Below are 56987 nucleotides of genomic sequence, written 5' to 3' on the forward strand. Positions count from 1 at the left end.
TCATAGCATGATTTATTTTATTCATTGCATTCCCTAATGCTTTGTTCTCTTTCCATCTCTGAGAAGTATGAGTATAGGATATAGGATATATGTGTGGTTTTAACATTCATGAAACTGGGTTGCTCTTAAGACCTAGAAATCGAGATATGTAGTCACATACAAGAAATGCTGTATAGCATAACAATTATTTTGCAAAGATGGTATTTCCAGACTAGAGTCTTTCTTAAAAACTAATGTAGTTCAGAAGTCTACTAAAAAAAAACCCCAAAAATAAAACTAACAATCACTGCATCTCACTGGCATGGTAGACATCACATATATTTACTCCTCAACACTCTTCCTCTGAATACCTTTTCTTGGTCTCATTTTTTCTTTATATCCTGCTCCCAAACATCTTCATATACCTAGTCCTTAAGCCAACTTAAAAATTTCAAGAATGGTTACCGTTTATGACACTACTATGAAATCACAAAGTAGCATTTTTATTACTGTTTTTGACACTTCCCTTGCATTCTTGACAGCCATACAATTGCATTCACTACCTCAGTGACAACCTCCTCACTGCACCACAAAACTGAATCAGAGAGACAACTTTGGAAGAACTTCTTTACTGTTTTTTCATCCCCCATCATAATATAACCAAAGATCAGTTGCTTGTTCAGGCACAGCCATCCATAAAGATTGCAGTTCTCATTCATGTGTCTCCACATTTGTTAAAGATTGTGGGTTTTAGAGCATTTGCTGCCAGCAGTTAAACCACAAAGCTGCTCAGAAACATTCTCTGTCAGTGGATCTTGAGTGGGTGGACTGCCTTCATGTACTTTGTTATGGGCAAACAACATTAAATGGTGGCATTAACAGCTGTGACATCACTGGAACAGTCACAGAGGTAAGAAATTAATTGTTCAGTTTCTGCAAGATCTTTCAACAATCAAAATGGATGGTTTATTAGATTTAGTTCTACACCTATTGCTTGCTCCATTTCTTAGGTACTTGTCTAACTCGGGAAGCCCACAGATAGCTCAGCCATTATGATCGTCCATCATGGTAGTAAAACATTTGTCAGAGTTTTCAGAGATATGAGAGACAACGGAAACTCCACCTTTTGCAAGCAGTCTTGTAACAGGATGATTACAGAACTTGTAATTCATGAAGACATTAAGCCATTAAGTCATTAACTTCACAGATAGTTAATAGCATTTGCAAGTATACTTATACACTTGCTGATGTGATGCTGATCTCTGTAAATAAAGGTTGAGAGGGTTCTTATTAAGAAGGCTGGGAGAAGTTCAGGAAGCATGCTTTTGTGTTGCCCACCTGACATTCTGAATGAGTGAAATATCATAGCTATTTCTTCTGAAAATAAATTATAAGGCATCTCAAGCTATTAGAACAATCTGAGAGAGACTTCAAAGAATTTGTGCACATAACATTACATTCTAATCTCCCGGGAAGCAGACAGGAAGTGAAATGCAGTAAAATAAAATGAAATGTTGCAATGATTTGTAGATATGTTCAGGATTACAAATTTGTGTCTGCTCTATACATTTTTACAGGCCTCAGGTTTGCAAATACGTTAAGTATTGCAGCATTGAAAATATGCCACTTCATAGCTGGAAAATGTTGAAACCTACTGCATTTGATGGATGTTCTAATATTTTTTATGACAACACTTTGGCATTTACTTCATATACTGGTTAGCTCTTGATTTGCAAGGCATATTGTAAATATTTTCCTAGGGTACTTTCAAAAATCAGGTATGCCAGATGTTACAGTGAAGCAGCGGGAAGAGGAAACAGACTGACTGCTACAAAGACTGGGGTTAGGGAGGTAAACTATTAAATTCTTACTATTGTGGTAAGCTCTTAACTGACACCCTAACAGTCCCTATTTTTACCATGCAGCAATCATATTCAGAAAGATTACTGATTCACATCCACTTAACATAATCATGTCAAGTCACACCTGACAAAAGCAATCCAATTGTAGCTGTAAGCACGCAAAGTGATTATTCTCAATTAAGACAAATGTAAATGAAAAATTAATATTTACCAATTGTGGTGCCTTCTGCAAGGTTAATAGGTTGAGCATTCTCAGTACTAGGAAGTCAGATGGAACTTCCTGTGCTCCAGCTTGTGCTCACTGCCCCTTGTACTGTCACTGGGTACCACTGAAAAGAGTCTGGCCTCATCCTCCTGACATCCACCCTTTAGATATTTATAAGCATTAGTAAGATCTCCTCTCAGTCTTCTCTTCTCCTGGATCAACAGACCCAGGTCTCTCAGCCTTACCTTGTAAGAGAGATGCTCCAGTCCACTAACAGTCTTTTTAGTCCTCCACTGGACTCTCTCCTGTAGTTCCTTGTCTTTCTTGAGCTGGAGAGCCCAGAACTGGACACAGGACTCCAGGTGGGGCCTCACTAGGGCAGAGTAGAGGGGAAGGATAACCTCCTTCAACCTGCTGGCCACAGTATTATTAATGCATCCCAGGATACCACTGACCTTCTTGGCCATGAGGGCACAATGCTGGCTCATGGTTAACTCATCATCCGCCAGGACTTCCTCCGCAAAAATGCATTCTTGTAGGTGAGCCCCTAACCTGTACTGATGGCAGCTACAGCTTTCTGGTATATCAGCCACTCCTCCCAGTTTTGTGTCATCAGCAAACTTGCTGAGGGTACCCTCTGTCCCCTCATCCAGGTCACTGATGAATATGTTGAACAAGACTGGATCCAGTACTGACCCCTGGGAAACACTGCTGGCCACAGGCCTCCAACTAGACTCTGCGCCACTGTTCACAACTCTCCAAATTCTGACACCCAACCAGTCCTCACTCCACTTCACTGTTGACCCACCTAAGCCACACTTCCTAAGCTTATGAGGATGTTATGGGAGACAGTGTCAAAAACCGTTGCAGAAGAAAAGATAAGACAACACCCACTGCTCTCCTCTCATCTATTCAACCAGTCATGACACTACAGAAGGTTATCAGATCAGTCAAGCATTATTTCCTCTTGGTGAATCCATGTTGACAACTCCCGACGATTTTCTTTTCCAGAGAAAAGCTCTTAACTCTTAGCAAGTTCTCATATCAAAAGCCGTACTGGTCTTCAAGTCATCAGCTAGCAGAAGTGATGGCTTATGACAAAGAAGTGGGCAGCTCCTCAACAAGCAAGGAATCATGATTAGATAGTTCTTTTTCCTTTAAAAGCATTTCATACACTTACTGCCATTAGGTCTTGGCTGAGATCACAGCATAATGTCTCAGTTCAGAACTCACTTGATGATCTCTAGCAAAAGCCTGAAAATATTATTATTGAAATATTTAATCAGCAGAACTTTTTGAATCTTTTCATATTTCCTGAGTGAATAAGGTCATTGCAATGTAAAGCCATTGACATAAACATGAATAAAACCCTCCTGTGTAGCCAAGGTCCCACCTAAGACCACCCAGTGACTTTCAGTCATTTGAATTTTATGAGACAGAATGAGAAAGATAAATTAGCTAAAGCATACTTTGATTCTAAATGAAAATAGAACTTAGCACTGTAACAGCTGAAAGAAGATACAAATTGAGTAAGCAATACAACAGATTAAAAGCCAAATGTCCCAAGAGGTACACATATGAGCTAGAAAAATATAAATGCTTCAGTGATTATCCTACATAATACTTCTCTCCGCAACTTTGTATGTCCAAGTAATAGGTTAAAAAACTGAAGGAACACAAAAAGGTGGATTTTTTTATTCAATGTCCTTTTGTTTTGACTCCTGTAGTATCACATGGTAGAAAACATGCAGACATGGTTTCTTTTCTCAGCTACACCATTACTGGCCAACGTAATGTACTTTCACTGAAGTCAGTGAAATTATTATAGTTTAAGTCTTGAATTACTGACAGAAGGAGTAATTCCAGTATCCAGTTGTACAACTTCTAATTCAAGTAACTCTGCCATTAAATTCAGCGAAAAAATAACCTGGCTGAAGTGAAGAAAACCAGGCTCATAATCATAATGCCATAGGAAAGGCAAAAGCTCAGATTTTGTATTCTCAGGTAATCCTAAATCAAGGATCAAGGATCAGAGTCAGAAATGTCTTTGGACAGCACAGGGCTTGTCTGCGTGCTGCACCAATAACTGCCATTTTTCCTTCCCTGAGGATGTTAAAGAAATAGGGGTCAAGATGAGATTATACGCATCTGTCCATTCCTTGGCACAGCTAAGAACGGGTGCCAAAGCTGCTTTTGTTCCCCTCCCTGACTCCTGCCCTAGCACAGAAATAGAATAGCAAAAATCTTGGCTGGAAGATTATAAAATGTAGTGCTTGTGTAGGTTTTGAGCAGTCTACTCCGCAGTTAATTTAGCTGCAGACAGACTTGTTCATACTTTCACTTGCACACAGCCTCATTCCCGTATTTTTAGCATAAGCTATACTGTAAGTAAACAAGCCCTGACCCTGTCCTCCAAATGCAAAAAGGAACCACCTTAAAATTTCACCTTAACCATCGATTTTCTTCTTCTTGAATAGTATCAGAAAACCGGATCCTTTGGCTTCTGTTTTCAGTAGCACTCATTTGTCACTGATTTGATTTACAGAAGTAGCTTGTATAGAGGGTTACAACAGTGAATGGATTTAAGTCAGCTGGAAATGTGTGGAAAGGCAGTTTCAATACTTTTGGAAAAGCTAACAAAACCTACAACTAAACAAATAAACCACATCTGAAAACATTACGATAAAACCATCCTTGCTTAATTTTTTTTCTCCTTAACCATGGATAATAAAAAGGAGTGACATCGGTATAACAGTGAATTGTTGCAGTCCGTCTTGGACTCTAAATGTAATGCTCCAGTTTCACAGAAGCCACCAGGGAAATTATTCAGTTGAGGCAAAAATCCATTTCCTCTTCTTTAAGTAAGGCTGTGATTATTCAGTAACCATAATATCAGTATCAGAAGTTAGTATCACATATAGATTTTTAAGAAGCCTCAATTTAAAGTAAAAAAACACAAATGCTAATTAAAGTTAACATTAAATCTGGTAATTAGCACCATTTTACTGATGTTTTAATAGGTGTTGACTTAGATAAACCATTTATGTTGCTGAATTGAATATTTCACTTTCAAATAAACTGAAATAGTACAGGTTTAGTTGCAACTGGCAGGTTTACCCCAAATGCAAAATGGCATTTGTCTTTTCATCACATTCTTAAATTAATTTGGCTAAGACCTATCCTGTACTAAACGAATTTCGACCACTCCACTGATCTGGCATAGCTGCACTCCTTGCGACAATGCAGGATATTTGCACTTTCTTTGTGGACACCACCCACATAAACAACACTGAAAAACTATCAGAGGTTTTGTGTTGGCACAAGCATATACTTAGGGCTTGTAAAAACATTGTGCCAGTAAGCCTTAGAAAGGGTATGGTAATTAAGATGAGCTCAAGTTCAACCGAAGACACAAAATTCACTTTTCTCATATGAACTACCAAAGCAGAAACCAGACTCCCCAAAGGTTTTCACCTTGTTAGCCGTGAAGACTGGAGTTCTGAAAAACAGTTCTTCCCGTACTTAGATCATGCAGGTTAAAACCACACTTTTAATTTAATTTATATAAACAAATTCACTCAGCTTTTAGGGTTTAAATACGAACCGTTCTAGACAGGAAATTAATTTGAAGCTGAATAACTAGTCTATCTACAATTCATCAGTGTTAGAGCATCAGTCAATGAAATCAAAGCACTTCCAGCACAGACACACTACGGTTGCAGTAGAACTATCATTCCTGGAAGGAACATAATAATAACACAGTTTTTTCTAAGTGAGATACACAGATGTTACAACAGAAAGTTTGAGTGTAGGCACTTATCATAATGAGTAGTTTCCGCTTAATCTTTTAAAAACACTAGTAAAACACATCTAGTAGTTTGAAATCAGCTCCGTATGCCTAAATGGCAACAAGGAGGAAATAAAAATTCATTCCGTTTCTAGTAAATCATAAACAGAGAGAAGTCCCTGACTACTGTAAGTGAAATTTTGGTAGTTCTACTTTAACTAAGGCTGAAGAAACTTATTTTTCCATGGACTGCTTAGTGTAGGTTATAAACACACACTCCATAGCGGATATAAATATTTGTAGTTTATGAAGCAGCGTAGTAGCATGATAATCCTGTTATTGAAACAGGTCATTCACGAATTCCTTATGTGATAAAAGTATTTTAGAAACAAACTTACAAAATAACCCCTTAAAAATTAAGCAGCCATCTCATTAAAATTCACAGGCCATTTATGCATGAGACTTTAAAAAAAGACAAACACAGAATGCCTCCAGTTCTCTAAACAAAAAAAAATAAGTAATACAGTTAAATATTTTTTATTCCTCTATCTTCTGCTCACCTTATGCATATCTGTTCCAGGCCTTGTACAGTGTATGGACTGCAGTATTTACCATAGGGAGGAATGGTTAACTTGCACAACCACTCTGGAGAGACAAAGTCTCATTAACTCAGAATGACTTTGCTCATGTCAGGCTCTCCAATATTATTTTCACATTAGTGTTCAATACAACAGTGTATGAGCTGTCTTTCAATTCAAAATCCAGTTTTGAACTCAAACTCGTTAACCTTACTACCCAAATCAAAGCGAGTCTTCTGAGACTCATTAAAAACAGACCAGTCTACCCTCCCCATGCAGTTTGCAGATGCTGGATGCCTTACGGCTACTTTTTAACATGACAACTACAGAGGTTGTACACATACATTTTAATGCTTTCTTCATGCCTTCAATTAATTTGCTTATTTGTCTTCTTCTAAGAACTCAATTAGTAGTCTCTTATATCATGAGAGACAGGATATTTTTCATGAAGTGGCCCAAGTTATCAGCAGCAACATTTTGAATGAGATAGTCATTAAACTCAACCATCAATAAGGCATATAATTAAGATCAGCTTTCCACAAGGGTTGTCATACAAAATGTCCAGTCTTTAGTACAGAACTGTGCTTTTTTCCAGCTGCTAGCATCACAGAGTTCAAAATCAACACGATATGTTCCGTCTTCAGTTGAAAACTGACCCACAGTTTATGGAGAAGGGATGCTTGTTGGTCTTCATACTGTTGTAGGGTCTGTGGCCTCCTGTATGTCAATTCACAAGGTATAGTCCATATAAGCAGAATTCTGAAAAAGTCAGACACGGTCACAAAAATAATTTACTGCAAATACTGTCACCAGAAGAGCTTTAGCAGCCTACTGCCGGCATTTGGAGAATTATAAGTTGAATTGCAAGGTAACAGCAACAAAAATTAAAATGTATAAGGCTGTCTTCTTTACCCGTTGCTATACTTATCTGCTATTCAAAACAGCAGCAGTTCTCCCTCAATGAACAACAGACTCCAACGCTTCTTTGTTTTCTCATTTTCTTGGGATTTTTTTTTCAGTTTTTCCCTCTTTTAAAAACTGAGGGAGAATGTTTCTTATTTACCGTCTCGCATTTTTTAAGATTCTCCACAACTGCTGTAGGCGATATTATTTTGAATCCTTCACAATATTGATATCAAAACATAAAATCTTATTACCAAGTATCACAATATTCAAATGTTTTAACAAGGACTAGGCATAAGGGTCTCTTTGTCTCTCTCATTGCTTCCTCGTCAATGTGATCTTGTCAGGAGTCAGGACTTGCCTCCTATTGTCCAATGATGGAGGCTGCAGCTCGCTGATGCTAGGATCCCACTGATGTCTTCCTTCACACGCTTTTTTTTTCAAAAGCACCACTTCATTTACCTGCTTTCCTGCTGGGACCACTGTTATGACTCAAGATCTTTCAAATTCATTTGTCTGGCAACATCTGACAGATGTTCAGTCTACTACCTGAAAGGAAAGCCCTTTCAGTTAAGAAGCGAGGGACAGTATAGCCCAGCTTTTGTCTCTCCATCTTCTCACTGGTAGAGTGAAGAGGCCAACAGCTACTTGTTCTAATCATCAGGAGATGGACTTGGGAGGAAAATGCCAAAGACTAAACCACAATGGTCCAAACAGGCTGTGCAGATGAGGGCATCCCTTTTCAATCAATGTTACATCATAGAACTACCACAGCACTAAATACATTTAGTCATCACTGTTTATCACAGTTCACCTTCACATTGCTTACAATCTATGGCACTGCAAATGAAGGAAGATTGAGATAATGAAGGAAGATTGCTTGATAGCAAGCTAACTTTCTATTCCTTCCCTGCATAAGGACTATAGAATACCTAACACAGAAAATGTAACTTCTCCATAGTCATGCTCCACAACACTGCAATGAAAGGAACAAATGTACAGACAGATCAGTACTGCCTAAGAACTAACAAGTTGACATACCAAGAGCACTGCGAGAGAACATATTTCAACATGACACATAAGCCCCCCCGGGACTCCAGCTACTCAAGTAGAGACTGCAGACATACTACAATACCCTGAGCAAAACTTATTTTTTACTTAAATGCCCACTTTGACCTACAGAGAGACCTGGCAAGGGTCTCAGCAGAATGTACATAAAGAATTTGCCAGACACCTATCAAACTCTGTGTATTTCAAATCCTAGATTTTCACAAATGCCTTTCCTGAAGACACCTGAAGCCCTGTTTCCACCTTGACCAAGTACTACTATATAAATAAATAAAATAATTTTTATAATTGGGAAACCACAGTTTATAAAAAATGGAAAATGCAGGACAACAGTCATGTTAACTGAACCAGTAAAGTAATATTTTTATTTGTGTATTTTAGGCAAAAGTCCATCAGTAGTTGTCTGAGTAGTATCACTTTCTCCGGTGTTACTTCAACATCATAGTCAAGGATCTGAGCTCATTTTAATGCTGGACTGCGAGTGTGGCAAGCTATCTAGGGTTCATACCTGATGCAATTATTAATTGAAATGTTAGCTCTCTCAGGGAATAGCTCATATAGACTTACCGCTGAAAACACTTGAGCTATTGGTTTTAAAATCATGTTCCAAGACTTTTATTACACAACTTTTCATAGATTCTATGCTTTTCTGTTTTCCTTTCCTAACTAAGAGCATCCTGACCTACTAAATCTTTTCTGTCACCAACTTCCATAATTAGCTGTTAAAGTGAAAAGAGCTACCTTTCCAACGCTTTAGTGCAGACTACACAAGATCATGGTAAAATGTCACACAGATCAACAATATTTAGTATGGAGCATCTGCCAACTATTCCTTTGCTTTCTGGACATGAACATCAAATTCAAGTGTAACTGTTTATATCTTTATTTCACACACCTCTAGAACATTTATCATCACAGTAAGTATAATAACTAGATTTAGATAGATACAGTTTTTATCACAATTGGTACATCTTTTGCTCTTCAAGATAACAGAACTATGTGAATGCTAAATTTCTCAATTAAGAACCTCCAACTTTCCAGTTTGATTATTAGTCATCTAGGCTGTCAAAGTATAAAGTACACGCACAGCAAAAGCTTGACACCCTCCCAGAAATCCATGCCAAAGTATTTTTATAAAATGTTTTACTGCTAAAATATATTATTTTTGGAGGCCTAATACATTATTTTGTACACTTGGTTTTGGCAGAAAACTTTTCCAATTTTTGGTTGCTAAAAAAAGCTTAAAAATGCAAATCAAAAGCACTGGAAGACAAGAAAGCAGGCCAAAAAAAACCCTGGAAACATGTGTCTCTCTCAAGCTTCTAATTTTAACCCATATAATGACTCCTTGTGACCTAAACTATAATTTTTGAATGCTTGCTATCACTAGGAAGATATCAAGATTCACTTCCAAGGCCAAGTCACATGCAAGGATTAGAGTGACAGAAGTATCTGTATGACATGAAGTCAATATCCAGCACTAAATGTGTATGGCATCTATCAGGATACTTACTGCAAATCCTAGAGTGTGACAGAAGTGACCAAGCTACCTGTAAACTGCTTGGTTTGGAACTAGAGGCAATTAACCTTCAGCAACAAGTAACTATTTAGATGTGTGGAAATTATATGTATGTAGAAATGTTTACTAGTGCTGTCAGAGCAATGACTACCGTGCCGGATGCATGGAATGTCAGAGTCCTTACTTCCACAGGCTCATGTGCAGCCTTGCAAGGCAGCAGGAAATAGCAGAGGGCAGTCAGTATTGCTAAATCACTAAACTTTATCCTTTCCTAAAAGAACTTAAGTTTTATAGGGTTCAGCCTATAAATGCCCACTTTCCAATGCCTTCTTACTGCTAATCACTGCCACTGTCTGTGCCTATGGTCATCTCCACGGACTTTATCCTGTAGAATTCCTTTCCAGTCTACTGTGGCAACTGTCGGGGGTATCCATGTTTTGAAAAACTGTAGGCACAACGAAGTCATGAACACTCAGATTCTCACAGAAAGTTTCTAATTTCAAGTAGATACCTCAAATAATTCTGATTAACCAGTGAAGGAATGCCTGTGCAGGAGAGGACGAAAAAGAAACAGTGTAAACCTTAATTCAGACAAGTCAGTTAAGCAAGGGTTTTCTGAGCAGGTAACTGATGTTTCCCCCATGACAAAAAGCACTTCTTAACATAGAAAACTATGTTTCTAATGAGAAAATTATTTATATATACAAAATGATGATTTTAAATTAATACAAAGATATTTCTATCAACACAAGACTAACAATAAAATTCTAGCTGAATTATTGCTAGTGAATACTCAAAAGAAACTTCTTAGCCCTAGACATCCTTCTTCATCCTGTAACGGATATCATTTCACTGGTAGGAATAACGTTCACAGATACAACAGTGGGATTCACTCTACTGTTATATCAAAACAGATGGGCTGCACTGTACTTCAAAATAAAGAGACTTTAATTAACAGTATAAAGCAAAACATTAGACTATGATGCTACCTTTTGTCCTAAATCAAACAGCTTAAGAAGGACACCAAATGTATCTATAAACATAAACATCTACTAACGTACTAATCTATAAATACACCTCAATAAAGAAATTTCCAAGCATTCTGGCAACGAAAGCTGACAGTGTGAAAGTTTACTGTAGAACATTCAATATTACTTAATTTTGGTAATTAAAGCATGTAGGATGTTTATGCTCTTTATTTTTTGAGGAATTAAAAAGGAGAAAGTGCTACTCATGCAACAGAAGATCAGAAAGCATAACATATTGACTAAAACCTTAAAAAAAATCTTGTTCTAATTTTGTTTTCCTACCAATATATAAGAAGATTTTTTAAAGGAAAAAAAAAAACATTACAACTTCTACGAAAAACTCTAAACCAAAGATTTGCAAGTAGTTTAGTATACTATATATACATCTAGATCCAAATATACATCCAGCAAAGACACTGCAAATTAAACTCATTCAAAAGTTAATTAAGGCTTTTCTACATATGGAACAGTTCCTGATTAAATCCATATGGGGCCATTCTTATTACAGAAGAATGAGAAGTGCCTCATTCCCTTTCAGTTAAAAGAAACTGGTTTGTTCAGGAATGAAAATTGCTTGTACATGGAATTAATCAGAATCATTTGTAGACTACTTTAATCACTTGTGACCAAATAGGATTAAAAAAATAAACCCCACACATCAGTAGGCTTTCATTCACAAGAAGGTTTGTGCTGGCCTAGAGGTCTCTCTGTAGGGATGTCCTTATAAGACCATCTTCAATCAAATATCTCACTAATGACTAAGATTTTTACCTTTTTTCAATAGGTATAGAAAAACAAATAAAGTAAATACACTATAGTGAAAAGATGTACAAGTTTGAAGCTTCTGAAGAAGGGCTTTTAGGTTACAGGCCTTGTAGTTGTCTCTCTCCTCTCACTTCATGAACAATCTGGTCTTATTTGAGGATCAGGACTGTTTCATAGTGTGCAATATCTGCATGACAAGAGATTATATCAGAAAATGGCACACAGGGCTGGAACCTCTCTTCCTCTGTGCTGTGCAATAGAGGAACTTGTATTGCAGAGTAACAGCTCCACCCAACTGTTTGTCATACATGCATATCCCCTTGGTTTTGTCCTGACACAAAGGTTGGAATGAAGTGCCTGAGCACATTGGTGTTGAAGTGGAAGGGAAAAGTAAGAAGACGAAAATGCCCATACATAAGTTTTCCAAGAATGGTTTCAGAGTGCTCAGGCCACAAGACTAGTGTTGCAGATAACACAGTAGTATCACTGCCTCATATTTTTGGCATAACATATGTTTAGTCTGATAATACATTTGTGAGACTTTGTGTGCTCATTCTCAGTACTTGCCATTCCTCTTCTTTGTTTCCTTTGATTCAAATATTTCTGAATGCTTGAGAAGTAATGATTTTGCCTGCCTGTTCAGATGGCCAATCACTGATCCTGAGGGGTTGGAAAAAGAATTTAAAATGCACTTTGTTTTATATAACCCTACAAACATCAGTTTTGTGGTTGGAACTAGATGATCTTTAAGGTCCCTTCCAACCCAAACTATTCTATGATTCTATGATAACCCTTACGCAGTCAATACCTTATAAATTTCTTATTAATGATTTGAATGTATGACTTTCACCTGGTAGAAGACTGCAAAGGGTTTGGATAATTCTGTCTCTCTAAAATTAAGGGCACTTTGCAGGCATTTTATGACTTGTGGCTTAGTGAGTGCTGACACGGCAATAGATAAAAAGTGGTATAGTACCAGAAACTATCTGAACATATTTGTTATCCCCCTTTGGCTAAAGCATGTTTAAGAAGCTATTGTCCCTCCTAAAGAATTCCAGCTGCTTTAGAAAACACACAGTTATGAAGTTTGCAAAAGATTTTGTGAGATTTACTTACATAACAAGAATTTTTGCCATAGTATGTTTGCCATACAGGCCGAATCCAACATCTCAGCTACGAGTTCTACAGCAAACCGGTTATATACCTTATTTCTCCTCTAGTGGTAAACAGCCCATTTCAGCAAATGGGCCTTTCTGCTCATTTGTCATGTAGACATGAATTGTGTTTACATCATCAGACTTTGTTGATGCCAGCAGCGCAAGGGTACCTTTACCAGCAAGCCTGTCAATTGTAGACAGTCATATGCAAATAATTCTCAACTATTCAGTACTGCGTCTGTAAAAGGTCTATAGTTAGCGGTCTAATAGCTGTTAAAGAGCTCACTCAACCTGCTATTAACTCTCAAATAACCAACTGTTTAACTCTTTGTTTAAGAAAGGAGAATACAAGCCAGAAATGTAATGTTTACTGTAAATATTTCATTCTTATACTGAGATCAGTAGGTGATAAATGTCATTCATCATCCTCTTCCTTCCAACTTCAGTCGGGAAGATGTCAGCCTTCTGGTAGTCAGCATGCATAAACTTCAGCAGCCTCAAGCCATACCGAATGCTCCTGCCTGGTAACTAGGGAAAGGTTTCAGGCAGCTTATTACATGACAGGGACTTCTTCCTAAGCAGAAAAGAAGCTCTATCCCTGTTCCAGCAGGGAGGGAGTGTCCTGCCGTAAGCTGATGGGGCAGCAGAGTGAGTTTAAACCAATGTTATAAACCCTATTACTCTCAGTCTGAATCAGGTATTTTGCTTCCAAAACCAGGGTTCTCACCCGCTGTCTGCAAATGTAACAGCATGGATGTGAGCAACTCAGTGCTAGGTATTTGTATCAAAAGGTAGTTTTCCTTACAGGAGCAAAAGTGTCAAAGATCCACAACTGTTTTTCCATCTTCTTCATAGCGTCAGGACATAGGATAGAAACTTTCAGGGAAGGCAGAATGCAGTTTGCTTGAATTTAAGAGAAAAATAATCCCAATAGGCAGAGCTCAGTGCAGTAGGAAGTTAAAACATTCAGCTAGAAATCAGGATTGAGAGATCTATGAGTTTACAAGATACAAAAGCCTGTTGGCTTAGGTCAGAGATGAAATAGCTGAAAATCAGAAAGATTTGTCAAAGATTCAAAATACGAGTGGACATCTGCAGATTCGATGTACTAAGTTTTCATTTTAGGGCTTTCCAATTCTATGCACAAGTGTACAAGAGTCTGGATAATCATAGAAAATTGCAGCCCACTATTTCAATCATGTCAAATGCCTATGTGATTTTTCATTTGTCACCAGAAATAATCTTAAGAAGTTCAGAGCATTTATAAGTAATACTGTAAATACCATTTTGAATTAGGATTTTGTATAAGAGAACCGTTACCCCTCTCTCACTTCTACTCTTTTCAGCAGATAATTTTTATAAAAATGAAAAATTATAAAACCCAAATTATTGTGTTTATTTCACCAAATACAAAATGCAGACTCCATGGAAGTTGTTGCTTTGCTGAGGTCTTGGCTGAAGTTTAGGCAAGAAAGAATGGGTCCAAACAGTATAAGCAAAAATGTGCCTTTTAACTCAGAGCCATAAAAAGATAAACATTTTAGTTCTCAAAAGTACTGAGCTGCAGAAAGAACTATCCACAGTAGGTAGTGTACCTAGTGTACCATGTGAGCACTCATTAAGCTCACAAGCACACTGAAATCTCTCAAAAGCCAACAGCTGGGCAGAAAATATGTTAAATCAGGGCCAAGGCAGATAGGTGAGAGGGTTCTCTGAGCTATGGGTGTATGTTTACATAAGGGCTGGCATCCCACTCTAGAGTATACAGAAAGCCATTAAAGGATGCTGCCTTTCCTCCTCGTTTCTTCTATAGCAAATGGAAGAGTGATGGTCTGCAAGAAAGTGACAAGATAACATTAGTAATTCCATCATACAGTGAAACCTGTGTGACAGACACTATTTATTCTATTTGTCTGTTCCTACGTTCTATTCTTTAAAAACAAGGGGCACTAAGATGAAACTCCATGAAGGAAGGGACACAACTCATGTCACTGCAAGCAACTCGCACTCCATACCGTACTCAAGAAAAGTTTTCGGAGTTTCTAGAAAAGATGGAAGAACCTGCAACACACTCAAGAAACTAATTAGAAAAGCACACATATTCAGACTACCATTGCAATGAAAAAAATTCTTGTTGAAACTAGAGGAGTATGCACAATGTGTTACAATACAGAGCAGCCCTTGCCTATCCACACAGGTTCAGTCAAGTCCGTTGCCTCTTATGACTTAAGAAAATTGATTTAGGGAAGCATGTTTATAAACATTTTTTTTATTTCTATTCTGCCTCATTTGGTTGTTTTTTCTTTCAGGAAAAAAAAAAAATACCTCATCCTGTTTAATTACCAGTTCAAATAAAGCCAGTCTTTCAGTGATTAAGCCTTTTTAACCTTTGAGGAACTGTTTTTCCCCACTCGAAAAAAGAACTCTTTGTTTTTTTAAGGAAAATACCTAGAGATACCCACTTCCAAGCTCCAGCCGACTCAGTGGTCTCGTCACACTTAGGCAACGGTAGTCTGGATTTCTGTTTGGAGTGCAGCACACCACCTTTGCCTGAAATGGCTGGGAAGCTGCCCATGGGCTACTGTAGCTGAGGCTTTGCTCTAGCACATGAGTTACAGGGAGGCAAATCATTTTAAACAAACATAGGATCTGCTGCCCTGCGAGAAGCTGAGCAAGCCAAGGCACCTGGTCCATTCTGAAAGCTATTGAGCTGCGGAGGAAAGGGAAGAGGGAACACAGTTAAAACAACAGAAAAGTAGCTATGACAAAGGCCTATAAATTCGTGAATGGCATCAAAATGTGTCAAAAGGACAAATGTTGGCTGTTAGGTCATGAATGAGATGGCTCTAATTAAATTATCAAGAGAAAAGTTTAAGCAAACACACGGTTTCTGCAAACAATGCCCATTTGTCTTGTGGCACTCAAACTCTTGTTTAGGCCTAAGTATAAGCTGAGTTCAAAAAATGACCAGAAAAATTTTCAGGAAAAATCATCCTGTATTAGCAAATATAGTAATGACGAGGCCTCCAGAAATGCTATTGCAGGTGGATAAGCACAAGGGGAAAACACAAACAAGAAAAATCAATTTATGCCTGTCCTGTCCTCACATCCTTTTCCTAAGCACTCTTGCTGCGTATCAGGTACAAAGATACTGAACTGGAGGGACTTTTTATCCAAACCATGTATAGCCAAGTTCCTATGTACTTATGACTTATTCTTGTAAAATGTTTGGATGAAGAATATTACACATCTGAAAAACACATTAAAAATTTCCAGTCATGCTATGTACCATAGCACAAAAGAAAACAGGTATCAGCTTTCCTATAGTGGTCAAGTTGTTAAGGTTAAAATACAATGAACTAGCCAGAATTTAAATGCCTAAGGGCTCCCAGAGGAATTCTACTACTGAAAATTAAGTTAATGGATTAATGTTCAAAATAATATTCTGGTTTTCATCCAAGTCAAGGAAATAAAGTAATACTATTGGAATTTGATACATGCAGAAATTCACTATCTTAATAAAATAAGTTATTTGTGTTCTATTACTTCTTACAGAGTTGAGGAGGGGATAAAAAAAAAAATCAGTCAGCAAATGATCCACTACATTTCAAAGGATTTTACTATGCCAATAAGAACATATATTATGTTTTGCTTAGTGAAGCCAATGGAAATTCTACTAGCGATTGCAATGCCAACTGTAGCAGCATGTATTTTTTTTTAAATACACATTTATCACATTATGGTATATCCCCTTAAAAAGTTACCGCCATGCAAACAGCAGGAAAGGAAATGTCCAAAATTTAACAGCATGATCCTTTAAAGATGGCTGCTGTGAAACACATGTGGCATTTTGTCTCCACTAGCAAATAAGGAAACTCAGCAGACATTCAAATCCTATTTGGTAACTCAAAGTCTTTTTCTTGAGCAAGCTTGTCTAACTGTCTAAATATTGAAACCTTCTTCTATTGTTCTTAACGTAATATCTTGAATACCTCTTTTATGCTCGTTTGCATGTGCACATTATTTCCTAAGATCAGTTATCTCCTTTAGCTTCACAAAAAGACTTAGTATGACTCTCAAGAAAAGGTCCCAAAATGAATTCCAAGACATGCCATTAAAATTCATAATGCTGTATGATACTTTTGCTATCCAGTTCTAGTTCCTTTCCTGGGAAGATTAAATCTAACCTGATCTTTAAATTAGGTACTTCTGACTATTAAACTATAAGATGTAACCTCTCCTATTTACAATCAGATAAATTTTCCTAAGTTTTTTTGTATAATTCTCACTCACTGAAGTCTATCAGATTGCAAACCAGAGGCACTCCCTGAATTATTCTGATTCATCAGTAACTCTAATTAAAAAAAAAAAAGGGGGGGGCACAAAACAAAAAAAAAAGAAAAAAAAAAGCTAACAACCTAAAAACAGACAGCCAAATTCCGATTCGTCTTTTATGGCAACATTGAGACGATCACCATAACTGATCATAGCTCCTACATTACTTAGGAATTCCTAAGATTCCAGGAGAACACATTTTGGCTAAGATACTCATTTTTTATTTAAAATGTGTATTAAACTGAGAAGTACTGCACAGTATAACAGAGTATAACATCTGTTTCTTCTGCTGCTACTTACTGCATTTAACAAGTAAACCTGTTGATCAAGAACTCTTCCAGTAGCAATATTAACAGAACAAGCCAAGACAATTATTTCCTACTCTACTCCTTCCACATCTTTTGAGATTACTCTCTCCTTTGTTTTAAGCAACAGCTGTTCTCCAATTTTAGAAGCTAATACTGAATTAAGGAAAAATGGGACACAATCCTGACCTAAACCCAGTCCACAGAAGATCAGCTGGACAGCCTCCCAAAACTAGAATCTATACTGCCTTAGTAAGGTTTATTTTTTTATAGCAACTGCACTATTCTGCTTTTACATTGGCATCGTACTAGTTTTGCTAGAAAAGGGCAATACTCAGCATTTCCATGATAAAAGGTAAAAAATTCTTTTTCTGGGAACAGTATTTGTATTATCAATTCCAGGACAGTAATCTTCCACTTAACAGCAAACAGGAGATCCTTCAGAATACTTTCCTATAGGGCCATAAAAGATGAGGTAAAAAAAAGGCAAAAAAACCACACACACCACCTCCAGTCTGGCTTTTCCTCCGTTTTGGAGTATTACAAGCAGTTTTAGTTTCAACAGTTCTTAAAAGGAGAATCACTTTTTTGCACTTAAGAAATAGTGGTGCTAAGGTGTTGCCACTTTTCAGGTCAAATACAAATAAATCTTGTTGGGGAAGACATTATGTAATATTTTCCCTTCATTGTTGGACCACATTTTTGAAGTCTCAGCTATTTCAAACACAAACTAAAAAGATTTTATACGGTATTGTAGAACATCTCTTTTATTTAAGTAAATGGGCAACAGTAGTATGAAAGCCCACGTATACGCTTACCTTTAGATAATACAGCAACCCCACTAGCTTTAACAAAATCCCACCTACAGTTAGCATAAGTACATCTTCCATGATCAGGCTTTGTGAATATTACCTAAACCAACTCTGGTTTATCTGGTTTAACTCCAGGTATATTTGGTGCTGCAGTCTACTTTTGATTATTATCAGCATCTGAAAAAAGTGAACAGTTGTTACCCATTTAAAAAAAAAAAAAAGAAATCTGTGTGTTAGAAGAAATAAAATCTCATAGGAAAAAAATACCTAATTTGTTATGTATACGTCAGTACATCAGTTTAGCTTTGAACTTCCATTTTTTCATCTTAACCAAGTACCATTCTTATGCCTTTGCCATTAAAAAAAAACCCATGTAAAACGAAGAATTTACAAAACCAGCCTAGCCAGAGGCTGGGTTTATTGTGGTGAGGTATCCCTAAGTTTCCCCTTGCCCTGAAAGGTTCTAAAATCTCTCTCTGTTCTGAACTTTTGATACTGGTGGCAAACAACTATTCCAAACTGATTTCCAAAACCAGTAGAAGCATCTTATCACTGTTGAAGGGCTTCCATAGAGGATGCCTTCTGTAAAGGCCTTGAGCGACTGGTTAACAGACCGTGGGTTGGCTTCCAGTACAGGCAGCAAGAGATGATACGGAAATAGTTTCTTCTAGAACATCTGTGTAAGGTTGGTTCATGAAAACATTGATGCACAAGCTCCAGGTTTTGTCTAAACATCAGTGAAAGCTTCCCCAACAATTCCCCCACCTTCAAACCTCTACAGATCAATCACAGAATCACAGAATGGTTTTTGTTGGAAAAGACCTTTAAGATCATCAAGTCCAACCATTGATCCAGCCCTGCTAAGACCCCCACCGTATCCTCAACTGGATCAAGCGCTAGTTGCTGTCAAAGTGACAACAGTGTGCTGCCGCCACACACACTCAACAGCACCATCACTCACAATGAGTGCACAAATCATAGAATCACAGAATGGTTTGAGTTGGAAGGGACCCTAAAGATCATTCAGTTCCAACCCCCCCTGCCATGGGAAAGGACAACTCCCACCAGACCAGGCTGTCCAATGTGAGAATTAATTGATAAGTTTTGCTGCAGCTAGTTCATATGTTTAATTATCTTGTAATATAAATCTGTCTTGTATCAAGAGATAATATCTGCAGACATGCATGAATAACTTGAAAGGATAAACACTTCTTAGAGTTGCAAAAATTTATTGATATGCTTAATTGTTTTGTAAGACGTAGTTGTCTTGGGTCAGGAGATAACCTGAAGGAAGTTGCTGGAACAGGCTGCCAAGAGAGGTGGTTGAGTCGCCATCCCTGGAGATGTTTATGACGGGTAGACGAGGTACTCAAGGACATGGTTTAGTGGCAGATAGAAGTGGTTGGACTTGATGATCTAAGAGGTCTTTTCCAAACTAATAGGTCTATGATTCTAAGTCTCCAGACAAGGTTGGATAATGTAAAAAATAAACATTCTTTGAGGACTTACACAGCTCTTTGTCTAAAACTGATATATATACCTACTGCTTTTGTAGGTATAGATCTGATGATCTAAGAGGTCTTTTCCAAACTAGCCTGTCTATGATTTTAAGTCTCCAGACATGGTTGGATAACATAAAAAATAAACATCCTTTGAGGACTTACACAGCTCTTTGTCTAAAACTGGTGTATGTACCTACTGCTTTTGTAAGGTGGGATGCCTTTTTTAGAAGAGCGTCTAATTCAGCACTGAATTGTAAAATAAAAGTATTATTGCCTTTTCTTTGAAGACTGGAACAGGTTGCCCAGGGGAGCTGTGGCTGCCCCATCCCTGGAGGTGTTCAAGGCCAGACTGGATGGGGCCTTGGGCAGCCTGATCTAATGGGATGTGTCCCTGCCCATGGCAGCAGGCTTGGAACTAGATCATCTTTAAGGTCCCTTCCAACCCAAACTATTCTATGATTCTACGACTTCGTCCTTTTCAACATTTTATCAGCAAGAAGTGTTTCTCACACCAACGCCCCCATCCAACCCGGCCTTGAACACTTCCAGCAATGAGGCATCGACAGCTTCCCTGGGCAGCCTCTTCCTCACCACCCTCATTGTGAAGAAATTCTTCCTTATGTCTAGTCTAAATCTGCCCCTCTCCAGTTTATACCCATTCAATAACAGGACAACAACCATAGAATGGTTTGGGTTGGAAGGCACCCTAAAGGTCATCCAGTTCCACGAGGAGAGTCACCATCTCCTGACACAGAGGGAACCCACAGTGCCCCCCACCCTCTGACCTCACGCGCTGCCAGACCCGTCCCAGCGCGGGGCAGGGCGGGGGTCGGAGCCGGGGCCGCCGGGGCGGGTGTGGCCGTCCCCGCCCCTCCCCGCCCGGGGGTACTTAAAGAGCGCAGCGGGCTGAGGGCAACTGTCGTCCTGCATTTCTGGGGTGTTTTGTTAAAGGGGGAAAGGGGAGGAAAAAAAAGAAAAAAAAAAAAAAGCACTGTTTTGTGTTAGTTTCCTCAAGAAAGTTGTTTTTGTTTTCAAGGCCTTGTTAGCTTTTTGTTGAAGTGTGTAGGCGCTGCCTCAGCTTTGGTGAATGATGGTGAGTAAGGGAGGAGGAGGTGAGGGATGGGGGAAGGAGCTGAGGGAGGGATGGAGGAGGAAGAATGGGGAAGGAGCTGAGGGAGGGATGGAGGAGGAAGGATGGGGGAGGAGTGAGGTATTGAGGAGGAGGATGGAGAGAGAGTGAGGGATGGGGAAGGAGGAAGAGAGAAGGGACCATGAAGGAGAGAGGGTTGGAGGAGGAGAAGTGGAGGAGAAGAAATGGAGAAGAAGCAGAAAGAGGGAGTGATGGATGGACGAGGAGGGGTGGAGAAGGGGCGCCGCGGTGGGCACGAAGTTGGGATATTGAGGTGAAGCGCTGGGGGTTGAGCCGTGAGGGCTGCGCGGGTTTGCTTGGATCCCAGCTGGGAGTTAAGAATTAAGTTGGTGGTTTTGCATGTTCTTCGGGTGGGAACCGGGGATCCTTGTGAGGTAGAGAGGGATGCGCCGCTCTCCGGGAGCCGCTGTCACCTCTGACCCCGCGAGGGCTTGAAAGCCTTGAGGGAGAGGCAAGCGATGACAGGGGAGGCTGCGAGTAAAGAGCCTGCTAAGAAAATGTTAAGTGTTTTAATTATTTTAATGGTTATTTTAAAGAAAGAGTGCGAAGTCGGGAAAAGGCAGGGAGAAGCCTGAGGAATGTGGTTGTCCCCGGGGATCCCTGTAAGCGTTTAAAAGACGGGTGGAAGAAGAGGTGCTCAGGGACATGGTTAGTGATAGATGGGAATGGTTGGACTCGATGATCCAAGATCTTTTCCAAGCTGGCGATTCGATGATTCTGTGCATCAGAGACTCTGCGCTTGTGTGGCCAAAACAAAAGGGAGCGTTTTTCTCTCTTGGATGGCGATGTTTGTAACTGGAGGCATTTACACCTGTTTTGTTTCGGGTTTTTATTTCGTTAAAAGCCTTAATTAGCCATATGGCTCCTGTTTTCGTAGAGGGTCCCCCCCTGCCCCCCCCCCCCCCGAGTGGGCTGGGGGCGCCTCGCGGCCGCCATTTCGTGGCGGCGCCGCCACATGGCGCCTCGTGGCGGTCACACCGCGCCACCACTGGCGTCAGGGGGAGACCCTGCCCCGAGCGCCGCAGAGCCATAGATAGGATGGGTTGGGTTGGAGGGGACCTTAAAGGTCATCCAGTTCCAATCCCCCACCCCCTGCCGTGGGGAGTTATAATTTTATTATTTGTCCTCGTTTTCCTCCTTCCGAAGTTAAAGAAGGAATACAGGTGCCGATTTGAGTTATAATTTCATTATTTGTCTTTATTTTCCTCCTTCCAAAGCTTAGGAAGGAGTACACGTGACAAGTCCCATCTGTATCAAGATCCCTTTAAAATCCTTGTGTGCCCCTCCCCTTTTTTTTACCATAGAGCATTTCAGAATTGCCACAGAATCATAGAATGGTTTGTGTTGGAAGGCACCTTAAAGGTCATCAGTTCCAACCCGCTTGCCGTGGAGGGGTTACAATTTCATCATTTATCCTTGTTTTCTTTCTTCCAAAGCTAAAGAAGGAATGCAGGTGCCAATTCAGGTTATAATATCATTTGTCCTTGTTTTCCTGCTTCCAAAGCTAAGGAGGGAGTACAGGTGACAATTCCATCTCTATCTAAAGTTCCTCTTTTAATCCCTGTGTCTTCTTCCCCCTCTCCCCCTTTTTTAAAAAAAAAAAAAAAAAAAAAAATCGTTTTACCATAGGAGCATTTTAGAATCATCACAGAATCATGGAATGGTTTAGGTTGGAGGGGATCTTAAAAGTCATCCAGTTCCAACCCCCCTGTCATGGGCAGGGACACCTCCCGCCGGATCAGGCTGCTCAAGGCCCATCCAGCCTGGCCTTGGACGCTTCCAGGGAGGAGGCATCCACAACTTCCCTGGGCAGCCTGTTGCAGTGCCTCGTCACCGTCATCATGATGAATTTCTTCCTAATGTCTAATCTAAATCTTACCCGTCTTAATTTAAAAGCCTTTCCCTCTCATCCTATCACTCCATGCCCTTTCAAGAAGTCCCTCCTCAGCCTTCCTGTAGGCCTTTTCAGGTACTGTCAGGCTGCTCTAAGGTCCCCCAAAGCCTTCTCTCCAGGCTGAACAAACCCAACTCTATCAGCCCATCCCTCATAGGAGAGGGGTTCTAGCCGTCTGATCATCTTCGTGGCCCTCCTCTGGGCCCGTTCCAACAGTTCCATATCCCCATATGTTGGGGATTCCATAACTGGACACAGTACTCCAGGTGTGTAGGGTCCCACGAGAGGGTTGTATTGCCCGAAGAGGGGCTTCTTCCCCTTTTGTCCACTCTGTATGAAACTCTTCTCTGTCTGGGAGCAAGGCCGTGGGGCCGATTCAAAGAAAGCGGTTACTATTACAAAAAGTGGAATATTTTGATTTAAGCTAAAGTGAAGTTTTCCTCCAAGTAAGTTTATTTTTTTGAAGGTTAGGCAGAATGTCCATCTGATAGCATGTTTATAGTGTGTTTTTTTTGTATAGCGCTTTTTTAATAGCGTGTTTTTTTTTCCCAATAGTGTTTTTTAATACAGTTTTATAGTCTGTATACCGTTTCTATACTATAGAAACAGTAATGTCTTGTTTTTTATGATCTGCACTGAGCAGATGTCTTCTTCTAAGATCTCTCTCTTTATCCTGTCTCAAGTGCAAGTCCAGAGACCTGTCTCCAAAGCTCCAGATTAACAAGAGATTTGACTGTTGTGAAGTTAATAACGACATTAAAATGAGTCATTGGAAAGTATTAGATTATGCATAAGATTTCTGAGAAAATTTAAACATCTGCACGTAAGTTGGAAATACATTCTGTAACCAGCCCTTGTCTTGCTGCACGTGATTGATGGAGCTCACTACCTGACGTTGCCCAGGCCCGATTAATGGGGTGTTTGGTTTGTGAAACTCCAAAACGGGTCTTTAGAGTTTATTTACCAGCTTTTTTGGTGTCGGGGCGGCGGCCCCACGTGCTTCGGGAGGCGCTTGCCTCAGGTTCTCTGTTTGTCCCTTATCCCGGTCCTGGCGTGACCCGCGGTGATGGCCCGGGGTCAGGTGTGTCAACTTCACGGCTGCTCCTTCATGCAGCTCGCTGCTTGCTTCTTCAGGATTTTTTTTGTTTGGAAAATGGAATTTTAGACTGCAACCCAGAAACTTCCAACGCTGAAGTAGGGATTTTATATTTTGTGGTTTTTTTTTTTGTTTGTTTGTTTTTTTTTTTTTTAAAGTAAGGCGTTATAACTGTCGTGTTGCAGTATTTAGGACTGATGGCTCCACCTGCTGCCTAGTGGGAAGACCGCATTGTCCTGCCTGCGCCGGGAGCCATGTTCTCTCCCTTCCTTAGGAGTGTGCTGCCATGGAAACCGTTTTCTGCGCACAGAAAGGGGCGAACAGTCAGGAGTTTAAAATGCTTAAATTGAAAAAGAAAACGTGTAATGCTTCCTTTGAAGAAAGACTGCGTGAAGTGAAAGGCAGGGAGAAGCCTGAGAAATCGGGGAATCTGTGCTTCTGTGGCCCAAAGAAAAGGGAGGGTTTTCCTCTCAGGTTTGCATTAGACTGAGTGATGTTTGTAATACACTTGAGTAGCGAGGCATTTACACCACCTTAGGAGAGGGTGCTAAGGGAAGTCCCTCTCTGCCTCTTCTTTATTTTATTGAAAGTCTTGACTAGCCTCATGAGTACTGAAATCAAGAGGTTCATCTGATTTCCTAGAACCAACTTAAACTTCATGCATGCTAGAATAATGCAAAGAGCAAACGGTTGAAGTGTACCTTATGATGAGAGAAAGGAAAAAAAAAAAAACCCTGTTAAATTCAGTAACCTGAAAAACTTTATTAAGCCCTAAGCTTTCTACCATGTAGGAATTTGATTTCAAAGATGCTTCCTGAGATGAATAGACAAATCAACTCTACTTAAAATTATTCTTGAAGGTTTGAGTCACTTTGGCTGATACTATAGTTTCAGAGTAGCCAATTAATCAAATTCAGGGTTTTCTGGATTTTGAAAACTTTAGGTAGCTTAGTCTTTTGACATTGATTCATCAGTGTGAGTTCTTCACCTGTACTCTATGTAGAAGCACAGGCCTTTGCTTAATGCTACATTAGGTAGTAAAATAATTACACATTGTGCTGGTTAGATAACTTGTTTTAAGATAGGATAATACTTCAATATAGCAAAAGTTTTGCTTTGTAGTACTTGGGACTTGGTAGGTAACTTTGAAAGGAGAATATTTTTGTCTTTTGTGTTTATACTTACAAGACTTTCATCACTGTTTTTCAGCAACAGCTGCTTTTCGAGTTCTAAGAAATGCATGTATTAACAGATACCTTATTTTTGATGTTGACCAATTTATCAGAATGCCTAAGTATCCTATTTACTGTCTTATATATTTGATGTGTAAAAGCATTAAAGAAACATTTTCAATGAAAATTGTGTTCTGCATCATTAGCATGAGAAATGACTGCTGCAGTTGCATGGCAGCCAAGGCCATCTTTGGCTTGTGTACTAGCAATATCTGTGTGCCTACCGAATTCCTTGTGCTGGTTCTGGCACTTGTTAGGTGCCTCCGTGGGCTGTTTCCTATTTTGTGTTTCTGAAGAATTTGTACAGGAAAGTGGGTACTTCTCTTCTAGCCTGGTTTGCTGAAACAGATCTAGAAAGAAAGAAGTAGAAGCCAACAGTTAGGTCAGCTTAAGGTTGCTGTGGAGTTGTGGTTCCAGATTTCAGTTCAAATGGCCTTTAGCAGGAGGTGCAGCCAAAGAAGTGATCTCCTCGCATCTTTTTTGCCCTTGCTTTTTTTATATAACAACAGAACGAGCTTTGGTCAAAAGTGGATCTCTCTGAGAAGTAGTACAAAGCTTTTCTCCTGTGAAGTGTAGGATTGATTTCCTTGTGCCGTGATGTCCTGGTACAATAGGAGGGACTGCACCTACCCTGTTTCTGTTTACAACCAAAATGTTCTATTATGCAGACTTTAGTACTGCGGAACAGTGAAATACGCGGTCTCCAACTTCGCTGGAGGGCAGAGGGACGTCTGAGAGGATAAGGGGAAAGGAATGACTTGTAACTTCTGTTGAAAATTTGTAATAGGAAGCATAGTAGATGACCAAATTGAGCATGGAACCAGATTCTGTCTATTCTGTCATGAAGTAGTTTTGAACTGAATTAGTGGCTTAGTGCATCTTAGATGAAGATGCTAAGCCTCTTCTATCTCCATTTCCTTGCCTACATCTACTGATCCTGGGTTGGATCTGATGCATGTCTAATAGCACAGTAAGCCGATTCTGTTTTGTACAATAGAAGAATACTAATTGAGTGGAAAAACTGCTCACTTTATGTTAATCTTCCTGCCAAATTGAGTTGAGCCAGCTTAATTTGAGCTGACAAGTGTTAGAACTTGTGCAGAGAAGGTGCAGCAAAAGAGATGGGACAAACGCTCTCTGGCTTTTAGTAATCATGTGTTGTTTAATTTGGATCAGTCACACTGAAATAGTATTTGGCAGGCTGAATTGTAGTTTTGGCTTTGTTTTAGATTCTGGGCAAATCATGTGTCATATGTGTAGTTTGGTTCTTAGAATTTTCTCACTTCCTTACTGGGTTTCCAGTTTGAGTTTGGGTATCATGCACAGCTGTGGTTTGTAGTCATTCATATTCTTGTTGTATTTAAATTGGAAACACCTTTTTTCTTATGGAATAAATAATGTGACTGTTCAACCAAGATCTGGTTTCCCCTCTTAGAGTAACTTGTAGCATAGCTCTGTTACCTGTCCTGTAAGACATTTGTAAGCTTACTTGTGTCTCAAGTATTTAAATCTTTCAGCCAGGAAGATGATGGAACTTGTTCTCTTGGATAATAAATTTACAGTAAATTTTATCTTTAAAGGATTGAATTTGGTCAAGTTTTGAAGTGAATTATTTTGACATTTTCACTGTGTCTGACAGTAGCAACAAAGGTTGTGAAGCTTCATACCATCATACAGGGCTACTTGGAATGCCTGCATCTTCTTATGCTAGTTTATCTAGTAGCTGAAAGTACTGTAATAATTTGACTAAAATATGTATTTCTGTTTAAATTTTTCAGTCTGCAAATGTGGAAGCCCAGTGTGCAGGTGTCACAGAGGACAATGCTTGTTCATCAGCAACCAGTCAAGGCTATGTTTTACCGGAAGGAAAAGTCATGCCAAACACTGTCTTTGTTGGTGGAATTGATTTAAGGGTATTTATATACTTTTAATTCTGTAAGATGGGTATAGGGCCCTTCATTGAGAAGGAAATGGGAATTTAACTCCTGGGTGTTTTGTTTTGCTTGTTCTTTTTAATGTGTATGTCAGAATTTTGGAACAGGTGAGTAACTTTAGTTCTTATGGGTTAGAAGATGAGTTTAAAAACTGATACTGGCTGCTTTAAATCAGTACTGAACTGTTGAATGTGTTTGAAGAAGTTTAAGGCTTTGTTTCTTTTAGATGAATGAAGCAGAAATTCGGAGTTTCTTCGAACGATATGGTACTGTGAAAGAGGTGAAAATAATCACTGACAGAACTGGTATTTCCAAAGGGTGAGTAGAATGTGAATACATGTTATAAGTTGCTGCTTGCATGGACAGAATTGTCATGGATTATATAAGCAGCTACTTAACAGCACTGTTGACATGCTTAAGCCTTAACATTAGCTGCAGTTATCTGTTACGGTGAATTAACATTGTGATACCTGCAGATCAAGATTACCCATAAGCCTGTATAATCTGGTAAAGAATAGCCTGATTTTTTTTAATATTTTTTTTTTTTTACTGAAGTCAGTCTTTCTGCCCAGAGGAAAGAAAGAGTTATTGTCATTTCACCAGGGAAAACGGCTTGAAACTTTTGTCATGCTTACGCAGACAGTTCTTTCATAGGACTCTTGTGGTGGTTAGAGTAGTTAAGGTGGGGGGAGTTAAGGATGATTAAGAGATGGGGTAGTTGGCTCATTCAGGGCAATGGGACTGCACTTTTCTGACACATACTTGGGTATAAGTTACAGAGAAACCAACCAAGCTTACTTGAGTAGAGAGTGAAACTAAGTGAACCAAGTTGAAGCAAGGGAAATACCTATTGGAAATAACAGAAGCTTTCCCAGTTCTGAGTTTATCCCTGCTTTGAGAAGGAGGCTTCACCCTCTGGTTTCTTCCAGCCCAGTTTGTTTTTACGAAGATTTTACAAGAAGATCCTAAAAAGCCATATTTTTTTTAGGCATATGTAGTAATGCAGGAGCTGGAAATCTGTTCTACTTCCTCGTTTTCCTTGCTATTCTTCATGGTGAATTCTGATGTGCACTTAACCAGTGTATGTTCTGATATTGATGATGAATTGGCATACTCTGATAGATCTGGAGTATTACCATTCCTGTAACGTACTGAAATTATTTTCATTTTATAGACTAGTTAAACAGAGAGCAGTGAAATAAGTTTAAAAAACTCTTCAAGGATCTTTCCCCCACTGGTGTCATTTCCCATAATGCCTGCTTTGATCCAAACCTCTTCAGTAAATAGAATATTTGATCCTAATTTATATCTTACTACTTAAATGTTTTTTGGGTTTCTTTTCCTTCACTTTGAGTTAGTAATATCAACGATAGAGCTCATTTTGTGTAGCTGAAATGGAAGACTAGGCCTTGCATCTCTTCCATGTTATTCTAGAATCTGGCATTCAGTACCTTTCATCTGGCCCAGTAGTGTGTGCAGTACTTAGCAGTAAATACATTTTCATGCTGAATTATAAACTAATGGCCTACTTGATACTTTCGGCATGCAGTATAATGCACCTACCACATATGCTGTTAACTGATCTTGTTCAAAATAATTTAGCTAACAAACAATTCAAAACCTGGATATTGAATAACTTGATTTTTTCTTTTCAGGTATGGATTTGTATCTTTCCTGAACAATGTGGATGTTCAAAAAATAGTAGAAGTAAGCCCTTTGTCTAAATTATCTGGAGAAGTTGAAATATGAAGGCTGGAGACGTGTTTAGTGGAAACCAAGTCATGTACCCTGTAGAGTAAATTGGGACAGCAAGCTCTAGGGCTACCCAGAAGTTAAACTTGCTAAAATCTCTACTAGTGGTAGTGTTTTTGTATTTACTGTTCATATGTCTTATGGTTTTCCTGTAACTCACACAGGAGGTAAAGGGGATAGAACTGTTGAAGCAATCCTGCTCTTAGAGTTTAGTATTGGAGAAATTTTAAATCTCTGTGCTTAAAATCATATCTGTTACTGGTTCTGATAAACTTCAGCAGGTGACAAGCCACTGCCAAAGCTTTTTATTTTTTCTTTCTTTATCCCAAAGCTGAGTGCAATAACTGTGAAAATAACACTTACCGTAATATTTCCTCCTCTGAAGTCTTTGCCTCAGTGAACTTCAATGTCTTTGCAGAATGAACAGCCTCTCATTTGCTTCTGAAGCTCTTGGATAGGGAAGTAGATCTGAAAAATCCCAGTAAATGTGCCAGGCGCAAATTTAGTGTTCCATGGTATATTTAGATGTGTTTACTGCCTGTCCAGCTCCTTTAGGGGTAAGAGAACATGTTTAAACAAAGTGGGAGAACAGTGAAACTCAAGTAGGATTTTCTTGGTTCTCACTTGAAGACTTCAAGAACTTGCTGTTCTTTAGCGCTCATGGTATGCTGACAAAAATATTGCTGTTTTGAGCAATAGACTTTTATCTGGGAGTACTTTTTTTTTTTTGCCATGGGCTACATTTTCTGTATTAGGTCACTGTGGAGTGCTTGCCTTGTGGCAACAATCTCTGTAGAGACCTCTTGAGTAGCATGGTCATGTGAGTTGTGCGTTGCTTGTGTTCTGTGTGCGTTTCTTGAAAATTGAAAGCCCTCAGTGTATCGCTTAATACATGGCTTGCTGAAGTAACATTTTAGATCAGAGATCTTGACAGACCCAGAGGTATATACGCTAGATTTTCTTTTCAGTGCAGATGTCAGGTGTACAAGCAGTACAAATTACTGCCTTGTCAGGAAGAAGCATATGCAGGTAGTAGTCATTTTACAAAGCTCTTGGCTTCTGGAAAGGATGGAAAAAGCCTGAACAACTGCATTTTAGAGCTCAGCTTGTAAGCAGACACCACCTCACTAAACCTTTTCGGGCATTATCCATACTGAGTGGTCAGTATTTTATGTATAGAAACAAAATGAAGCCTCTCCGTGGTTAGAATTACTCTGGATGCCTGGTTTATCTGTCTTATACTGTAGCTTTGTGCAGCCTTTAAGTTTTACTTCTGAGTTAGGTCTGATTCCGTTTGTAACTGTACACTGGTATGGAGTGAACCTCTTGGCAGTTCAGAACAGAAAGCTATCTTGTGCTTTGAGGGAAGGCCTGTGTACCAAGAGATATTATTGCTCAGGTGGGAAAGATGGTTGAATGGTTCTGGCCACAACGGGGTTGCAGGGTTGTAAGTTTTTTTTCTTACAAAAATGAACAAACAAACAAAATCCACCTGTGAAACTGGTCAGGGTATTTCACCTTTCCCTCTGCCCCTGTCTGTATTAGTTTTTATCACTATGAGAAGACTATCAATAAGATACTTCTAACATCACTGATCTGATTATTTTGCTTATTTTAACAATGAGCGGTAAAGTTGTTAACTGTTCAAAGCACTTTCTTAAGCAGAAATGGGAGAAAAAGCTTAGCAAGATGTCGGTTAAAATTGCAAACCACACATTCTTGACCAGGCAAGTCCTGCAATAGAAAATCTTTATAAGACTATGTATCTGCATCTAATATTGGTTTTACTACTTTGTACTAAATTTTTTTTAATTGGGATAAATCAAAATCTTTCACTTACGATGTTTAAAGCATTTGTAAACCTCAACGTAGCCCTCTGAACTGTAACAGAGTACCTATTTTAGGTAGTGGTGTGTGTGCTCAGCCCATCTTGGCAGATAGACTTGTTGCTATCTTGGCAGATAATGTGAGATTGATCCAAAGGTGAATTGTCTTCTGGGATTTGTGTGGAGAAGTTCCTGAGTACTTGGATAGAAATAATAGCTTAAATCCATGTATTAAAGCAACTTTCTGTACTTGAGACTTAAACTGTTACCTTGTAGAAACAAAATCTTACACGCTCTCTTCAACACTCAGTCCCAGTAGACCTTGAAGTGTGAGTGTTGTGTGCCATTTCAGCCTACATCCATTGATGAATGTTCTTCTAGTTTTTAAATTAAGCAGTTTCACTGAAGAGCACAGAATTCAACTTCTGTGGTGGAGTGCTTGAAATTCTTCTCATGCTTTTATTATGGCTCCAGATACTGTGATGGCAAAGCAGCACTCAATTATTGGAAGTCTGAAATTCTGCCTTCTGTCTGCTCCAGCATCTGGGCAGAACTAGCAGAACAAGTTGTGTCTCAGGCACTTACTGACGACTACTTCCAGTTCTACTAGGAGTACTTCCAGCCCTGTTTTGAGAGTCTTCCAGATGCTTATGTTCCTCTGCTTGGGTATTTAAAGAACATGTGAACTATATTTCAGTTTATTCTTTCTTGATTGGCCTGTGTGCTGTGTAGATGCCTTGACCAAAAGTTGTGAAATAACGTATTTTTTTGGACATTCTGAAGGAACATGTGAACATTTCTGTGGAGAGAAAACAGCAATATGCAGGTAAACAGTAGTGTTTACAGCCTTCCACTTCCTTTAATGTTAGGTGGACAGCTTTTAACATGTTACATGAAGCCTGTTAGGAAGCTTGTGGGAAGGAAGGTAAGTGATGTAAACAGGGTTTCAAGGGAACCAGGCAGCTGACAGTCACTCACACATAGTTGCAAACTAGTAGTAGAGCATATTGCTTTTAAGGCGAGTGAGATAAGATACGTTTGGAGAATCGGTGAGCAGGCAGACAGGTGTGCTGAGAGTGTTGCAGGAAGTTAAAGGTAAAAGGCATAAGGTGTTGAGGTGGGAGAAGGAGAATGGAGGCTGTTGAGCCTGAATTGATGTTACTATGGTGTAGAAGCAGAGTACAGTTCCTTTGAAATCAAACCACCCACCCACCTCACTGATTCCCCAGCTTACAGAGTAACTTGTCTTTCAGTCACAAATCAGCTTCCATGGCAAAAAGCTGAAACTCGGGCCAGCGATTAGAAAGCAACAAAACTTGTGTAAGTATATAAATAAATCTGTTCATATTACAAATTTATATTTTTCTTACTTATACATTAACCTTGGAAATTATTTTTTATCTGTTGTAATCTGTATTGCAATTAAACTTAAGTTCTGAATTTTATGACTTCACTAGTTCTGTGAAGCACCGTTTTAGTAATAAAACTCGGGTTGGTAGCACAACGCAATACTGCTAATATTGAGATAAATTTGATAGTCAAAACACTTTGAATTTTTTGAGCTTGAATTCAGATTTCTAATGAAATACATATGAAAATATCTTAATAGTTGATTTTTCTTTGCTTTAAACCAAGGTTCTTATGTGCATTCGAGACCATTAGTCTTCAATCCTCCTGCACCACAGTTCCATAGTGTCTGGGGTAATCAAAATACAGAGACGTACGTGCAGGCTCCAGCTGTAATGAGCCCAGTAACCCAGTATGTTCAGGTGAGGCTGTTTGTACCACTGATTCAAAATTGTAGTGAAATATTTTTGGAGTTGTAAGCATGTAAACTTCAGGAATATGATTCAGATTCCCATCTTATCTGCTTGTTTTCATATTGCCTTCCCTAGTAAGGGGCACCCAACTTCAAACCACTTTTAATTAATGCCAACAGCCTTGAATTTATTCAGTAATGTGATCTCTTTATACAACAGAAGACAGGGGGTTACTTTTTATTTGGAGAATAGGAAAGCTGTTGAATGTGGAGCTAGGATTTAATTATGAGCTTTGGAAGAAGGGACAGGCGTCTTGGGTGGACTACAGGGAGGAAGTGAGATCGTGCAGGAAAAAATATCGGGAGGGCCAAGGCCCAACGAGAAATCAAATTGGTTAAGTCTGTGAAAGATAATAAAAAAAATCTTTCTACAAATACATTAACAAGAAAAGGAGGACTAGGGAGAATATTCAGTCCCTATTGGATGCAGAAGGAACAACAGTGACAAGGGCTGAGGACAATGCTGAGGTACTTAATGCCTTTTTTGCTTCAGTCTTTAATAGTAGGAGTTGTTCCCTCTGTGTACAAACCTAGGAGTTGGAGGAGCAGAACGAGGCTCCCATGATCCAAGAGGAGGTGGTTAGAGACTTGCTTGCCCAGCTAGACACCCACAAGTCTATGGGGCCGATGGGATCCACCCAAGAGTATTGAAGGAGCTGGCACATTTGCTTTCCAAACCCCTTTCCATCATCTTCCAGCGGTCCTGGCTGACTGGGGAAGTTACACTGGACTGGGGGCTGGCTGATGTTGTGCCCATCTACAAGAAGGGTTGCAGGGAGGATCCAGGGAACTACAGGCCTGTCAGTCTGACCTCAGTGCTGGGGAAAGTCATGGAACGGGTAATCTTGAGTGCTATCATGAAGCACATGCAAGAGAACTGGGTGATCAGGCCCAGTCAACACAAGTTCATGACAGGCAGGTCTTGCCAAACTAACCTGATCGCCTTCTATGACAAAGTGACTCAACTACTGGATGGGGGAAAGGCTGTGGATGTAGTCTTTTTGATCTTCAGTAAAGCCTTTGACACAGTTTCTCACAGCATTCTGCTTCAGAAACTGTCAGCCTCTGGCCTGGACAGGCATACACTCTCCTGGGTTGAAAACTAGGAGAGGTATCAGAATATTTGCAGTGAAGAAACCTTGGGAGATTGAATGGTAATACTTGGAGCTAAAGGCAAACTAAATCGAAGAAACTGATTTTTCAGGTTGTAGTCCATTGTTTCATGGTAGATGGTTGGTTTCAGACCTACTTTATGAAGCTTATGGGATGAGATGTTCTTCTGAAATTACTTAAAAGATCAGCTACAAGCAGATACAGGATTTCTAGATATGTCATATATTTTAGAATCCTACTTGTTAGAGATTTTTAGTGCTTGAGGTGCTGAAGCCCCATGGGAAACTTCTAAAGGCTGCTTTAAAATAATGAAGCTACTCTGAAATAGGAATTGAAGTAACAATTTGACTAAATATTTCTATAAGTGTGCTTCTGGCTTTATAAATACGAAGCCTGTATGTTTATCTTGCTTCAAGCTGGCATTTTTAAAAAACTGTATTTTGCAGACATACCCGTACAGTTCACCACCTTTATTGATACAGCAGCAAGTTCCTGTAGGATATCAGCCAGCCTACAATTATCAGGTATGTAATTCAGTAGCAGTAGAAAGGCTGTCAAGACTTGAATAGAATGAACGGTGTTAATTGGAGTCTGAGCTATCTGTTTCTTTTTCTGTGTATTCTATCTCCTTTCAGCTCCTGCTTCACAGAAACTGAAAGTAAACCCAAAATCAGTGATGTTTTTATGCTAATGCAGCGGAAACTATTGAGTAACTTGTCATACTCTTTTGTAGTCCAGTTTTGAAAAAAATATGCAATAATAAAACTTCCAAATTGGCAAAAAATACATGCATTTGTGCTATTTCTTGTGGGAAGGAGCTTTGCATTTGTGTTATAGTGTGAGTAGTTGGTGTTAGTTATTTAGAATCACTGAGTCTTCCAAGACTAGATAGATGTGGGATGTATTTAGAGACGGAATGTATTTAAAACTCTTGCGCTCTAAAAATGTCTAGGAAGGCACTTAGCTGATGGTCATTTTTTTACTCCTAGGTGAAGTGTCTGGATAGGTCCTGTTACTGAAACTAAACTAGAAATAACCTGGTAATGTGAAGTAACAAGAGGTTAGAAATGGTTTTAATATGGCTGCTGTGATTACCCTTATTTTCCTAATTTTGAGAAATCTTATTTTTTAATTTATTTTTCTTTTTTAAACTTGGATCGAGAAGAGGAAGGAGGTAGTTGAATTTGGTAAGGACAACCTTGTGCTAAACACTGTGACGTACATGTGAAAAAGTTGTCTTGCTGGACAGAAAACTGGAAACTACTGTTTACTGAAAAATCCAGACGTGTAATGTTACAAATGATGGCTCTTACAGAGCAGTTGCTTGCCCATGTTGGAAATGCATAGATAAAAGCTGATTCATTCCAATTCTTTTTAAGGTTCAACCACAGTGGCTTGCTGGGGAGCACAGAAGTTACGTTATGCCTCCGGTAAGTCTACAGAGTTCAACTTGCAGAACTTTTGTCTTCTCAGTTAACACACTGTTTTGACAGCTTGATACTTAAATTGTTGACTGGAGTTCTGTACATACTCTGGTCTACACAAATCTATAGCTGCTGACAGAGAAGGTAATTGTTCAGGTTTTTTCACTGACAGTGCTTTTTTAGGAGCTGCCTGGCAGACAGGGACTACCTGTTTTATGGCATTACTCCATATGTTCTGGTCACAGAATTCTGGAATTTTACCATGAAGAGATTTGATACTGAACAGAATTTTATTGAAAGTTAAACAAAAAACAAGAGGTGACTTGATGCATGATCATCACTTGATCTGCATAATATTGCTACTTCCAGATATTTTTGAATTTAAAAAGCCTCAAAATATTCTGCTTTGCGAGTGGGTGTGTTTTTTTCCTTTTTGAGCAGCTTTTAAAATGATTTGCCAGGCTGCTACAGGCTGTACGTGGTTTCTAAAGGAGTAACTTGCTTTCTTCGACTTCACATAAGTTACATCCACAAGAGAGGGCTAAAAATACTGGGTGAAGTTGCACTGTAGACTTTTTCCTTTGGGTGTAATCTTGTGTTCATTGAATACAGTTTTTGTTAGTATTTAAAAGCTGTAATATTTAGTTTTCTTCTGAACAGTATTCCTTCAAGCTAATTCCCAGCAGATACCTATAGAATGTGTGAAAGTTTAATGGAGAAGAATAAGGAAAATGGAACTTTATGCATAGATACTGCTACCTGCATGCATCTGGCAGTTCTGTCTCTGATCATATTAGAAGAATCCTTTGTTCTTGCTCACTTGCAATCGTGTACTACGCTTTGCTTTCAGCTTCTCAGCAGCTCAGAGAAACAGCCTTTTGTTTTCATGGAAGGTCTGTATTTGTTAGTGAAGTGCCTTTGCTTTAATGAAGGCAGAAAAGACTCAGAGTTCATAAGTCACTGAAATACTGATTACCCCGTTGCCTTAAAATTTTTTTGTTGCAGAACATCCATGAACATGATACAGCTGCAGTATGTCAACAATTAAATGCTAGCAAATCACAGTGTGTTCAGAGTAGGGGCATGTAGTAGTTTTCATTAGACTTTTTGATTATATGAGCAGACAGCTTTCTAGAAAAGCTTTTTCTCTAGCTTTTTCTACAAAAGCTGTCTCAGTTAAGCAACTTTAACAGATAAAAGAGGGAACAGGTACATAAGGAGATGGGAAACTTCATCCTTCGGTCTGCTACTTTATACCTACCTATTTGTTTGGTGGGGAATCGTGATTTCCATTCATAAATAGGATGCCTCAGTTGTGAATGAGGTCAGATGTGATAAACCATTAGGGATGATGCTCAGTAAGGAACAGTTTGCTGATACTGTGGGGTTGTGTCTCCCAGTAGTCGTAGATTGAGATGACAGTTTTGGTGTTGAAGGACATTTGAGAGTGCCAGGTGGTACCCCTGTGGTTACTGTGTATAATCACAAATAATTAATTCTCTTTAAGAAGGATGTTGCAAGAAACTGAAAACTACTGTCAAGTCTGGGAGAATCTGACTGCCTGGGGTGGGGGAGTGGGGTGAACACAAAACATTTTGTCCTTGAAAAGAGAATGCCTAATCCTGCCATGGGCTTCTGCTAAAATTGGCTGTAAAAGCTGCCAATCCTCTCTGGAACCATTGAGAATGAAGTTTCCATAAACTTCCTTAAACTCTTCCATAAAGAGTAACTTCTTTATCAGCCTCTTTGTGATTGTAATTAAACTCTGCACTGGGTTGCCAATTGCAACACTGCCCTCTTAGCAGAGGGAAGAGGGGAGAGTTTTTAAAGAGCTGTAAAATGACTTGTGCTTTCGTAGGCCTTGATAGTCTTGAAAAAAATTAGTATATTAGCATGAAGCAAGCTTTGCCCAAGAAAAACTTTATAGAGAAAAGCAGCTTCTTGGTCAGGTGGTGGTAGTAGATGTTTCGCTTCTTCTTTCATTTGGTTTTAGTGCTTAATCTCTTGATACCTGCTCGTTGTCTGTGAATTCTCAGTGCATGCCTTCATGGCTCAATATGCTTGACTGCAAAACCCATACATGAAGAAAGTGAAGTAGATTGAGCAGTCAGCTCTCAAGAGTGATTACAGTGAGGAGCAAAGACATTTGTTGGAAAGTATCCTTTTTGGAAGGACATAGAACTAAATGCCTTTATAAAATAGATTAGGATACAGTATTTGCCCTGTTCATGAAACTTTCTCAGAAGTGTGAAGATAATGTCATAGCTTATGGATAGTTGAGGACCAATGACGACACAACTCTGCATGTTTTCCTAGTGTTGCTGTGAAATGCTACAATATTAAAAAATATCTATACAGGTTTATACTTCAGTAAGCTATCAGTGCACTGAGGATCCAGAATTTATACAGGCAGAATGTGCTGTTCCAGAGCCCACGCAGTTGTCTACTAACAGTCCACAAAAGGTAAATGGTTTCTGAAAACTTGAGTGTTTTCTGTTTTAAGTTCTATTCCCAGAAAGTTGCACTTAAAGATTATCTGCCTTGATGAAGAGGGCCTCTGACCAGTATCCTAGAAATTAAGGTTATAATTGCTACTTTAGCCAATGGCTCAGTAGACTTTAGCCAATTTCTGTGTACAACTTCAGAAGCCTCATGTTTCCTTGAAACTATTAAAGCTTGTCTGTAGTGCTGAAAGCTGTGTAAAATGTGTTCCTCAATAAGTGCAATGTTTTTAAGTGACAAGGCCTTATTTAATCTCAGAATTACAGGGGAAATTGCAGGTACTTAAAGCAGGTTAGGTAGCACTGTCTGCTGTCTTATGCTGCCTTATTTTAAGATTCAGGCATGGGAAGCTATAATGTTTTACTCGCTTCCTTTTGTGGAATGTGACCCCATTTTGACTGAGAGTTGGCTCTGAATTCAGTTTTCTAAAGAAGGCTTTATTTTTCAGCTGTCTGTCAACCTATTCCACAACTAAACGGGTATGTCACTGGTCAGAACTCTTTATGTTGTAACATCTGGCGTGATAATGAGTAAACAAGATTTAAAAGATTTAAAAAAAAGTGAAAGGAATCTGAAGTGCAAAGTGAAGCCTGTGGCACACCCATGTTGCTAGCAGTGGGTTAACCGGGAAATTCAGTATTGCTGTAGATGCACCTTTAACTGTATTTCAGAAGTCTGTGGACAGAAGCATACAGACAGTGGTATCCTGCTTGTTTAATCCTGAGAACCGTCTGAGGAACACCTTTGTATCACAAGAAGACTACTTTAAGGTATGTGGTGGAAGCAAAATTAAATCCCTAGCACACTGCTGACCTTCAATTTGTTCACCTAGGGGTACATTTTGTCATTTTGTTTTTTCTTGTACCTGCGGTGAGATGCATAAGGTTTGGCTCTCAGCTGTTTAACACTGGAAACCAGCGTTGAAACTAAATTGGGTGGTTTGAATGAGACTATATAAATTTGCTGAAAGTAATTTCATGAATACGTAGTGTAAGTCTCGCTAATCATTTCTTGATGACAAAAGTACTGAAAGGGCTGTGGGTTACATGCTAGTTTGCACAGAGGATGTAGAGTTTGAGCTTTGACAGTCTTTACAGCAGTTAAGTACCGCTGTGGATGATGGGTCTTTATACTTTGTGTACAATGTTTACACTTCAACCAATAAACTATAATCCAGGTGGGTAGCTGGTCATTGTGTTTTTGCCCTATGTATTCACCCTTTGTAGAAGGGCAGCTTCTTATTGCATACCAAGTGGTGTTAAGTTTCTGTTGCTTATTAATAGTTGTATTCAAGACTTTGCTTCCTTTTTTTTTTTTTAAAAGGACAGACATGTGAACTAGGCACATGCAGTCTGAAGCAGGAATACGGAAGCTGGGTGTATCAGTCTTGGTGAACAAAGTACAGAATGTCTTGAGATACTTTCATGAAACTTCAGTTGCTTTGTTCTGCTTACTATCTAGAAAACTTCTTTTCCTGTCTTTTCTCCTATCCCATTTCAGGAAAGGAAGGCGCATCACTTCAGAAAAGGAAGAACAGTGCTCAAAAGTGTTTGATCCACAAAGACTTTAAAGTATCTAAATTCATTAACTTGATGTTACTACAGTTGAGTTTAGCAATATGTGCAGTGTAGCCTTTTTTGAAAAGTTGCTTCAAGTTGAAGTTTGTGTTTCTGTTCTATCTGTTCCAATAGTTGTTTTTGCTTGAAGTTCAAAGTTGTAAGAGTTGACAAATATCCATTGTTTTATTAATTGTTTGCATGCTTCCACTGATAACTAACTGGAATATTAGAATATAAGAGGAAAAAACCTCTTGGTTTATTAGATGCATGTGGATTTTCTTCTGACCTTTAAGGAACAGTTTGCATGTTACACTTGTTTTTTTTCTTAAACTACGATTTAAGTACTAACACTGACCAGTTACCTCTTGCAGTTTAAGAATAGAAGCCGCTGTTTGCCCAAGAAGTTGTATTTTATAACTGAGCTCTTAATCAGTGGAACAGAAGATGTCAAGTTGTAACTCAGCTGAAGCCCCTTAAGTCATGGTTGTCTTTAGGATGCCTGATCAATATAGTTATGTTTATTAATGGCCGTTTATGTACCTGTGGTCTGGAGCATCACTATTAGTTTTGGAAAAACAAAGAGAAGCCTGAAATTCCTATGTGTAACTTAAGATGCAAGAATGTAAGTAGCTGTATTGGCTAGTTGGTAGAGCATGCTTTTTTTACTTGAAAAATTTTAGCAATACTTGTGTGTTAAAAATGGTGAGAAAATACTGCATTTAATATATGCCTTTGTTACATGATGCAAACTGTTAATTGGAATATATGTAAACCTATTTTAATAATGTATTTTTTTAGTCGTGTATTTTGAAACAATTAAAATAAATTTTTATTTTGGCTTGGCTTCCTAGACTTCTAGTGACATACTAAGATAATACTGAAGTTCATTTTAAGCTTTGTTGAGAAAGATACACAGCAGAATGAAGACTTGTGAAGGCTGTTGGAAGATTTGTTACTCTATATGAGAATTCTAGTTACTACTAACTTTTAGTAACAAATTTCATTTTGTAGTAGTTAGGAGCAGGAGTTTTGTAAGAGTAGAACTGAGAACTACCTTCAGTCTGTTTTGTATGTTAGGTCCTGGTTTGCTTTTCTCCTACTTGACACCTCAGTCTCTCCAAAAACAAATGGGAATTCTGCGTCTTTTATTGAAGATGTGTACATGAATTTGAATGGGATTGCATGCCCTGCCTCCATTTTCCAGAAGGTTTAGACATGGTAGTGGCTAGGAAGACTTTCCCAAGAGTAGATGTTTGGGTTGTATAATGACAAGACAACTGAGTTGCTACAGTTGAGTATGTTGCATATTGAGTATGGCTGCAGCATGAAAAATGTCCCAAGAACTGCTTCCCGAGACTGTTGTGGATGGAGTTTTGTTAATGAAAGGGGGGAGGCAAAATAAGAACTATTACAGGTTTTGGAGCCACTTTATGCAGAATTGTACCAGTGTATGGTAGCATATATTGATCTGAAAAGCAAAGCTGTAAACCCTTTTTCTGCCCACTGTTACATGTCACTAAAAGTGCTATGTGTTCCTATTGTATCAATTTGTGTGTTTTTCTCAAAGTGCTGTTGTAAAGACAGGTAGATTATACCTTACTTCTTCAAGTTTTTTTATTTTAATCTTGCACAGTTAAACTCAATATGACTTAAAATAATAAATCTGGAGCTTCCTCATTATCAGGACACTTCCCTTTGCAACTTTTAAGTACCTAAACCATGTACTCACATTGTTAAAGCTGTGATGTCAGCTTATCGATAAAGGTAATTGTTTCTTTGCAAATGCAGATTTCATTTTGCCTTAATGTTCTAGTTGGCTTGATTTCCCTGGGATGTATTTGAGGCTTTATGCTGTAGCTATAAGAAAATGTGAAGTGCCTATGTGTAGCTCATTGAAGAGTCTCAACACCAAGAGAGGAGATAAAATGAAAGATATCTACATAGAGTGCATATTTTGTATTTATTTGGCCAAGTGTAACCCATAAGACCATCTGTTGAGTGAGTTGATTGTTAAGTATGTTTGAAATGGTGTTGCTAGATATGAACTGTTCTTAGAAGCATGCTGAGAAGGCTTATCACAGTGAAATGCATAGCCCAGGCCTTATGAGTGCCATTTATTTTCTCTTCCATTAGATCATGTTGTGCTGGTTTTGTTAGCTGTTTCTCACCCGTAGGAGACTCTTAAGTTTTTTTTTATTCCCATCTGGGAACCTTACATTTGGTGGCATATGCCAGTAAAAGTAACAAGTTATAACTAAGAACATGCATTTTTAATGTTTTTTTTTTTAAGTACCCTATAAGCGTAACACAAAATCAGTAGGTAATCTCTTTTGTGTTGCATTCAGAAAGTTGAAGCATCTGTTTAATATGGCTGTAGCCGAAGGCATTTCCACAATAGGTGCACAATGGGAGCTTCTTGCAAATTTGTATTTCTAGAGTTATCATATCAAGTGGACCGTGTTAATTGTTAGCTAGTAGGCAGGTAGTGAGTTCTTGTGGATCTGCCTTTGCTTTTAAAGAGTAAATACATTTTACGTGGGACCAAAAAGCATACAAGTCTCATTTAAATAGGCAGGGTTTTTATCAAAGAAACAATTACTTAGACAAGATAGAAAAATACAATGGTTGCATTTCCTTGGAATTGTAGCGCTATGACACTCGTCTGTTTTATAGTTGTTGCCTGAAGTGTCCCAGTGTGCTGCTTGGTACTGTGGCCTTTTACAAGCTGTGCCACCTGACAGCATTAGTCTTGGAATGAGACAGTCGGCCAGATGGCATTCTTGGATCTCCATTAGGATGATTGTCTGGCACAGACATGAATTCCCTGTCAAAACAAATATTTTTTTCCTTCTAGGTATTTGTGTGCTAAACCAAGATGCTAAATTCTGTCTCACATGAAAGTGTTTTGATCCTTGAATGCTACAAAAAACCAAAAGTATTTTCCCTTAGTTATATTTCACAGGGTTTTCTTTTACATGTATTAATGGAGCAGACAGAAAGTCCTAACAGGTATACAGTCTGTATTCTTTGTGGGAATAACTTGGTAGATGAGTATTTTAGGATAGATGATGTATAATGTAAAAAACTTTAATGTCTGCCACTTCAAGTGTAGCTGAGAAAAGTAGAATAAGATGGCCTAGGCTATAAAGAGTAAGTATCAGGGCTTTAAATATGCATCTAAAGAAAAACCTTAAGTAGCTTTACAACTCAGATGAATTCTTACTTTGTTTTTTCATTCCTACTGTGAAGTTTGGGGTGAACCTCGCTTTAAATTTCCCTGCAGGAGGAGTGTGAAGGCGGGGAAAAATATGCTTTCACTCTATAACTTTTTTAAGAAGGCAGGTGCCAGATGAGTTTATGAGGACTTCTGTATTCCCCCAGTGACCGTTCTGGGTTTAGCTACTATGAATAAATTCAGAGGTTCTTTTCCAGTAGTGTGAACTTCTATGTGTCTTACTTAGTGCTCAAGGCAAACAGAAGGGTTGTTCATTTTTTCAGATTAAAGTAGAGAAGGATGCCCTGGTAACTTTAGCAGTGAGGAGGAGGATGGGTTTTATATTTCAAAATGTTACAGTACATTACGATGTTAGGGCTGAAAATAAAGTAAAGATCACTGCAGTAACTGTTTTGGGGTTAGCAGCATAATTGGTTGTAAATTCAAAACCCTCTGCATTTTCAGTCCCGTTAAGATGTATGCTGCAGTCAGTCACTATTTCTGATCTAGTGGAATATTGCAGGTATTGCTTGTAAGACACTAGAGGTCTGCAGCACTCCTCCACTCTTTTTGGGGGTGTGTGATTGTAATGGTGTCCTCTTAAGTTTCTACCTGGTGTAGCCTGTTCCTGCTGGTACTTCTGTAGGTCACATGTTCAAGCTTCAGCGTATTGTTTAAACTATCTAAGAGGCTGCTTTCCTCTTCCCCTATCCCATTCAAGATGTATACATCTGGCCTTATCCTCTAGCTTTCTTAAGTGTAGAGGAATAATATGTTGCCAAATGGTACTTTTTTTTTCCCCCTAGAGCAAACTAAACCAAATGTTTTTCCTTTTCATTTTGTCAGGGTTCCTTTCATGTGCAATGAATGACAGTTCAAGGAATTCCTAAACTTTTCAAGTCTTCCTAGAACAACTTAGGACTGCAATGATCCGTTAATAGAGATAACTACCTGTTTCCTGGGGAAAGAAGTATTGCTTAGCCTAAAATAATTTTGCCTGTAGCAGTTTGTAAGGTCATACATACATAGCTGAGGTGTGTAACCTTGTAGTTCCTACCATAAGCTAGCTTTAAACTGAATGTACAAAGTGGTTAAATGGTTGAAACAGCGTTAGTGGCTTGTGGGTGTTGTAACAAGCAAGATGAATGATGCCTTCTTAAAACATGCAAAGGGTATCCTACATGCATATGGTGGAGTAATCTTTTAGGAATATGCTTGTGGTTAGAATGGGCACACACTTCCACCTCTGGCTTTTGGGATGATACTAAGGCAGGTAATAGAATATGCATTGTGGAGGCTGTTTACTAAGGCTTTGACATACCTTTGATAAAGTATCTTCCTTTCTCTTTCTCTTAGATGTGCACTAGGGTGGAACTATCTGAAGGTAGTATGTTCAGTAACTGAGAGAAAGTTATTTAAATGGGGAGGAAATCCTCTACAGACTTGTCAGGATTTGTAGGGCAATACCCCATGATGCTGAGAGCTGCCCTGTGATATGCAAGTGGGTTAAAAAAGTCTGCTACAGATGTTTTCCCTGTAGCCATTAGAGGGCTCTAGCATTCAGTGCTAGGTAAAAAGATCATACTTTAGCTAAGATGTCAGAGCAGTTAAGGGGAAAATATAATTGGTCAAGGTATGTCTATGTAGCACATAGATAAAACCTTAGACTGTGAATAAGATTTCCCTTTTGCTGAAGTTGTCTGTTCAATGCCTTTGAGCAAACATGGAGCGTTAATTTGCTCGCTATATCAGAGTATTTAAAAAGAAAAAGCAGCAAGTCTTTATTAGACTTTATACTTGTGCCGATAAGCTACCTGTGCAGATAAGTTACCAGTACAGCACCAAATATTGGAATTCTAATTGAAGTTGCTTGCTTAGTATGTGGATTCCACTTCCACTGGAGTAGAGATCTTTCTACTTTCATTTGCTGAATCTCTTCAAAGGAAAAATGTTGCACCAAGAGGTCTTATATTTAAGACACTTCCTGTAAATGCTGGTCTCTAATTTTTGACAGGGAAATAAATCTGTGAGGTCTCTGTTATATTTGAATGTTACAATAGCTTTCATAAGAACTTGTTATTGTGCTTATCTCACTGTTGAGTGGTTATTCCCTGACTTAAGAGACAGCCAGACTTGGAAATTGTTTTCTTAGGTAGCTTCATTAATTAGAAGTGCAATACTGTTAACTTTTAAAAACAGATTTTTTTTCAAAGTAAGAGAAAAAGAATGAGTGGGGCTTGAGAAATTACATTTTAGTGCTGTAATACTTGTTAGTAAATTATGTAGTCTGGGCTGATTAGCTTTGTTTTGCCATGGTTTCTGTGGACTTCGTAAGGTCCACAGCACCGAAAAATGTGAGGCTCCTGGAAGATGAGGTGCTGCTGTGCTGTGTGACATTCACACTAACTTTCTAACACAGTGCTTTCTAACACTGGGGCAGTACTAAAATTGTCTGCTGCAGCAAAATAAACCTGAATATGGATTTTTGACTTTTCTTGCTACATATAACTTGAGTCTTATCTGTTCAACTTCTAATAAGCCTTTTAGGCAGTTGGTTCACGTGGGGAATGTCTGCAAGAGATTTGAAAGATTCAGGAGGCTCAAGCTCAGGAGTCAAGTGAATTGAAATAGAAGATAATCCTGGAGCTGGCACCTTGGCAAATCCTTGTGTGTCCAAGAAAATTTACTCAGAAACCTAGAAAGTGAAGGACTGCTACAGGAACATTTATGTCTCGGGAAGTGTCTGGAGAATTGTTTCCTTGAGCTTGGGGCAATGGACATGACAGGCAGGCACATCTGCATTTGAAAGGTTCCTTATTTGCGTTTATTCAAATAATTAAACAGGTCCTAAGCTCAGGCCAGCAGGTAACTGCAAGCAGAACTCCTTCAACCAAGTGAAGTTTGGTTACAAAGTGAGCAGTAGACATAATCATTTTTGAAAAAAGCTGAGCTTTAAAACTGTTCTTTAAAATGGCATTCTCAAATGAGACTGAAATATTTTTATATGGTAAGCCTTGACTTCTGTCTCTTGTAGACTCTTCGATCCATTTTTGAAAAACAACGCCTCAATATAGTATAGCCCAATATGGTGATTGAGCTGGGGCAGTTGAGGGTGTATTAATTCCTGCAGGCTAAAGATCCATGAGGATTTCACAATTTTTATTGTATTTCTTATTCACATTACGCTTTGTAATATTTCAGTGTGATCAGTGTGGGTAGATATTTAAGATTTTTGACTAACGTCTGTTTTATAACTCTTAAGGTCCTATTTCTGTATGTTAATCTTTACACTGTGGTGGACCCAGCTGTGCAGTCCATCTTCTACATAGAATTGTACCAGTTGCCATGGCAGCACATAGCTACCTACTGGTGACAAAATAATAGGCATGTGATTTCTTTGATAACTGTCACAATGTAATTTAGTCACTAGCCAGCAGGTGGGGCATTAAGCTAACAAAAACCTACCAAATATCCTAATGTAAAAAAAATCTTTCTGTAACTGAACACTACGCTGTCCTTGGCAATAAAAGCAGTCCATTGCAGGATGTAGAAATTCTTATTGTAGGCTAATTAACTTCTGCATTAAAAGTACAGCTGTAAGAAATGCTACGACACTTTGTAGCTTTCCAAAAGTGATGTTACAGTGCACAATGGATTTGGCAGAAAGGTAGGGTTTGTTAGCAGGTTTGACACTGGTTCTGAGTCTGTCAGGACAGAGCTGGGCACTCCTTAGGGAAGCAGGACAGGGAGGTTTAAACCACTGATATTCCATAGCTGAAAAAATTCCTGTCAGCTTAGTCATAACACTTTTCAGTTCTCCTCTTCGTTTCTTCGGTTCTTAAAAGTGAAATCCTTATATGAACTTGACTATTTCAAAGCTATAAATCAGAAAAAGGTTTGGTCCTGCTTTTGGATAAATCTTTTATTCTACAATGCAAATAATTTGATAAATACAAAATATTAAAGAGAAAAGCTTGTAGTGGTACTTAAATCTCAGCATATTCTCAGTGTGCTCATTTAGCTGCTATCTTCCTTTTTTCTCAGAGATAGGGTTGAGACCAGCAAAACGATGGTCTGCTTCTTTAAAGGGGATGGATACTCCTGCATCTCTCTTTTCTTGTAAATGGAACACAGTAATTGGCAGTGGATGGGAACTCTGCAGTGTTGTTTACTTTTCCTACCAGTGCTTAGTGTTACCTGCTGTTTTCAGTATTTCCTATGACCAGATCCTCCTAGGCTGGATGGAGAAGGGGAAGGCAGTTATCTAGCAGAAATTGCAGATGATTCAATTTTCAGTTGCTGTGTCTGCCTCCCCATGGGATTTATGAGCCCTCAGAAATGTTCGCTTTCTCTGGTGACATTTTCCAATATAAATTATACTATATGACAGGATATCATGAAGCCAACAGTGAACAGACTGAAAAAAAAAGTTAGGATTCACTTACATATTTGCTTGTCTTGTTATTATAGACAGACCACTGAAGAAGCGAAATAAAGTATTGCTTTACTGAGTTCCTGTATTAGGTGGTGACCTTTAAACAATACTAGTTAAGAACAACTTTACCTTCCTCGATCGAAGTTTGTCTGGTTTGGTATTGTAGGTCATTATTGGAAAACTGTCGAAATGGAAAAGCACAAAAGCAAGAAAAGGGATTCTAAAGAACATGCTCTGCTTCTAGCAGCTTGTGCCTCAGGATTTCTGAGCTAGAGGTTGTCTTTGATCCATCCTTTTGGTATATATTGAACAGAGTAGAAAGGCAGGCTCTCCAGAGTATTTTGCTGCAATGTCATAGAATGCAGTTATAAATAAAAAGAATTTTATTTGCTGTAAGAGTCCTGTATGTTTTCATCCTTGCCTTTTTGAACTCTGTTATTTAGGTTAAAGCATTACCATCCATCAACTTGGAACAAAGCAGTTACTTAACTATGAAGCAAACTTCTGCATAGTAACTGCATAGGCCATTAGAATTCTTCAACAGATTTTCTGCCATAGTTGATGTTCTGAAAACGATTAAATTTCTATATGAAAAAACCCAAATGCTGTGATAGAACTGCCTAAAAAAACCCAAAAGAGGCAATAGTAGATAACACTCAAGTACTTACACCCAGAGTTCTCCAGAAGTACTCTGCACTTCTGAATATGGTAGTTTCAGGTGCTGTATACATGTTGCCTAACCAGCCAGAGGTCTTGTATGCAGAACCAAAAGCAGCTCCTGAGGCTGTGGGCTGTGTCCAAGCAAGGTAAACTGGGCCAAGTTCTGTGATAAAGTACTGTCTGAATGAGATTCTTGTAACAGACATAGAGGGACATAAATAGCTTATAATGACTGGTGGCGTCAGGTAGCTTTCAGACCCTGGTCACATATTCTCTTGCAGCTAGTAGAGTGGTCTCTTATTCCAAGTGCTGAGGGGCCTGTGTTTTGGCAGCAGATGTATTCTCTCACAATCACAGGATTTACTTATGTGGGTAAAAAGAAAACTTGAGATGAAGTCCAACTATAAACCTAGCACTGCCAAGCAACCACTAAACTCTGTCCTTAAGTACCACATCTGCATGTCTTTAACACCTCCGAGGATGGTGACCACCAGTTCCCTGAGCACCATCTTCCAATGCTTGACAAACCGTTCAGTGGTTGTTTCCTAACATACAATGTAAATCTCCGCTGGGGCAACTTGAGGCCATTTCCTCTTGTTCTAATCTCTTCTTGCTTGGGAGAAGAGACCAGCCACCCACCTTGCTACAGCCTCCTTTTGGGTAGTTGTAGCAACTGACAAGGTCTCCCCTCAGCCTCCTTTTCTCCAGGCTGAACAGCCCCAGCTCCCTCAGGTGCTCCTCATATGATTTGTTTTCCAGACCCTTCACCAGCTTTGTTGCCCTCCTCTGGATGTGCTCTAGCACCTCAGTGTCTTTCTTGTAGTGAGGGGCCCAAAACTGAACATTGTGATGGAGGTGTGGCCTCACCAGTGCAGAGTACAGGGGGATGATTGCTTCCTTAGTCCAGCTCACCATGACATTTTTGATACAAGCCAAGATGCTGTTGGCCGACTTGGGCACACTGCTGGCTCATGTTCAGCCAGCTGTCAATCAATATCTCTGCCTTTTTCTGACAGGCAGCTTTCCAGCCCCTTCCCCAAGCCTGCTGCATGGGTTGTGACCGAAGTATAGGACCAGATACTTAGCCTTGTTGAAGTGCATATGGTTAGCCTCAGCTTATTGAGGCATCCTGTCCAGATCCTGCTGCAGAGCCTTTCTGGAATTATGCAGATCAGTCCTCCTGCCCAATTTGGTGGTGTCTGGAAACTTGCTGAGGGAGCACTCCATACCCTCATCCAGATCATTGATGGAGGTTAGACAACTGGTCCCAATGCTGAACCCTGGAGAACGCTGCTCGTGACTGGCCACTAGTTGGAGCTAACTTTATTCACCACAAGACTTCAGGCCTGGCCACTCAGAGGGTGTGTAGTGTGCAGCTTCAGAAACTATAAAATTGATGTTTTGTGTGTGTTGCCTCATGTATGTACCAGCTAAAGATGAAACAATTGTATTGCAGTACTGTTAATTATTTTAGAAAGCAGGAATCTTGAACCTTATTGAAGACAGAATTCTGTCTTAGTTTAAGCATAGGAGTGCTAAAGGGCATTGTTGGCTGAAATATCTGTGGGTTAGAACGTGGGAAATGATCTCTGTCTTGCCTTATTCAAGAGCAAAGTTAATTTTACTTTGGTCTGGGCTAGATAACACGGAGTTAAGTTTCCTAACAGGTCAAAGAGACTAAAGTTTAAGTTTGAAAACTTGATTTTAGGAATCTTATTACCTGCTCTTTCATCCTGTGTGGGGCACTTCATACCTAGTGATAAAGAGAAGGTGGAGGTAGGAAGAAAAATGGAGTTGCTGTGACTAGTCACAAATGCCACCAGTGTTTTCTTTATTTGTTACCTGTGACAACAAGGATATGCTTAAATATACATATTTAACTATAAGGTCAAGGATGAAAATTAATGTTTTTATTTTTCAAATACTGTTCTGCAAGTGCATTGCATTACAGAATAAAGACTTGCAGCAGGTTTTTAACCTTTCTAGAAAACTAGAAGTGCAGAAAGTACCAGCTTTTCTGTTACAGTCAGTCAACTAAAATCCTTGTTTACTAGTAAAAGCGTACAGATAATATGAGCTTGTTCGATGTTTTATTATGTCTGTAGGAAATGCTAATAAGTATGGAGTCCACATCTACCTTGTTCTAATACAAATCATTTTGTTGATTTGTTATGTGGTTAAACAGCTTCTTTTCAACACTGTTGGCTTTCTGTCTGTGGTGTCACAGATCATAAAGTTTTGCATGCTGAAACCAATTTCATAATGAAACTGCCAACATCAGTATGGTTTTATAGTTTTCAAAATCTGCATTTGATGCTTACCTCCACCACTTGTGTGTTTCTCTTGATAACTGAGTCTCTTTGGAGGAGGTTGATCCTGTCCTGAACCGATAATTGTAGTTACATCTATATAGAAAGTGCTTTTCGAGACTCATTCTTTCTGCTGCATCTTAGGAGTCTGGGTTAGGGCCTGTTCTAATTAATGTACTTATAAATCAGTGGTCCTTGTCCATATTGTCTCTTGACAAGCTTTATCTTATTAGCTATACCTGATCCAGTTATAGAACAAAGATATCTGAAAAGTCTTGCATGTTGTACTGTGGAGGGTCAAGCACTGTTTGAAGACATTTCCTATTACAGGTAACTTAGAGGTAGGTAATTCAGGCTAACGTGATGCTTCTTGTGTATAAAACCTATGAATGCACTCAGATACATGGTTCATAAACAACTTATATGAGATCCTAAATCTGGGAAAAGGATTACTTTCAAGAGCTTTGTGCCACTTCAGTGGTTGATTGATTGTTGTTTTCAAACTACCTTGGATGTGCATCTGCTGTGTATGCATGAGAGTAGTTTACCATATTCAGCAATTATTTCTTTAGGTGTGGTAGGGGTAAGTTAGTTTTCTGCTGCAGATCAAGAATCTGTGTGCATTATTTCTGCTGAGCAGATGAATTTCTAATGACTGGATGATTGGCTGTGACTTTTAAACTGTGGTGCAGCATGTACAAAATTTTTCCTCATACTTGCTGATACTTGGCTTAAAAGAGGACTTCCAAAGTTTATTTGTCTTTAGGTTCTGTTTTGCAACAAACTGACAAATAGTTACTTGAGACTCTTCAGCCTTTCATCCTGATTGTATTGTGCGGATACTTTCAGAGTTGCTGAATGTTAGGGGGTATTCACAGACCACCTAGCCTCAAGGCATTTTGCCTTAATTGTTATCACTTGGTTCCATATTACATACCTTGCACTGAATGCATTGAGTGTCTGTGCAGCTGTACAACCTTTTTTGCAAGTTTGGGACTTCATCAAACCTTGTTTAAACATATCCACAATAGCGTTTCTGAGATACAGATTCTAGTGTAAACCAGACTCTACATACCAGTGTCTTGTCATGTGGTGTTTTTCATTTTCCTGTAATACTGTTCCTTGGAAACTTGAGTTGGATCTCAGTCCTGCACAAACATTGAAACTGCTACAGATCTGATCTGTGACTAAGAAGCCTTAAGTGTCTTCGGTTAAATTGCAGAAAAGTCCCTGATACCAAATAAATGTGAAATTGCTTAGAATTTGATGTCATTCTTCTTTACCAGAGCTCAGACAGAGGCCTGAGGGCCATGTAAAGGATTGCAGCTGCCTTGGGATGTATTTTTTTGTGAGAGACTTAACACTTTTTCCTGTTAAACTAGTAAAGGGACTTTTGAATTGGGAGAACTGTTCTGTGACTATAAAGTCTTAGATTGTGCTGCTGCTTTTAACTTAATGAACTGGATTTACTTGGATGATAGAGATTCCTCTGTTAAGTTTCTACACTATGCTGCTGTTGCTTCTCCCCTTCCACAACCCAGGAATGTTTTTTCTCTGTAGGCTGGGAAACTGTACTTGCCAAATCTACTGATTTTCAGGTCATTGCATTAAGTATTGAATTTCTTGGGATTGTCTTTATGTAGTGTTTAGATGGAAATTAAGCAAACTCTTTCTACAAGTTATTACCAGTAGAGCTAGAATCAAGTGCTCATGACTTTAGGGTGGAATGAGCCATTCTAATCTTTCACCTCATGTAGTCACTGTTTGTGCCATTGGAACAGCTGGGCTGCTGCAAACAGTATTTCTGTGGTGTAGCTTACTTATCTATCTACTAAAAAGGTAATACTGTTTAATACTTACTAAAAATTTCGTGAATCTTTTTGCCTGATTTAAAGTGCCTGGTTGTCTGGTCCTTACATTAGTGAAATGTATTCAAATGAGAATCTCAGTTGGCCTCGTGAGTATCGTTTAGCACCAGGTATCTGTTAGGTAGAAATGTGAAACACTGAAAGTTCTGAGAATTATTTTGCCTTAACTGTGAATCAGCTTAATGCAATTTAGAAATTGAAAAATGTATTGGCTGGTTATAGTGCTTCGTTAAACTACTGGAACACTTAAAAAGCAGAAAAAATGTATTAGTAGATATTGAGCTCCTTACTGATGGCACTGAGTACTGTTTAGTCTGGACATCTGAAGAAAGGAAGAAGCAGATATTCCAGCTCCTTTAGAAAATTAGTTTCTTTTTAATGTTAAGTCTTGCTCAACCTGCTGCACTGGCTTATTACTAGCTGACTTATAAGGTTTTTCAGTTGTGGGTTATTGAAGCACCTTACAGAAATTAATAGCTATCCAATATTTTACTTTTGAGATCAGAGATGCAAAAGGAAAAAAAAAAAGTCCTGTGCCATTAAAATACCATTAGTGCTTATGTTTATCTTTTTATCTTTCAAAACAAAATATGAGCTAGTTTTGATAACTAATTGGGCTAAAGTTGTGATGCAGTCTGAGTACACAAGTATGCATTAGCTGCTAGCCCACTCTTCCTGTTCTGGACCCTGGAGAGGCAAAGCCAGTGGCTGCTTCTCACCAAAGGTCAGATTATGTCCTGCTGTTGGGGCCAAAAGTGTTACAGCACTGCCATAACCAGCAATAGGGACCGGTGCAATCCTCTTTAGCAGCAGTATAGACCTGACTTCTCTGTAGCTTTCTATTCTGTCTATTCTTAACTTGTCTGTCTGAAATAAAGTCTTAGTTTTTCTCATTTTGGCTTTCACATTTTGTACTGTTAATAAAAATCTCAGTAGATACTAAACAGGCTTTTATGCATAGCAGGTAAATAAAACCCCTAGTTTTCCTTACTGATATTTTTGTATCTATTTCCAATTAACTTCTGATTAAAATTTCTGAATCCTGTTTAGTGTGATGTTGCAGATGTCTCTTCCTTTTTGACAAAGAGGAAACAAATATTGTTCTCCACTAGCTTTAAATATTTTTTTCATGCTACTGTGAAAACCAGGAAAATGGGTTGTGGTTAATTTGAACGCTCCAGTCTAACTTTGTAGTGAAAATAATGGGAACTGATGTTATACTGAGTTTCATACAAAAAATAAATGGCTTACTTTTACATGGGCCTTTCCAATTAGTTGTTCAAATAACCCCTTGCTTGATTGTTTCTAAGCCTTATCTAATGGCATCAGTAGTAACACCTTATGAGAGAGAAGTGCTGTGCCTGTGATTTCTTGCTGTGTTTCACTGTGTCATCTTCTCTGCTTATGCCAAACTAAGCATAAGCATTCTGGCAAAGCAGAATTCTTCAATGCCCTACCAGTAGCAATTTACACCTGCTTTGAACTTGCTTTACCCAGCAGCACCCAGCACTACAAAGTGCAAATGGAAAACGTGATCACTCCTGCTTGCGATACAGGAGGTTGTAGAGTTCTGCAGTGCTAAATTTGTAGGTGTACAAGAGAGATTGCACTCTCTAGAAAGAGAAATAAAATGTATCAAAGTACTTTTTAACTCCTAAAGTAAACTAATATTCTCTAATGGAGTGTCTAGGGCAACATCTTACTGTTGATTAAAGCAGTAAGGTACTTCAGTTATTTATAGTTAAGTGGTTCTTTGTTAGAGCAGTATTTTACTATTTAATTACCAAGTCACTTGTGTTTTGCAGTAGTTTATTTTCTGAGGGGGCTGTGTTGTATATTTATTTATGTAAGTGTGTATATATATATAAGAAATATTTATATATAAACCCCTCCCAAAATGTCTAGAATGCTTGTTTAAGTTTTTTCAAGTTCATAATATTTCTCCTGGGAGGAATGTTGCTACTTCCTAGAGTACCACGTGGAATACCTATTATAGTCAGAGTAAGCTCTAGATCTTATCAAATCAAATTGTACCAAAATGGTTCTGAAAGAAGCGAATAATCTCAAAATATGGCAACAGTGCAAATTTTTAAAGAGTGAATGCTAGCAGGCCTGTGAGGAATTCTCAAATTGCTCATAGTGATAGTCTAGAAACAATAGTTTAGTTATACAGCATCAGTTTAGATTGTATGCTGTGCTTCAACTTGCATGCCTTGGTACTAGGCACTTGAAAAATCTTTGGTTTCTTGAATTTCGTGTAGGCACATCTAAATAAGTGATAGGAGACGTATCCTATCTTGATAATTAAGCTGCTGCTTCCTTAATATACCTTTGTAGACAGAGAAAACCAGCTTTATGTCAAAATTCACACAGAACAAAATTTTAATTTGAATTTGTCTCTATTAAAAAGTGCACAAATGCCTTAATGGGTTGCCTATTTAACACTGTAGTAGAGGAATTCCAGATTAAAATTGGTGCATCAAAACACCTCGTATCCGATAGGTCTGAATTTGGAGACATGTCTGACAGGTGCTAACTGCTAAGTGGATAGTAGAAAGGTGGTTTGTAGTGCCTGTGTCTGTGCTGTGTGGCACACTGTGAACATTAATTTGAAACATTTTCCATCTGTACAGGACTTCATAGAAATCTGTGGTCTTCCAGGAAAGCTGTTTTCTTAGTGCTGGTGTCCCTTTCTTCTGTCTGACAAGACTTTGCATCAGCAGAAGTCTTTCACGTTCTCAGACATCCTTTCAGTTCAATCACTGAGGTGTAGATCTGCAAATCCTACGGTGCTGGCAAGGTCTGGTGCCCAGGATCCTCCTTCTGGCGCCATCTATGACCTGATGTATTTATAATTCAGGGACTTTCGCTTCTTCCCTACACACTTCACAATCCTTCCCTATATGCTTTAACAGTAGGATCAGAAAAACAGCTCAATTACATGGCACTCTGACGTGACTACATGCTGCTTTCTCACACAGCTGGAAAGCCAGAGAAACTGAGAGAAGAAAAAATGATGAACAACAATGAAAGAAGAGAAAAACTGTGTAAATAATTAAAAGAAATGGAGAGGAAAAACTCAGCACACACAAAAGGAAATAGAAAAAGGAGATGGGTAGAGTCACCACACACAATGTGCTGCTTGGGTTTGCTTCATAGTTCAGTAGTGGTAAAGAAGTAATTTCCCCATTTTCAGTGTTTTGATGTTACGCTTTTGGCTATGGGCTACGAGCTAATGCTGATAGTTGTGCTTTAAGAAGACTTGAATGCGGACAGAAGCCTCTCTTGGGAAATTTTCTTGTTCCCTGAAGGCACTTGAGGGAAAAGTAGAGGGAGTGCTTTTGTGTAGATTTCATCCATCACCATACCAGCCTTAAATACAGAAATATTCTGCAGTTAGGAAGGAATTCAGGTTCTCATGTAGTGTTTTGATTATATACTTCTACATAATTTTTAAGTGGACAGAGTGTAGCAAATGTAGTTGTCTGCTGGGCCCAAGGACTTCAAGCAGTTTCAGTATTAATCAAAGATGTTTTAGGAGTTGTTGAACAGGTTTATGGCCTAACGGGGAAGTACAGTGAAGGTGGCAAGCAAAGTCCCAGACTTGGTCCACAAGCATGGATTGATACATGGTTTTCTGGAGACACAGGGAAGATGAGGTTGGAGGGATAATCTGTCTGTAAAAAGCAGCTGGAATGTATGGAGCTCTTGGGTGGATGACAGACTGGTTCAGAGTGGTAAGGATCAAAGGAAAGGCTATGAAGGGTTCTGGAGCGTGTCCAGAGAAGAGCAACAAGCCGGTGAAGGGGCTGGAGAACAAGTCTTATGAGGAGCAGCTGAGGGAACAGGCTGTTTAGCCTTGAGAACAGGAGGCTGAGGGGAGACCTCATTGCTCTCTACAACTACCTGAAAGGAAGTTGTAGAGAGGAGGGAGCTGGCCTCTTCTCCCAAGGGACAGGGGACAGCACAAGGGGGAATGGCCTCGAACTCTGCCAGTGGAGGTTCAGGCTGGACATCAGAAAAATTTTTTTCACAGAAAGGGTCATTGAGCACTGGAACAGGCTGCCCAGGGATGATGACTGGTTGAGTCACCATCCCTGGAGGTATTTAAAAGATGGGTGGATGAGATGCTCAGGAGCATGGTTTAGTGGTTGATAGGAATGGTTGGACTCAATGATCCTGGGGGTCTTTTCCAACTTAGTGATTCTGTGATTCTGTAATTACAGACCAGCCACTCTTGATGAAGGTTGATTAAATTAGCAGCTCAATGACATCTGTGGGTCACATGAGTTAATATTCCTGTGAACTGGAGGGGTAATGTGCTGCAATGCAAGTAATCCAGAAGATTTCAGGCAGCTTTCTTGGTGGAGATACCTGGGCCAGCCAGGGGTGCTGCACAAATGAATGTCCTATTACAAGGAAGAATTGCTTAGGAATGTGATAATAGCAAGCCTAGCCGTAGTCATGATCGTACAGTGGAGCTCAAGACCCTGAAGGCACTGAGGAAGGCAAGTCCTTGGACTTCACAGAGCAAACTCTGGCTTAGTTGTGGAATTGGTAAATGGGATGCCATGGAAGGCAGCCCTGAAAGGTGAGGGGGGCATAGGAAAATTGGCAGGTCTTTAAGAGAAACCTTTTCTCTTTGTGAGAGTGGCATATCCAAATAGGAAAACAAGTCGGTAAATTGGACACCAGTTAAATGGGTAGATGGGCTAAATGGGTAAATGGGATAAAGGGTAAATGGGCTAAATGGGTAATAGGCTATATGGGAAACACCTGACTGAACTTCCTTGCAAAACTATGATGGTGGAAGTGAGAACAAGTTATGGCAAAGAAGTTTGTAGAAATGTTGCCAAGGTGGGTGGGGATGGTGTTGATGTCTGCAAGGGCTTGTGGAATCTCATGTTGCTCTCAAAAGCTGCGTTAACAGTAAGAGGCTGAACAAGGAACGCCTAGGCCTGTTGTTGCAAAGAGCACAGGTAAGGCTGGTGCAGTCAGAGCTGCATTTACCTCAGTCTTCCCGACCTGCGTGCTTGGAGACAAAGCTCAAGCAAGCAAAAAACAACCAGAAATGGATGAGGATCAAAGCAGGGATTCCTTCTGAGAAATTAACCTGTAGAAATCAGACCAGCTGAACTGTGTCTGAGGGTGCTGTGAAGAGTAGGCTGATACCTTGACAGCAGATGCTCTCACTATTTGTAGTGGGGTGAACAACTAAAAAAGGCAAATGTTGCACTCTTTTTCAGAAAAGGCCAGAAGGACAATTTGGAGAACCACAAGGAAATTGGTCCTTGGGGAAGTTATTGTGTCTTCCTGGGACAGTCATGCCTCTCTATATTTCATGTGTCTAGAAAGAGTGCCATTGTGCCCTACCAATTGTTTGTTTTCTGTGATG

At 39.1% G+C, this 56987-nt stretch overlaps 1 protein-coding gene across 2 annotated transcripts; it reads left to right on the forward strand.

The window, feature by feature from the left end:
- Window positions 1-20796: 20796 nt before the first annotated feature.
- DAZL (deleted in azoospermia like) lies at window positions 20797-39903 on the forward strand. 2 transcript variants are annotated; one of them, XM_054059462.1, is made up of 11 exons: window positions 20797-20898; window positions 26956-27090; window positions 27338-27429; window positions 28767-28818; window positions 31943-32009; window positions 32325-32458; window positions 34068-34145; window positions 35001-35051; window positions 37404-37508; window positions 38219-38317; window positions 39048-39903. In XM_054059462.1, the coding sequence occupies exons 1-11, from the start codon at window positions 20893-20895 to the stop codon at window positions 39099-39101; spliced, it is 873 nt and encodes a 290-aa protein (XP_053915437.1). In that variant the 5' UTR covers window positions 20797-20892; the 3' UTR covers window positions 39102-39903. The 2 variants fall into 2 exon arrangements, with proteins under 2 accessions (XP_053915437.1, XP_053915438.1); XM_054059463.1 differs by lacking the exon at window positions 39048-39903 and adding an exon at window positions 38871-39025.
- The last annotated feature ends 17084 nt before the right edge of the window (window positions 39904-56987 follow it).

The sequence above is a fragment of the Cuculus canorus genome, chromosome 2 (assembly GCF_017976375.1).
Source record: "Cuculus canorus isolate bCucCan1 chromosome 2, bCucCan1.pri, whole genome shotgun sequence".
NCBI lineage: Eukaryota > Metazoa > Chordata > Aves > Cuculiformes > Cuculidae > Cuculus > Cuculus canorus.

Bases quoted from the DNA above. Each gene is read 5' to 3' on its own strand.
- DAZL (XM_054059462.1), top strand. The intron at 27,430-28,766 runs GTGAGTAGAATG...TTTTCTTTTCAG, and splicing joins AGAACTGGTATTTCCAAAGG to GTATGGATTTGTATCTTTCC. The intron at 32,459-34,067 runs GTGAGGCTGTTT...TGTATTTTGCAG, and splicing joins CAGTAACCCAGTATGTTCAG to ACATACCCGTACAGTTCACC.